The sequence below is a fragment of the Dromaius novaehollandiae genome, chromosome Z, assembly GCF_036370855.1.
Source record: "Dromaius novaehollandiae isolate bDroNov1 chromosome Z, bDroNov1.hap1, whole genome shotgun sequence".
In the NCBI taxonomy this organism is placed as follows: Eukaryota; Metazoa; Chordata; class Aves; order Casuariiformes; family Dromaiidae; genus Dromaius; species Dromaius novaehollandiae.
The window spans coordinates 63,831,815-63,903,903 of NC_088132.1; the positions used below are offsets into that span (position 1 = coordinate 63,831,815).

Here is a 72,089-nt window from a genome sequence, read left to right on the forward strand (position 1 = left end):
AAATTCTTAAGAAGCTCAATAAACCAGATGAAAGCTGCTTTGTTTTGCAAAGCAGTTACAGTTACACTGAAGAATTTGGACCTTTGAGACATTGAGCTCTTAAAGGTAAACGGGGACGAGCACTGCTTGAAAGCAAACTGGGACAAGCCATGTTCACAGACCTGTTCTGTCATCCAAAATACTGTTTGCTGGAACACGGCCTCCTCTTTTTTATCTTGTAACGGTAAAACAAGGAAAGTAGTTACCTTGTGTGCACTGTTGGATATGACAACGTACACTGTTATGCATGGAGAGTCTCTAGGCTGCCTGCCTGTATCTTCAGCAATAAAATGGATCTCATGAGGTAGTAACTAGAGAATGTTTGCTATTTGTATGATAGCATATATAGCTTCTTAGCATGCAATCCATCCATAAATAGACTTCTACTCTGGTTTTCAAAAGCTGCTTTGGTTACTCATTTACACTTGGGATCATTGTAGTTCATACTGTCATGGGTTTGGGCAAAATTGCGTAACAGTTAAAAGGTCTTAGCTATGCCGATGACAAGAAACAGTTCTGTTCTGTTAGTTTTCCAGGTAACGAGCGCACTAATTTTTACTCATTCAAACTTGGAAATCCAGAGTAGAGTTTTTACAGCAAGTCACTACAGCACAGAGTGCCAGCTATTGTTTTTCAGATATATCGTTGCACTCTCTGGAAGCCCCGACTGACTGCTGTTATCTTCCTCCTGAGCAGGGACCAGTAATTGAAGGAAAAAAGCCTCCAGACAGAATGAAGTGTATACTGCTGTAGCATGGGTATCACATAAAAGCTAATTACAAAGGAATATGATTTCTGAAAAATCATGTAGAAAGTCTTTTAATGTTAATTTCCCAGAGGGGAAGACATCAGATGGCATATTAATTGCCATAATTTTTCTTCCTTCTCTTTATCATTTGTACTAATCCCCACTGTTTCAAACATATCATCAGTCTTTTAACCAATTTACAGTAGTGTTTATTGCCAATGTTAACCAACTTTAGACTATCTAGTGGAGCATAAATTTGCAAGCTGACTTAATCTGTAATTCCTGCTATCATATTTTAACTTCAAAAAGTATATAAACATCACTTCAGTGTAACCAAATTTATATTCAGATATGCTAACCTACAATCCTTATTCCTCTGCCATTCTTTACCTGAAGAGATTTCTCCTTGAGATCTCAGGCACCTTTGTATGGATGGATTTTCTCTTGAACACATGCATTGCAGATGTGAACACTAGCCAGTTGTATTTCAGAGAGTGCTATTTCTTCTAGGCCAAAACCATGCTAAGGACTGTTTTAACAACATGCATGGTCAAGTTTTGATGCTTAGAAACATTCTTTGGTGCTATTTAATTTATTACCATAGATGTAGCCTAAGATATTAAACTGCATTTAGTTCATGAGTTTGGATTTGCTTTGTTGCTTTGCTCTTTCAGGGCAAGCAAGTTCTCCCCCCCCCCCCCCCCCCCCCCAAGCCATTCCCTCCTATGGGAAGATTTATCCCACAGAATTCACAAATCTTTCGATCCTGTGAATATTCCATATGGAAGTCTGCATCTCTGCCTTGATTCCAGGTACCTTGACCTGATACAGCAAACAAACTCATTTCCATTTTTGAAGCTTCCTACAGAGCTACCAGATGGTGATACGTACTGCCCAGTGTCTGGGCTGAACTTCACCAATGGCTGGCCATAACGCATATTTAGAGGAGCTACCTAATACCGCACGTTTCTGTGAAAATTCCCTAGAGCTGAGGGACATTGAAGGGCATGTATTTTATAGCCCTGAAACACTTCGAAAGCTATTAAGAAATAGTGGAATGCACTGAAAAATCCTCAGGAAGCTACAGAAGGTTGTGAATGAGAGGGTGGGATTTTGATGCTGTGAAAGACATTTTCAGAAGTTTCTCTTTTCTTACAGTGTAAACAATGTTTTAATTGTTTATTCGTTGCCTATTCTTCAGACAACGTAACATCCTCTGCATTAATGCATTAGTCACCAGGCATGGGCAGTCCTAAACCTAAGCCATCTGGATTTCTTATAGAAGATAAGAAAGAGTAGTGTGGGAGCTAAAGAAAACAGGAAGATCCCATGTAGAGAATATAAAAAGCAATTGGATCATACTGTCCATTACAAAGAAAACACAAATATTTTATAACTAATCCTTGACTATGTCATCTCTGAAAGCTTCAAAGAATAGCCATTCTTTTTTTCTTTTTTGAATGTTATCACTCTGAAAGAAGAACATTGTTTTGTTAGCGGAGTATTTACTGATGAAACTAGCTTATAAATGCAACAGCTTTACATGCAACAAATCACAAAAATGGGAATATCTGAAAAGATTTCTCAATAATTTAATCCTTATACAAAGGGAAAGAAACCTAACTCCGTGTGTAACCCCTCAACAGCAATTATTTCTCTCCTAGCTAATATTTTATAATAAACAGATATGATTGATAAGTTCCAAAATATGCTTGGCACATTTCTCCTCTCATCCCACTTTATTCTGTTTGCTGAGCTAATCTGTTTTGTTTTTTGTCAGCCACTGTTTATCAAGCACTCTGCTTTTTCAATAAATCTCGAATGAGATAAAAATGTGTTTAGTGTTGTTGACATCAGACCCCTGAAACCAGCTGCGGAGTTGCTATTGTTTGCTTTCAATGCTCACTAAAATGAATTTCCTTTCTGTTGAGTCTGAGGGATATGATGAGTGACAGGCCTTTTTTTTTTTTTTAATCAAACAGATCCGTGTGTTCCTCTAGATGCCCTGATAAGCAGTGTGTATGTGTGTGAAAGGAAGGGAAACAGGAATTCCTTTCGGAAGGGTGACAACCTTAGCAAGTCTGAAGTGAGTTCAAGGCAGATGTTCCTGGCAGAAATCAACCAAGAACTTGTATCTAAAAACTTGAACAGCTGCCAGAAAAAAGCTTACATTTATTTTGGCTCTTTTTCCAAACATTGATCTTGTTTAAGAAAAAAAAATCAAACAAAAGCTCTATGAAGAGCTAGTTTTGTGCCAAGTATATAGTACACTGAAATGTTGCTCCATAAAAAAAAAAAAGACTTGGCAATGTAATTCTGACAAAATGTCATCCCAGCAGCCATGTTACTATTCTTGTGTTTAAGATGGAAACATTCACATATTAGAGAGCACCCTAGAGACAAAACATTGCATTTAATTAAGCATTTGCCGGTATTGTAATCAAAATGGTGGAAGTGAGATACATAGCCTTCCTCCCAGAAAAAAAGCTGTCTGATGGTCCATCTACAACATCAGTATGGAGCCTTTTCTCTTTCAAACATCCCAGGAAACATGCCACCGACTCCACTGATGCCCCTCACCTCCTAGCCAGTACGTCGTTCTTGGTGCAAGCTTTCATTCGTGATTCTGTTCAGCAGCAGGCCTTTGGGATTTCCTTGTGCCTCTCCTTGTCCTGTGCTACTGTCAAGCAAAGAACGACTGTTCCCTTATTTTAAGACCTCAAGTGGCAATAATTTAGAGCAACTTCTGATGCCCCAGAACTAAGAGAGAGTAGTCATGGATAAATGAGTTTGATGAGGCAAGAAGCGATGTGCTTTGGAGTTGCATGTGGGAGGAGACCCTTCCTGCAGGCTGCTGCAAGTCTCGTGAAATGTCATTGAAGTTTGCAGAGCTACTCTGAAATCACGGCAGTTTAACTGACTGAAGAACCTGTATTTCTGAGAAAAGTTGGATTTAGGGAATGCTAGATCATCTGATCTAGCAATTAATGAAGCTAAGCTTTATGGTGATGGGGTTGAAGAAATGCTGTCACAAAACAGAAGCATCTAATCCAGCAGTTCCAACTGTTCTTAAGACTCCACACTAAGGAAAATAAAAGAGAAGTCTCACTGCACACTAGGAAGGCCACTAAATCTGAGCTTTGGTATATCCAAGTGCAAAACAAGGCTGGAGTCCAAGAGTCCTCACAAAGAGATATCCTGTCTACTGCCTCTGGCTAAAACAGGAACCGTTATCCTAAGAGTATGGGATTATAACATGCTGAAAAAAGTAACTGAAACTTGAATTCCTACATAGTTTTTCAAACTGGTAAAAATGCCACCAAAAAGCAAAGGGTAACAAAAAAGAATGTTAAACCTCTGAATGTCTGGAAAATTAAGGGATTGAAGAAGTTTGGATGGAATTAAATCCACTTACTCCATCGTGCCAAATGGCAGCAGAAGCAAGCCACTTATTTTCTTATTCTCCTGTTTCTTAACAATCTCTTCCCTCTTCCACCTCCTCCCAATGGAGAATTGCATTCAAACATATCATATGGTCTTAGCACGCTTCTCTAGAAGTAACTGCCAACATGACTTCTCTGTGTCATTCTGCAGTAAATTATTCAGACTATCTAAGCTAACCTCTAACAATTTGTCCCAGTGTAGAGCAGAGGATGTAAAGTAAATAGTTCCTTTTGCTGTCCTGCCCCTTTCTAACACAATTTCCTGGAACCTAAACCACAGGACAATAAGGAACAGTCTTCTGTGAAATATGTTTCTCCTATGGCTCTCCTCCAAGGATCCCTTCTACTCTCTGAAATAGCCAAGAGCGCTAAGACATATGTGGCAAGAGACTGGATATTTTAAGAATTGAAGGAAAGGTATGTGCTGGCCCCCTTGAGACACTCCATAAATTTTTACTCACAAGGCAGCCCTATGTAGGGAATCCTGGACCAGTGTGAAGCTAGCACTGAGTAATTTAGGCTAGTATCTGCAGTGCAGTGCTCAATTACTAAAAAGTCTGTTAGAGTAGTATTTCCTGCTTGATTCCAGAGGCCCCTTGTGTGTGTTTTCTGGAAGAGCAAATTCCCACCTGTTCCCCTCTCTTCCCCAAGGAAACAGCCTGGTCAAATTCAGATTGGACCATTGCAGAGCAGTAGTGTTCGATACACACAGAGTATCTGCTATACTCTCTCTCTCTCTGGCTTGAAGTATACTTGAAACTGTGCACATTTTACAGAGCTTGAACAATAATTGACAGCAAATTATATCACCAGGGTTAATATATTTATTTGTTATCCTGACAGTACCTCTTCATTAGTGTCAGGGCTGATTTAGTTTAGCTGTTGAATTATTTTTTGCATAGTTTTGACCCTTTCCCCCTCTGATTCTTGTTTTTCCCCTTTCCCACTGTGCCTCTCTTACACTTCTGAGTCCTCTGCCTTCACTCTCCCATTTTTCTACCCTGGAACTTCTCTTTCTTCACACATCCTACTGCTACCTATTCTGGCCCACAAATACTTTAGTGCAGGATGTATTCAATACTTGGGTTGCTTTAGCCAAATTATAGATCATCTGTTGATAGAATAACCAATTTCCCAGTTGTTCTTCACATCCTGTAAGTGTTTGTTATGTAGGACATTTTAATTAAGCAGTTTGTCCTTAGGTGATTAAACAACATTGTTTTATCTTCAAGTATGCATAACACTAGTTACAGAATTGTGCTAGGACCCATTTTCCATTGACCCATTTTCTTTGAGCCACAAGACAATAGGCTGGACTTGTTTCTAGGAGAGATGTGATGCATTTACTATTCAGAATCACTTTGGATAGCAGTCAGTCAAAGTTTTAATATTTGGATCTAGATTTTTTGTCTTCTTTTCCATTTTTCAAGTACAGATCTCAGATTCTAAAGTAACTTTCTGCAATATCAAATCTAGAAATACAAGCAACAAAGTAAATTTATAGTTACATAAAATACAGAAAACAGCAGATTTACAAAACTAAAAATGTCACAATTTTATCATCTTTTTATTCTGCTTCTGCCCCTTTAGACCTATTAGTTGTCATCTTACTCCACTTTGGGTTCAGTACATTTCAGCATTGCTGTCTTTTCAAAAAAATGGGAATGGGTGTTGAATGCAATCCCTTCTGCTTACAGTCACTAACGGATCTCTCACGGTTCATATGTATTATTCTTCACAGTCATTGTTCCCAGTTGCTTCAGCTAAACCTTTAGCCATGAATACAACTTCCAACATGCAGATGCTGAAATTGCAACCCGAATGATGACTTTTCTGTGGCCCTTCTTCATAATGGCAACAAATCCAAAAAGTCCATGTAATACAGGACAGTATTGCATTAATCCATACAGTATTTTACCAACTTGTCCGTTACTAAAGCAACTTCCTCAAAAGCTCCATCTGATGAGAGATACCCGCCCTAGCAGGGGGAGCTTTTAGAGTGGAATCAAGAGTCGTATGCATTTAATTGGTATTTTCTGGCATTTTATTTAGCCGTTTTTCTGAAATTTATGAAATGTTGGAGTATTTCCAGCATTTGTTCCAATAGGTACAAGCAATACCTATCTGCGCTGTAGACCTCTATATCAGGGCAAGTTACCCCGACTTTGTATAGCCCATGGAGAAAAGTTTATACTTTGAGAATATAATACCTCTTGTCTCTAATTTGGAATGAGATGAACCGTGTAGTAGAATAGCCAGCTTTCTCCATTGATTAATAATAGAATTGATTAATAGTAGAATGAGTAACTTAGATGCGCACAATTTAAGTTAGATGAATCCCATGTCAGGCAGCCTCTTTTCTGCCTGAACTCAACTTTGACTGGTGGCATGGCAGTGCTGTGTTTTGAAGTTCCTTATTCTTTTTGCCAGATCTCTAGGCCTGATGGTTGTACTGGCATAAAGGTAAAAGTTGAAATCTTCACTCATTTATTAAGCTAAATTTCCACTGAAATCAGGGAACTTATTGGGACATTACTGCTTTAGATGTGGACTCTAGGGACTGGGGGAGGGACAGTTTGTCTGTGTCTGCCCATCCCAGGCTATAGACCGGGTTGCTCTTTAGAAATGGGAGGGAAAGACAGAATGTATTGGTTATTTCAGACTCCCTAGCAGTGGTTTGATGAGCAGTTGTATCCATATCATCAAGATCCATGTGGTGACAGGACAGTGACTGGGGAAAATGATATTTGTAAGCTACTGTTACGCTGGACAACTAGCAGTGTGTGTGAGAGGGTTGTCCCTTTGTGATTGTAGAGGAAAGTGTGTAGGTCACTGAAGTGTAGAGATTGCTGACAGATTCAAACTATTTGCTGTCTATTCCCTGTGGAGGAAATCCTAGGTCAAGCTGCACGTTTATTAAATGGGTGGGTGGGCGGATGGATGGGAGGGGACAATTTGTTATGACACACAAGCATCCACATGGAGAAGAGGTTTGCCAAGTTCCTGTAGAGGCCAAAGTGACCAGGAAACAGGCTGCAAGAGTGACGTAGAGGAAACTTGGTGGAGTTGCACAAGCTTAGCAAGGAACAGCAAAATGTCAAAGTTAGCAGGCGGGAGGCTCTTCTGTGTGCCTGGGTGGAGGTTTCTTTCTTTTTAGCAAATTCACAGTGATGATAGTAGTAGACAATATGATTTACCTCTGCATCTCCTTAAGGCAACAAAATTATATTTGCTGGTTTACAATCGGTTTTAAGAAACACAGCCTGTTTCCTTTTTCTCATCCAGACCATGGCAGCTGAGAAGTAGATGAAACTTCAAGCTTCCTTTGCTACCACTGACTGCGAGCTGTCAAGATTTTATTTTAAAATACATAAATTGGAGTGAAGGTAGAAACCAGACCACACTAACCTTGTGTCAACAGCCACTGTCCTGATGGAGGAGATGGCAGAGGGCCATGGCCCTGGACCAGAATGGTGTGACTCTGCAGTGTTCCTGGCAAAGGCTCTGGGAAGTGTGGAGCTGAAGGGACACCCATAGTGCACCGCCTGCCCCCAGCTTGGAGCGGATGTGCCCCCCCCCCCCCCCCCCCGCTTCTGCTGCACTGCTTGGTGCAGAGCAGGGCCTGCAGCTGGGGAGGGAACAAAGCTAGGGTTTCATGAATGCTGCATTTGCATTAAAAATGTCTTCTATTAAGTAACGCAGGAACTCATCCAAAATCTTTGAAATTTTCTCACACTGTTTTGAAAACTAATATTTTGTTATAAAGTTTTTTTTTTCAAAATTTACAGTGTTATGTCTCTGAGCAGAACTCCCTCTTTTACTGTGTAGCTTTAGCTTTTAAAATGTGTAAGATCTTCCAGTTAGCTGTAGCTCATGCAATCCCATATAGGACTGCATTTCTAGACCTGCTGGTTCATAGCTCTATTACCTGCTCTGGGGGGAGGCACGCGAGATTGATTAGGGAGACTTAGCAGGACTTGCATAAATAGATTGCATCCAGACCTTCATTGTAATGCTGAAGTCTGTCTTGCTTGCAAGTTCCCTCCTATTCTTTGGAAAGAGAGTGAGAAATCCTAGTGCTTTTACATGATGTTAATACCAACTCTGGGACATGAGACATGAAAAAACAGTTTAATGTGGGCCTAGGAATTGTTTGTAAAAGTTTGGTGTGGGGCGATAGTGCACTTCTAAACTTTTGAGGGGGCTGTTGTTGATCTAGAAACTTAAAGGGTTTTCAAACTCTACTTATATTCTTCTCTTATTTTAAACTGGAATTTCTCCAGGAATGGCTCTGCTGAGCAAGGAGTCGCTTTTCTTTTTTTAACACATTCCTTTTCCAAACTACATTCACATTCTTAATATAAAAAGAACATCTCTTCTTTATGCTTTTCTTTTCCCATTACTGTATTTTCCTTTCTTTCCAGTTTCTTAAAATCTAATGTGTGCAACCATGTTAAATGCATCTGTCACCATGGAAACCAATGTTTCAGAAGCCCAAACATCAAAAGTTGTCCCTTCCTGATTCATGTCTGGTTCAATCTTTTATTTGAAGTATATAGAAAGGTCAGTTATGTCTGACTGTATATATGAAATACAATTGTATTACAATATCTTCACCTGTTCCAACAGTGGAAGGGATGCCATAAATATTGTAGTATGCCGTGCAAATCATGCAAATTACAACAAAGATATTTCTGTGCAGTCAACATTTAGCTAAGAGGAAAAAATAAATTAGTGAATTTTTATGCACTCTACTTTCTTGGTTAAATGTACAAGTTTGTGTGTGCGTGCATTTATATATATTTTATACGTATATATATTTATACATACATACATACATACATACATATATATATATATATATCTCTAGTAACCAATGGGAACTCTGAATCACCTACTCTGTCCTCCTGTCACAGGCACTGTATTACTTTACATGCCATAGTTTACATTTTTTTTAAGTATTACTTTCTAATGCGTATCTTCTAGAACTGCCTATCCTTTTGATCTGAAGATATGAAATGCAGTGAGACCATCATAGCATTTTAGAATAGTTTAGATCAGAAGCAACCTTTGGAGGTCATCTGGTCCAACCTGCTGCTCAAAGCAGGGGTAATTTCAAAGTTAGATGGGGTTGTTAAGGCCTTTTCCTGTTGAGTTTTAGAAACTGCCAAGGATGGAGATTCCACAGGCTCTCCAGGCAGCCTGCTCCAGTGTTTGACTGCCCTCCCTGTGGAGAATGTTTTCCTCGTGTCTAACCAGAATTTATCTTGATGTAACTTGTCTGTTTCCTCATTTTGCCTAATCCGTATGAACATCCTTGCTGTAGACTTGTGCTGTATTTCTTTTTAAATCTTCCCATCTTTAGGTTCTGTTCACTGGTGCTAGTTATACCATATAGATCTATCTGAGCTACATTTATATAAAAAGTCCTTTTGCAGCCCCAATTTTCCCTCATTAAGGTAGGCACTGTGAAAAGTCAGCTCAGAACACTGCATGGAGAAAGACATGGACTGACCTCCTCCGAGGTCCATCGATGTATAGAGCTCTTCAGGAATAGCTTCTTTCTGCATAATTCTCACATGTGAGCAGCTTATTCTGGAATACATGTTTCATACTCCTGCTGAGCTTGAATTTTTTAGCTACCTGGAGACAAGCTCTAGGCCTCCCACAGCAGGGCACTTTCTCCAATTGTTCTGGACCTTCCCTTTTCTTTCCTCCCAATATTCGCCAAAATTGGAAATGTGAACACTGGACCTGCACCATTGCCCATCTGAGGGTAGGTGCTGCTCTGTTCTGTACTTATCATCAATTTATCTAAGATCTTCCCTTCTGCCTGTGCATGTGCCCCCAACTTTTGCAATTCTTGCATTTGAGAAATAGTTAAGGCAGAAAAAAGTAAATTTAATTTTGCTGTCATATTTTTTCCCCATCAAAGATTTCCTCATGACATTAAGGGCTGCTCCAGATACTTTGGCAACAATTTTTTTTTTTTTGAATCAGAGATGTTTCACCTTTTGAAAAAAAAAAAGCCCCAAAATATTTCTCTGTGAATTGTTTTGTAACAATGTATTTGAAAATCTCCATAGGAAATTGAATTTTTTTACCCACCTTTATCAAGAATCTCTCTTTCAGAGTTTATTGCATTTGGCTGCATAACTTTTGTGAAATCTAGCAGAGTAGTGTGCAAAATGGAAAGCAAGCTGCTTGTTGTGCAAGTGGAATAGTCTTCCAAAAATGTTGGGTCTTATTTAAGCTTGTCCCCTACAAAGATACTATGTGAAGGTTATGACACTGGCAATGCAATCACCTGCCAGCCATTCCAGAGGAGAGCATTTAGTTCCATCAGATTTCTTTGTTACCATGAAGCTGTTGTGTGGTGCATCTAAATTGCTTCTTCAGTCAGCTGCAGCAAGTGACAGCATATGATAATGGCTACATGGTGATAGATATTGAGAAGTATAGTGTTCATGCCTGTGCTGTGCAATTAAAACTCCGGGAAATTCTGGGAAGTCATTTGAAGTATACAGATTTTTTTAGCCAAGTGTCACAATGGTCCTTGTTTTAGTCCTTTCAGAGTACGACTGCATAAGGAAATATGTAAAAATTGCTAGGGGACTTAAATGGGAGTGGTGGATCATTTAAAATATTTGTTTCCTTTTTTTATGAACCTATGTTTTCCATGGCAACATAGAAATTAAAGCACCTGCGTAGCACCTTGCCAGGTTTTCAGCACTGGAGTTTACTGAAGAAAGTAGTCATGAACTTGATAAACTAAGAACAAGCCTGTCCAAGGGATAAGGAATAGTGATAGATGTAATGTAAGCTTTTTGCTGTAGCAATATGCTTAGTTTAGGAAAAGCAAGAAAGTCATCTGCTTCCTCAGAAAGTCAGAGGATGCTGATTACCTTTTTAAAAAGGTGTTATTCACAGTATGTGACTGACCCAAACATAAATATTGCAGATGATAATCTCAGACTGGCATACGGAAGGGATATCATAAGGCTTACTTATTAGCCAAGAAAGGACAGAGATCAAAGGACAGTACACCAAGTAATGTAAAAGGAACTGAGCCCTTTTCTGTTGGATTTTTTTTCGCAGTTATAGATGGTGTGCACAGCTTACCTATCATTAAGTTCACACTTCCTTTGCTGAAATTTTTCATGCTGGGTAACCACTTTGGAACAATTATTTTCTTTCTATTTTTGTGGGAGAGGAGAGGAAATAACCAAGAAAGGTTTAGCCTTCTACTGGAATGAGGCTAAGGAAAAAAAACATATATATTGGGGTATTATTTCATTTCAGGAAACTTTTAAAATAAAAGCTCTAATACAGTCACATGTCAGAGTGAAGGATTTCAAATCTGGCAAGTATAGGATGCAGATATAGTACTGTTCCCCTCATGAAAACTTGCCTAAATTTACCCAACCCATGCTTGGAAAATAAAGATTTGTAGATGCACAGTATAGATTTGGATAGACCTGTATCGTGGCTGTAATTGGCCATAGCCAGTGCAAAAGTAGCTCTCCAGCATGCAACAGCCAGCCTGTGACAGCAGAGATTTCACTCTTCCCCTTCACCTGAAGCAGCTTGACTTGGCTTTCATTTACCCCTCTGTAAAACCTGAAGTACCCGCTATTAAAGTCAGCAGAACTACATGCATGCAGAATCACTCTGATTTGGACAGACTCATGCCCAGTCTTGTATATTTTACAGAAAAGTTTGGGGAAAGAGCACTCTGTGCTCTTTCAAACAGTGTGGTCTCTGCAGCTTTGCAGGTTTTTGCAGGCCACACAAAACCCTCAGCAATGCAATTACTGAACAAATATTTGATATTAAGGCCTTAAAGATAAGTCTTCTGCAGCTTAATGTCATACATCACACAACAGAGGAAACTTGCATACTGCGTAGTAAAGAGTCTGTTTCATTTCCATGAAACAGGCAAATAACTTCATCTGTATAGACAAACAAAAGGTCATGGCTATTACTACCTACAAATATATTAAAATAAAAAAATAAAGAATGTATTCAGTGTAAACTGAGCACACTTTGAGTTAACTGTACAAAAGAAACACTGGAGACAACAGTTTTCTCTGGAGCAGCTGGCAGATTTGCTCTTGCTTCCCTTGCGAGGTATCTTGAGGATGCTGCTTCCTGCCTGTTTGCCTACACTCCCTGTTGCTCATTGTTTCCTCGAGACTTTGTTTTCTTTGTTTTAACTTGCCAACTAAATGAAAATGTAAAAAGAACAGCTGTCACTATTGACATGTCCCATTTGAAACAGCTCTACCAAGTCCCAAAAGATCTACCAAAAGGTACAGATGATGGGGGAGGTTTCAAAGGTACAAAGGGGCCTTGTAATGAGTCAGTGGGAGTTGTGTGACTATTTCCCACTCCTAGCTCTGACAATCTCCCTCTACTCAATAAAACCCATGTGTGTATGTGTATGTGTGTATATATATAATATACATATATATTTATATAATCTTGGTGCTTATAAAAATAAATGTACCCTCTAAAAGCCTGTCTTTTTATTTAAAAAATTTTCCATTGACTTCAGTGCTAGCATCACTCCAGTGAGGAGTTCAGGATCAAGCCCACTTGAACTTTTTATTAGATCTTTTGTAATTGTGTGGCCAAAACAGTGGGTTCAATTCTTGCCAGCCACAGAGCCCATCTTTGCAGCTGGTGCCAGGGGGAATTTGAACAAGGCATTTTGTTCCTTTGCAGTTTCACACCCTCTGGAAGGAAGTGGCATGAAGTGTAAAACAATTGTAGAGGCCCACAGAAGAGCTGTTTCTGAAACAGAACATAGTGATTGTAATAAGCGGGCACCTAAATCAAATGAGATCGCAGACAATGAGTAAAAGCAAACTAAATACTGCTCAGGGCAGGACTAAAACAGAGAGATCAGCATGAGATTTTGACTGCCTCATTGCTGTCGAGGAAACTTTAAGATAAGAGGACATTGTATTTATAAAAACATGGTTTATTGGGGTGATAAGGGTGTATGGAAGAACTACTGGCATGGGAATGTTACTCAGGAATGTGTAGTGTTTAAGTGGTAAATCTCAATTTCAGTGCTTGGCAAATGGAACTCATCTTCCTCTATTTTAGGTATCTGCTTTAAACAGGTCATCTAGGCTCCCTCTATAGTCACTAGAGGGACATGGATTCCTTTGAAGAGAAACAAAGCCCTCCTATATTTGACACCTTTCTTTGGACAGGATGTAACACCCTTTGCAAGTACTTGTCTCTCCTTGTTGTCTATAGAAGGAAGTTGGGCAATCAGCTTCAGCAAGAGGCCTTTATGAAAGTAAAGTTATCTGTGATGAAACTCACCCAAGTAAGGCCAACATCCTCAGTCTGCCTTTTAAGAGCAGGTAGCTTGAGGCCCCAAGAGCGTAAATGGTTGCGAAGATCATGCAATGAAATGATGGGAGAGGAAGAAAAATAAGAACAAACCTGACCAGTCTTTATTTTCTTGGTTATTTTCATTCAGGTCAGTTCTGTGAAAGAACCTTAAACTAGTCTTGAAACCTTCCCCTGAAAGACAAGGCCTTTGCCTTTCATCCACAGCCAGACCTTTCTCTAATGAGCCTCTGCACATTGGCTGGTTGATGAGAAGCAATCCATGCAAGTGGCACCACCACTCTAACATTTTTCTGCTCCTTCTCTGTATTGTCAAATAGTGAAAATATCAGCAGTGTTCTTGTGAAGTCCTGTTTTCATCTCGCATGTCCTTTTGAACAGACAAGCCTACATTTCTTCCTCTGATGAAAGGCTTTCACCTCTTTCTAGTGGGACTTCCCTATTACTCTGTTCCAGTATTTAAGGGTGGTAAGCTGTCTTCCCCACACATCCTACAAAGAAGAAATGCATAGTTTAGTATAGATGTAGAGAAATAGCAGAAGGGATGTTTGTACAGCATATCAGTGTATTAATATGGTAAGATAAAAAAGGAAAACTATTTGAATTGCATTATACAACAAGTGATCGTTTTGCTCTTAACCAAAGCCCCCTATGATTAGAATGTTCTGTACTCCAAACTTCTAGCAATCCAAAAAGCATTTTGGTCTCTTTGGGACTGTTGATTCTTTTCTGCTTCTAGTTTTAATCTAATCCTGATCCTACTTGATATTTGAACAGCAAAAGTGATTATCTGAAAGTTTCATTCAGGTATTGCATTATACATGATTCAGACTGTCACTAGAAAAACAATAGTGATGTAATGAATTCATAGCACAAGATGTGAAGGTCAAGATGTGTAGTTTGTAAAGTATAACCAAAAACCAATCAGTGGCTGATGTCGGTTGTTATGATGTTGATAAGGCACAAGTAATAAACATGACCTCATGTGTATGAAATCGAGATGAAATAACGTAAACACATAGTCCAGGCACATTCCTTTTTTGGAATGTGGTCAGCTGCTGTGGAATACATAGTATAAACATGCACTGTTTTATGTTACAGGTATCTCCATGGCCCTGTGCCTGCCAGAAAACTGGACTGCAGAATGTTTCCTCCTCCATGGCATGGAGTCACGTGTGGAGGTGCTCCGGGAATTCCTAGGTACTTCAGTGTGTTCCATGTATTTATAAGCAATTCAATCATACGAAAGCCATCTCATTGTATCAGAAAGCTAATTAGATATGTTGTTGTGGCATATGCAACCCTACACAACTCAGTGGTGAAATACAAAGTGGGAGGAAATTCTACCCCCTCCTACTCTCCTCCTTGTGGTTGCAGCAATAGTGTTACTGTTGCTGTGCCTCTAATGAAAGCACAAATTTGAGAGTCCTTTGATTTTTTCATCCTTTCCATCTTCCTGGGTTAGGAAGAAAAAGTAGGCTTTTTTATCTCTCATTCGAAATGATTACTTATCTTTCTTTTGAATGAATTTGCACTGTGAGTCCCTTTTATATTGTTATGTATGAAATAGAAACGATTTTATTCACAGGTGGTGTAATGTCACCTTTTTCCCATGTTGAACAATGTATTTTGATAGTTACAGACCTTGGGCAGTAGAACAAGCTAACTGTTAGGCTGCAGGTGTTCTTCAGCGACTAAAGATTAGCAGAAAAGCCAAATGTTGGTTGGCCTGTATACTTCCTCTCTGAAAAGAAAATGGGAAATCATCCAACACGTCCCATTTTCCTTAGAGGAAACTAGTCACAGGAACAGGAAGGCTGTGTCAATAAAAAAGGCAGAGCTAAGCATTTTGTGATTGTTTTTAGCCTGAAAATGTTGAGTAAAGGCTATGAACATCTATCTGTATATCTTAAAGAGTTGACACTGTCTAGCAAAGACACAAACCAAACAGTTTCAGAATTGACCCCAAAATCCACCCAAATTTACTGACTTTGTATGGATGACAAAGTCTGCTACAAAAGACAGAGAGATTGCTACAGAACTGTAAAAGTCAGAATTGTTTTATATCTACTTAGGCTCAATTCCAGTTGGTAAGACACATCATCATTTTGTGTCATACTCTCCAATGTGTATGAAAATCACATTAACCCTACAGATGTGGCAGGGCTACACAACTCCTCATCTTCCTGCTGACTGGCTGTCTGGAAAGATCATTTACTCCAGGAGAGCTCTTATCTTGTGGCCTGGTTTTCCAAAGTCATGTCAGTATTCATTCTTTATTAAAACAACCTAGGAAGAAGGTTCAAGATGGTTACGTACTGCACCAAAAAAAAAAAAAAAAAAAAAGAAAAAAAAAAGGACAAGGTTTATTTTACAAATATTTTTACTTCAAACTGACAGCTCAGTTTTGAAAGGCTGCCTCCTGATATTGTCTGTGATTTTTGGAGCGCAAATGCGCTAAGGTAAACATCATGTCATTTACACCTTTAATTACCTGGCTGCCTTGGCACATCAGATTGCAACTATACAAAAGACATCGTTTTCACCCACAAATATCCTAAATTAACACCTTCTTTCACTCCTATCTAGAAAACGATAGGCTGATTTTCAGACACAATTTAAGAGCATCTCCTTTCTGACAGAATTTAGGACTACTTTCTCAGGCTCTGTGTTCCTTTTCCTATGGCCTCCTGCCAAAAGTCTGGAAGGTCCTTTGTCATAGTAATTGTGTTTTGAGTGCTATATATGCCTTGGGTTAATAGCAAGGTGTATTGGTGTGAAACAGACAATTTAGGAAGCATTAGCTCATGAAGTAAGTGTATGTAAGCCAGCACCTTAAGGTGTTTTGCCTAGGGCAACAGAGACGCAATTATCAAATGAGAAATTAGAGACAATTTGCTTTTAAAAATGCCATCACGATTTCCAATTACTGGAATGTGAAAAAAAAAAGCTCTCTACCCTAAGATGAGGCATTTCCTTCTTAACCCATCCGGGGAACATGGGAGGAGGAGAATGTATGGCTAGAAATATGGATGCTTCTCTATGATGGTGCTCAGATGCTTGCTTGGAGGGGTAGGAAACATTTCAGAAACCTCTGATAGATGCAGGTGTAGTCGGGACAGCTTTTCAAATGCTATGGCATTTTTCATTCGTGGAATAGAGGGCTACAGATATGCTCAGGAGTGGACGCAGCTGTAGCATGGATTGGGGAATGGTGGAGTGGGGAAAGGCCTGCTTAGCTAGCCTGTGAGGCCTCACGCTGCATGCCTCTGATCACCTGTATTGCACTGTTCCTGTCAGCAGCATGTGAGGACTGCAGCCTCCCTTGCTCATTTTGAGTGCCCCCTCACTCATCCTCCTCCCTATCTGTAAATCTGTGACTGTTGTTTCCATCGCTGTATTAGAAAGAGGCACATGAGCCATTCAGCTGTGCTTGTTGAGCTTCTTGTTTGTATGTGTTAGGTCATGATATTTGGCCTTGATGTGTTTATAAAATACACTGTCTCTCAATGATCATTGCAGAGCTGTCAGTCTTCCATGGTCAAAATGTAAAATGAGAGCATTTTTAAAATTTTTATTCTGCTGCTGCTGTGATCATTCTCGTTTTCACAATAGAGCTAGATAGCTGCCTCATTTTTGTGCCATCCATAACCTATAACTTTCAAAATATACTCAGATGACCATTGCCATTTATGGTCTCTGAAGAACGGGCACATAATGTCCTAACATCACAAACATCTTTTATCTCCCCACAGCCATGCTAAGGAAAAAGCAACACTGTTCCCTAACTAAACAGAAACAGGGAAATGGTGCATATAAAATAGTATATCATCTCTGAACAGATTACCAGGTATCCTTCAGCTTTCCCAGGAGGAGGGAAGAAGAGTCACTTTGTTTCTTTGTTTTACAGTACTGTTATTTTAAGTTCACAAAAGATAAAGAAGTCCATGTACAACTGCTAATAAAATTACTCTTTCTGATGGAGGTTTATCATTACAGCTGTTTTCTGTGGCCAGCAATGTTCAGGGTTTTTTTTGAAAACACAGCTCTTGAGGCATTATGCATGCAGAGTCACACCCCTCATCGTTACATAGCAGTGATATAGTAGGGGCAATTTCTCTTTTTTACCTCACATGAATTTCCTATGAGAGAAAGAGATAAAAGATCCCAGCACCATTTGTTGCCTCTGCCAACAAACAGCATGGTGAACTCACTGACCTTGCATCTTTTTCTTTTGGCTAAGATAAAGTCAATTCCTCCAGGTTTCACCTTGTCTCCACAAACCTTACTTTCATGGTCCTAAACTGGGCATCTTACCTTCTCTTTCACTAAGGGGTGATGTCTTGCACCAGCTCACAGCGTCTCTGGGTAAGACTGTGTATGTGGGTAGCCACCACTGAGCAGCTGTGTCATTTCACAGCAATCCAGCAATCCTCCTCTGGGCGCATTGCATTGCCTAGAATATTATTCCTGTGAAAAATTAGATTACTGGTGGGTTGAGAAATCCTGGTGGGTTGAGACCCAGATAAGGATAGCAGTGACATGAGATGGTAAAATATTTTTTTCTAAAGGGTGATGCACAGATTGGCAATTAATATTCTTAGATTCACTGAAATCCAATGGGAGCTTTCCAAATTACGTTATTAGGGCCAAGATTCTACCAAAGTGTCAAGAGACAAAATCAAACACTGATTAATAAGGATAAATCCAGACTACCCAGAGTTCATGCCCTAGATGTTGAAAAGCTGTAAGTTATTCTCTACATTGGACTAAATCTGTCTGTAGGTTATTCAGTATATAGGTTACTCAGTTATGTGGCATATATAGGTAAGCAAGAGTAAACACAAAATGTCCACTGCTGAAGCTGTTATCACAGTCTGGTGTATTCTTTCTCCAAAATAGGAATATATTATTCTGTGTTTTTTATGGAGAATTAGTAACTTCCTACTATTATGTTGTATGCATTTTAAATACTAGTTTCATATATGTAGAATATCAATTGCTTTACATGGAAATGACCTTTCAAGATTATTCTTTTAAATATAATTCAATTAGTTATTTTGCATGACAGAGATAATACAGTTTAAATGCTTTCCTCTTCTTTTGAATAACATCCAACAATATTTTGACTAGTCATTTCTGTCAATTACAGCTCTTGAAAAAAAGGGAAAATTTTATCAAAAATAATCATAGCATGTAAATATGTGGCAAATATATTTGAAGCATTACAGTACTGTGATGACAAACATTCCCTTGCTTTGTACTCTTCAAATACATGAAGAGAGCAAATATACATGAAGTGGTAAGAACAAAATTGCTTTTCATCTTTTGTGGATGTTGGTTTTCCAATGGGATAAGGTAGGACAGCATAGAAAAGTTCCACACAAATAATTTTTTTGTGGAAAATCCAAATTCGAGGTTATAACATGTTCAGACTAGAGGGAAGGAAGCATTTCTGCAAATGTAGAAACTATACAAATTCATAGACTAAATATTGTTAAGGAGGTGTTCCCTGAGGAAAAACAGATTTTAGACAACTTCACTTATAGAGTCCACAATTTGAATATTAGCTCTTCAGGTGTTTAAGTACGAGAGACTGGTCTTAGCTATAGGAGATGAGTAAGGAAAAGGTAAAACCAATATGCTGAGACTGCTAGAACTGTGCAAGTGACCTAAATTTTACAGGTTAGTAGTGATAGTACTTATTGGCAAATAAGATATCCTGTCCGCCTGTGCTTGTGCAATGCCAGTCTCTTTCTGTTAGTCATTTAGTAGAGGTTTGATGACAGTTTTGCGTTCCTGGATCCTGGGGAATGACTGAAGGACCTCCCTCTATATGTCTTCTAAATGGCAAGGTGTACACTGGGACACTGAAGGTGCATGTTTTTATGCATATTTGCATACGCACAAGGTTTTTTGCAGAAGCAACAACAACTTGTTTGGGTTGTGCCGTGGCTCATTGCTTCCAAAAGGCTGTGTATGCCAGGCCTAAGCTCCCCTAGCTACTTACTTTTTTGGTAAACAAAGCAAAGAAGATTCATGGATCATTACAGCTGCCTGGCATGTTGGTGGCCTAAGTAACTTATCTGTTTCTGTAGGCTTTATGATATTGCCCGCAATTTCCTGGAGGTGTTTCTGGAATTTACTAAACTCAGGACACGTGAGAATAGTATTTCATGGAAAACTGACAGACTGCCTAGATATGCAGCCAATTTGTGCCTCTAGCTCCTTTCCTTGAAGCTGCTGCTTTTGACGTGTGCGGGAGGTCTAAAAGATGGTTAGAAAAGGCTATAAGTGGCAGCTTGTATTCATCTTGCTATCCAATATTTGCTGGAACATACTAGTTGATAGTGGTCCAAGATGGCTTGTGGCGATGCCACTGGGCCATGAAAGTGGGATACTTAGGGAGTAGTCACTTCCACAAACCTACCCAGATGAATGCAGAACATCTTTTGGCATGTACATGTGCTGAGTGTGCCTGGACATATCCACATGTGAATGTGCTCTGAATTAAATCTCTTTAAGAAGAATCAAATGCCTGAGAGCTACAGAAAATTAATTTCTTTAGGCTTGAGTTCTTTTATAAGAAATACAGATACAGTAATGACTGATCTTTGTGAAGTATTTTGAAGGGCTCGAATGCAGATGAGGACTTAAAATGGATATATAATGAGAGAGAATGCTACTATGGTAGTTATTAGAAGGGATAAGAGGGTTCTTCCCTCATAGAGTTTACATTTTCAGTATATACACAGCAAGATAACTACCGACTAATTACATACCCCACAATTAAAAAAATCAGGGTGAGAAGCTCTATCAAAATGCAAAACATGATTATTGCTTTGGGGTCATGCAATTTACAACATGAAAAGCAAAACATATGGGATTTCTATGAGTCAGAAATTAATTTGTGTTTCTAATGAATCATTGCCCTCCTGATGATGAAAGACACATGTATTGTATTCTGTTTACAAGTTTTATTCTGTTTCCTTGGCATTGAGGGTAAGAGTATTTTTTACATCAGCAGTAACAGAAAATTATGTAGACAGAATACAGTTTTTTTCAAATAATAATCACTTGTGTTAGCTCACCCTTTAATTGTAGATAATTCTAGATAGTTGTTCATATCATAATACCTAAGTGATTTCTTTGTAAAATCATAGATGTTTACTGTATCTCTCTCTTTCTCACACACATTCACCTGCATATACATATTATGCAATTTAGGCAAACATTCTAATCCAGACAATTCTTTGAGATTTGAGAAATCTATATATAAATTATGAATTTATTTTTGTCTTTACAAGCTTACGCATCTTTTTATCTTATGGCTGTCTCTACATTTTTTAATTCATATGCCTTATGCTAGGGAAAAAGGCCAATGATATAAGAAGTAGTGGTATTATCTCAGCAGAGGAAAATGATGTGAAAGTGATACATTTCTTAATTTGATAAAATGTGTGCTCAGCCTTACTTTGCACAAGTCACTTTTTTTTAACAGTAGTTGCCAATGGAAATACTTCAGAGGGAAAATTGTAAATCTTGGAAAGTCTGTTTGATGGGAGTAAGGTCATTCCTAAATGAATTCTGTTTTGTGAAAATTTTTAAAGTTTCAACATTTGTTTTCAGTACTACTAAAATCATGAGCAGTATTTATTCCTCTTTTGGCTTTTATCTGTAATGTTTTACTTATTTCAGGGGTGTCTTTCATTTCAAAGAATTGATACTTTCCAATTAAAAAAAAAAATCTATCCAAAGATACGTGTCCTGCACTGTTAAGAGTTTAGATCCTCAGGTGTTCCAGAGCTTGATGCACTTTTGTGATAAGGAACAAGTGAAGATCAATCCTGGAAAAACCTCTTGTTTTGTGAAAAATATTGAGGCTTCACCCTCAATGCCTTTTCATCACTGTTCCATCACGGAGATTCTGGAGCCTAGCATGAATGAGTCAGTTCCTGGCAGAAGTTAGAATAGCCTGGAGGCTGCTTTAATTTGAATTGGCCAAAATTGCTTTTCTAGACAAATTTCCCAGATTGCTCACCTACCTTCAGTCAAGAAGAGGTGTTCACCCAGTACACTTCTTCCTCTCCTACATTGCCCACTTTCTTTCTTGATTGTATTTCTGCACGGTTAAAGCTGTCTCAGGTGGCATGTGTACACACTGGGACACATAGATGGATATACCAGATCACGCTCTATTCTTGTTAGGAACTTTAGTCCAAGTGAGATAGTTTCCACAGACATGACTGGATCAAGCTGATGAGACGTTTCGCTCTTACAGCTGAGAAAATCTCATTAAAGGCATACTGAACTTGACCTATTTGAAAGGAAATGGGAAACAGGAATCCAGTTTTCCAAAATAATTGACTTAGATATATCAATTCCATATAGTCTAAGAATAATCTGCTGTTACGGAGTTGCTATACTCTTTTAACCTAGGCACACTATTGTAGTGTAAGAAGTAAATACATGCAAGGTCTTGTAATACGCCAAGCATCCATGTGAAAGAGACCCCTCGATATGGGAGTAACATTGTGGGGAACCTGCCGTTCTGGTCCACGCACATGCCATAAGGTGTTCGGATCCAGGCTGGGTATCCACGATGCTTTGTGAGGCAGTGTGATCTAGCTCACTGAAGGCCACACCTCAGGGTGGTGGCCTGGGCAACTCTCTTTGCTTCCCTGCTTTTTCAGTTTCCTCCCATGTTAAGTAGGAATACTGTCAGACATCCCTTGTAAAATGTGTTGACAAAGAGTAATGAAAAATGGTATTTATTATTATGGATGACTGCTGAGAAGGCTGTGACTGTGCATCAGAAGTGGAAACCTCTTGGCATTTGCAAGTTATCAAGACTCATTCCGTTGCATAACTATGAAGCAGGTAAATCCTAAATCTACAAAATGATACTGTGGAAATCTGTATATTATCTGGCAATGGTTCCCTGATCGCTCACCATTAAATGGAAGTTTTTACAGACTCTGCATATTTTACAGCTGCAGTTGACAAAGGATTTCATTGAACCTGCTTTGGAAAGTCAGATTGATGGTAAAGGATTACTGCAAAAAGTCACCTATGAATTTGTAGGAGCCTATCCTGAAGAGCACGCAAAATTGAAAGAAGTGAAATCAGACCTTAAAATTCCATAGATATATAAACATTCAGTATTGTACTATGAGGTACTGCTTATGCGTATTTCTAATTGTTATAGAGGTTGACTACTGTTCACCAGAATTACTGTTAGAAGAACTATGTGCATAGGGAATATTTTGATACAGTTACTGTAATCTCGGAGACAACCTAAAGTAAATACTCAGTGATTTTTTTTTTCTTTTTCTTTTTCTTTTTTTTTTTTTTTTGCTTTTTAAACTTTGTCTTTTGTTCTGCTTGTTTGTTTGGAAACAGGGATAAATATTTCATTTTGATTTTTTTCATATTTCAACTAAAATTATTAACCAAATTTGATCTGAATAATTGTGAACAGTGTCAATCCCTCCCCAACTGCATGATTCATTGAAATTACTACCCCTGAGAAAAGTAAACCAAAAATGTCATCAAGCTTTGCATATGGAGAATTGCTGTGTTTCAGCTTATTGTGCTATGGTCTGGGATTTGCAGAGCCCTGGGCACAGAATATCTACTGCCCCAGATCTGAAGTTTTGGAATTGGGTGTGTACCAGGAGGGAGCAGACGTAGATGTCTGTGGGAGAGATGGAGAGAGACTGGGAGAGGGTTATCAGAAGACACTCGTATAATACAATAATGAGATTTTCAAAAATAATATTTACCTGTACCAAAGTATGGCTGCCCCTGTTCGTCACTACTGTGTGCTCATAAAAATCTCTTTAGTTTCTGTGCAGTAGCTACAAGGTCCAAGTACAACTAGAAATCAGTACAATAAAATAATGTCTCTAAGAGCATTACTACATTACACAGTCTGACAAGCTTTGTTCTCGTCATGTTGAGGTAGAGACTTATAATTCTCCTTACACTTTACATCTTATCTTCACTGCTGACGGAAACTTTTGCACAGATGGGAATGAGGGCAGCTTACAGGCCTTAAATCTGTCCTTTTGAGGAGATGACCAACGGTTTCTCAGCATTGAAGCATATTAGCCTCCAATATGAAAAGAAAGGCAACTAAAGGATTTCAATCTCAGCCCTGCCACATTTGATTTTATTCATGCAGAAAACAGAGCAGACTCATCATGCCAAATGCTCAGTAGTGATGCAGCTGCTTTCTGCCAGTGGGTCATCTGAGTATCACAGAGCTGTCGTGGGGACTCGTGCCACAGATCTTCTTTTGTCGGAGAGGAAAAGGACTGTAATGGGGACTGGCAGATTTGTGCCAGAACTGCACTTTAGCCCCACACAACTACACAAAGCTGGTGTAAAAATAAGAAGTGCTTGCCACAATACAGAGGGAGTATTTGTGCTCAGGGCAAAAGAATGTACTAAGCATATTTGTTCTCTGCTTTGTAATTCTTAAGTATCTCCATGATCTGTAGTTGGACATGCTTGAAATGATCAATAAAATGAATTATCCTTTGTTAGGGAGGATTTCTGGGTGTTCATTTCCTTCATGGAGAAACCAAAGAAGGTTTTGTCTTACCCCAATTTCCAAAGACAGTTTTAGAAAAGCCAGGAAGAGAAATCCAGTCTGATCCCTCCTGGAAAAATAAAAGGGATTAGGGGGGATTCAGCTTGATGCTTTCATATCTCTCTATATTGTGATGCTAGTAATTGTATCATAACATGTCGGAACAGTTCTTTCTGCAAGTCTGTGTTTAATGAGTGCAGAGCCAAAACTACTAAGCTATTCCCATGCTATTATGTGGTTTTGTTGAACTTTAATCAGAGTGCAACTGATATAAAATATATTTCAAAGGATCTGTTCTGCACAAGTTGTTCTTGGTTCTAAGGTAAGGCTTTGTATTATAGTACTCTGAGCATGCTACTCTGATAGAATTAATCACAGATTTTCATGCACCATGAAAGTATAGTAACAGCAGAGAGGGATCTGCTGTTGGATCATTCTGTTGGAATGGTAGTCACAAGCATGGGAGTATGTTTAAACAACGGCAACCCCATGCAGCATTATCCTGCTCTTACACTGTAAAATATTTATGATTTTCAAAAGTATTAAAGTCATGCTAAGGATCAAACTATTCTGAGTTAGAGCTGACTAACTATTTCGGGATGCTGAATTACCTACAGTACTCAGATAATTTATAAGTACATAGGTATATTGGGGCTAATTAAGAATTGGTTCTCAGATGTAAATGGTCATTTACAGTTTTCTGAAAACAGTTGTGTTTTCTGCTTTGATCTTCTGTCATCACTGTTGAAGATATAATTTCACTTTTCCCCAAACAAATATGGAGTGGAGTGTTCTTAACTAATAAAGCAAAAATCACAGCCCATGAAATAAACCACTAGCATAGAAATTAATAATGAGCTTGTGTAATTGCTTTAGAATTAGTCCAAACAGTAGTTTTCAGTCTAGCATTTCAATAATTTTTCCAAACTTCTTGCAGAATTGTCACTAGGGCTGCTGAATAGGGCTGCTGAAATTTGTCATGCCTTCCTCCCAGAACCAGTGGCTGCTCAGCTGAGACGTATTCTGTGCCTTTAGATTCTTGTTTGCACTTACAAGTGTTAGCTTAGCCAAAAAAGCGCTGATTAAGCTGTATTTCACAGAAGGTGCAAAGTGAGATAGTCAGTTTAGAAGCTTTAAATAATGATATGTTGACTTGTTCCCTTTTCCACTCAATGCCATGTCAAAAATGGCATCTGCATATAGAACAGTACAATGTACAGTGTGATTATGAATGATTTGTTTTACCAGTCGCAATCTGAATTCCACTGGGATTGTGTAAGGCACTTGGCATGTTTAGTATCTTATCATCTGTAAGCAGACCAACAACACAGTAATTAGGAAAAAAATGCGGAAGTTCCTTCAAGATAAACCCTGCATCTTATCAAACCTTTGAGGTTTTACTCATCATCCTCTGCTTTCCAACCCTTCCCCCTAGCTCTCGAGTATCTGAGTTCAGCTTTGAAAAGTCATTCATTAGCTCAGCCAGTATCTAAGAGCTAGACTTAACAGATACAGAGTAGGTACTGAACATCAAAAGTACTTACATGTAGCAGCAAACTAAATTTGTACAGCTAAAGTAGTTACTGCACTAGCTGGCCACTACCTGTCCCAGAGGCTAATGCCCTCATACTAAAGATGGACAATTAAGTGTGCAAATAACCACAGTTTGCAGCCACAGTTGAAAACCTGGTATATGTACTGAAGATGGCATGAATTTCAGTTCACATTAAACACCACATTAACAGTGCAAGTGTTACACTCAGAATTGAGGCATTGCACATAGATGTGTGTCCTGCTCATCGCCCCTGTCAGGAATAAGGCATGATAGGTGCTGAGGGAAGGGTCGTAATCCTCACAGGCATCCAAGTTTCATCAGTTGCTGCATGTCAATCAGTATCTAGTTTGTTACACCTTCCTGCCAACTATTTAACGGAATTTACAAAGTCCAAGTTAGGTGCTTTGACTTATTATGAAACGTATGGAGCAAGTTAGGACATGTCTACCTGGGGTGCAATGGAGCACAGTGCAAAGACTTCCTGACCTGGTAAATTCACATGGCCTTACTGGCCGGGGTCTAGAAGCAGAATCACAGTATTTGTGTGATGCTGTGCCAGAGTTAGCTGGTCATGTATGCATGTAGCCATCATAGTGTCTCTGCAAGGTGTTCCCCAATGCTGCTGTGTTAACAGAGATGATGACAACATGGGTGTATCTGCCTGAAAGCTATATATAGGGTGTTAGGGGCTTAGGAATGGGGTCTGCGAAAGGTAGTCCTCCAAGAGGAGGCCACCCAGTTTACCTGTTGGTGAAAGGCTAAGTAGAGGGAAGTGTCTTATACCCTGACTTCTGGTACTTATATCAAAGTCTGGCCTGCAAGGAACCACTTCTGTCTGCTCAGAATTCACAGCCGTGAGCATGTTCCTGAAGCTGGACCACTAACCATCTTCTTTCAAAAAATTAAACAACGGCAAAGAAATCATGCTTCCTTTTCAAATCATCATCAACAATAATGGTAGAGTCTAGTTCCCATTCTACTGAATATTCAGCATAAAACAGGAAGTTCTTCAGTGAAACAAGCTCTGGGCCCCAGTCTTTTCTCTCATTAAGCTTACAGAGTCATGCTCCCACCTACTCTTTTTCTGGTTCTGCTGTCATTTTTCTGTACAAAATTGACAGCTTCTCCAGGAGGAAACGTGAATGCCCTCATTCCAGAGTACCTTACTGACTAGCAGCTAGGCCAGTCTCTTTTAGGAGGTTAGAAAGAAATTGCATCCTAATTGCCATGGGTGGGTGCTCTAGCCATTAATACCATAAGATATTAGATAAAAGGGAAACAAGACCATGATTTGTCTAGAGCTCTGTCTCTTGCACATATTAAAGAGACACCTGCTAGGTGAAGCCTTGAGGCAGGACAGGTAGAGGACAGCTAGCTCGTGAATCCCATGAAAGCTTAAGTGTGAATTAGTTGCTGAACTGCCCCAGACTATCAAGGTTGGAACATTTCTGAGCAAAGCCTGAAGCAGAATTTTAGGCAGCTAAAGAGCTTTATAATTAAAAAGTTAGGTGATTAAGGACTTTCTCTACCTCTAGGGCTGGTTGTAGCTGAGATAACTGTAGAGTCTTTCTTGACAGAACAGCTATATTCACAGGGCTGAAGAGAGGGGGTGAAGGGCCGTTGGCGTGATTGGCTGAGGACAGCAGGGGATTTCTTGGGCCTGGCAGAAAGCAGATATGAGCAATGTGGGTCTGGGAAGGAAAAGTTAAAGCCAATTCAGTCTTAAGCAAGCTTAATTACATTTCTCATCGAAAGGTTTCTGGGTCAGCTGTTGCCTATGTGAGGCTTTACAGAGCAATTAAGGTGTTATGTATAACCAGGCAGAAATAGGGGTTATGTATGACATTTTAGGCTATCTTTTAATTTAATAACTGTCATTTGTCTTCCCATCCTGTCCCATCTTCCTCATTTCGTAAAAGAACCTACCATCTTGACAATGAGAGATAGCAGAGGAAACCTAATTATCTACTGTGATAACACAATCCAGTTTAGGATTCACAATTATAATTTAGCCATTCAGATATGTTCAGAGTGTGAATATTCTGCTTTGAACATCATATAAAACTGCCACAACAATGTTGGTTTTATTTTGACATTTTCGTGATGTAATTCAGACTGTTGTCTTCTAGTGAATTCAGACATGTTTACACTCCATGGGAAATATGATGCGTTCTTATCTGGAAAAGACTGCTACGAGGATATCTGCTACAAGGATAGTGCATTTAGAGAAGGTCCTGATGGTTTAATCTTGTCCACCTTATTTAGAATTAACCAACCAACCCATTGTTGGGGATCTCGCTGTCCATTCCACAGCTAAGACACAATGAGAACTTCTAGCTGTGCAGGTGGAACTGGCTTCTGACCGAAGGGTGAAAGGTGGTGGCAGAGTCTGCCTTGTGTTCTGCAGCTGCATGGGGTAGCACTTTGCTTGCACTGAATGTGATTTTTGAACAGCAATGGTATTGACTTCACAGCTTCCGTTTCAGGTCTCTGCATAGACATTTCTTCATGTACACTTACGTAAGTTCTTATGTTTGTTTGTTTGTTTGTTTTCTTAAATTCCCCCTAGAACTAAGGAAAATGTGGTATCTGTATGTCTTAACTAACCAGGCCAGGTTAGTTAATCTCAATTTTAGTCCCACAGGGACACTGAGGCTTGTTGTGAAGTGAGGGATAGCATAGGTAGGGGCTAAAGCCTATGGACATTACTATAGAAAAAAATTGGTTTTCATGGTGATTGGAAGGGAAAGAAAAAACAGACCTTCAGGTCCAGATTTATCTGCTGACTCCTTCTATGAGATGAATCCAGATACTGCTCAGTTTGACAGCTCTGTTGTTCCTGGGCATCTATGCCAAGTTCTTGGAGGTACTGCCCGGGATGGAGAAAAAGCAGCTAAACCAAATTATGTTCTATAGCCTGCAGGTATCAATAACCATTGAAGTATCAAAGTAAAACCATATTTCAAAATAAAAAAAAAAAAGAGAGACTTACATTCGACATATTTTCTCATTTTCTTCTTACAACCCTGTTGACCTCAAGGAAGCCCTGATAGATAGTCACCACAAGTCAGGTGACCAGATTCTGTCTTGGAGCAGAACTGTTTTGTTTGTGTTTATAGTCTGTATAGGGTGGATTTAGCTCAGCGAGTTCTTGGCCAGACCTATAGCTAGAATGTCCCACATGCAAAAAAGAAAAAATACACAATGTTTTTCCAGGAAGGAGCGTTTTCTTTGGTTATGCTAATCCTCCATAACCACCATAGTAGGGACAAAATAATGAAGGTTTTTTGTTCTTGTGCAGTACTGTCAGCAGCTGTTGACAAGTTTCAGTTTTTTAGAAAAACCTCGATGTATCTTCCCTCTTCCCACAATATACTCTTGCTTCATGGAGAGCAGACCTCAAACTCAGGGAGTCCTCAGATCTAGTTTGTGCATTTGTTCATTTCTCTTCTCGCCCTCAGTGTGAGATGTCAGTCCCACTCTGTTGCTATAATCTGTCTTTTTCAACATTCTTCCTGATCTCTGCAAGTATTTATTTAAATGATGACTGTTTCTTTCAATTAGTCTTACTGTCATGCTTCATTTACCTTATTCTGCAGTTAAAATTGATCATTGTATTATCTGTGTTGCTCTGTGATATGAAAGTAGTCTGGCTTTGTCTGTCTCAGTGGGTCTGATGTAGATACCATCTGCATGACCGTATATTGGCTGGGAAAGCCCTTTTCAAGTAGTGTAAAAGACTAGCTCTTAGTAGGTAATTTCATTATCCTAATTTTTCTCTTAAGCTTTAATATTCCAATTCATGTTTTTAATTTTGAGTAGACTATGTTTCTCATATATATAAATGAGAGAAAGAACATTACATTTCAAAAAAGATATTGAAATGTCATATTTATAGAGTTTTTGTGTGAAGAAAATGCTGATTTAACCTGAACTCCAATTCTTTGGTTTTCTTAAATATAGGCCTAACTTTAAGCACATGAATAGTCTTACTCACTTTGTGAGACTGCTTTTGTTCACTGTGCTTTTGCTAAGTCTGTGCTCTAGAAAGTAGCCACTGATTATCTTTAAGAAAGAGAGAAGGAAAGAAAGAGAGAAAAAAAGAAAGAGAAAGAGAAAAATGAAGAGAGAAAAAAGAGAGAGAGAGAAAGAAAGAAAGAAAAAGAAAGAACGAAAAAGAAAGAAGAAAACTATCTTTAATTTAAAAATTTGAACATTTTATCTGTAAGTTCCTGAGAATTCTGGTGACATAAAAGGAGCACTTGAAACATCAAAAAATGTTTTTCTCCTACTCTGTTGCAATTTTCTAATCACTACTACCCCTTCTGTACTTTTCATAGGTGAACCACTTAGCTTTCTCTATTAAACCCCATTAATTGTGCCCTGTTGTATTTTAGTTCACATTAAAGAGATCCAGGCTGCAAGGACACTGAAATACAGAACTGTCCTTTCCTAAAATATGAGGTCATCTGGATACAGAATAGCTGTTCTTCATTTTGCTGTATATTTTGTGTAAAGCCTTAGATTTCATTGTTGCAACATGACATGCTGTTTCCATTTCTGTTTCAGTGCTATGAAGATTCACTGAGGTGTACTGAAGCATAGGGAACAGTGACCCAGCTGAAAATATCATCTGAAGACTGTGGTAGTAGAGGGCACTGTACTTGGAATGAAAAAATTGTTTTTCTCACTGTTGTTTCTTGCAAGAAAAATGAATAGAAATAAGCAAAGGAGAATTTTCCTGAGAAGACTGTTCCTTTCAATTTTCTAAGGAAGCCTGAGGTACACTGATGATGAAAATCTGCTGTCTTTGTGTTTTTGCTTTGGTTTGTCAAAATGAACATTATTCTGGTGGCAAAACTTGGTTAAGGCATACAGTGCAGCTGAACATCATGTATGTGTGCCCAGCATTTCTGGAAATGCCTGTGTATGTTTAAATAGTAGCATGAAGTTACACACAGAGGTAAAGATAGGCACCCATACAATTGTATAGTATTTAGGGGTGTAGGGTTTTAGGTCTAGGTTAGCATGCAGCTACCAGGCCTTTCCTGGAGGCGCTGAGGATGTGAAAGTGTAATTTTTTTTTTTGAGATGTTCATCTGATGCATCTGAAAAACTGTGTGTGATGTTTTTGCTCTAGCTTATTCCAGGTTCCTGTGCTGGATTTACTAATTGAACCCTGCTATTGTGAGAATTGACTATAAAGCATAGTTGTTTCAACTCTTTTCCTTCCCCTGCATCCTAACACTTTTCGAAAAAGCATTTCCCTCAAAGTTATAGGGAACGGACACCAAAAAGGTCACACATGTAGATGGCTGAGTAGATAGTAAGAAAAAGCCACAGCTTAAGCTACGTAGCTGGCATGACCTTTTAGCTTGTATGATCTTCTAGACTAAATTAAAGACATGGGTGAGGTTTCAGAAAATAATTGTGGAGAGCAAAAATGAATCACATCTCTGGTCTGTGCTTGTGTTTGCAATGTTTAGTTTATGAACCCTGGAAGTGGACTTTGCAGCACCCACTTGAGGATCTGGGCTGTTTCATGGGGAGGCTGTGGTTCTTTCTCAGCTCGCTCTGGCTTTCCCATGGCAGCTTGCTCATAAAACCATTCCTTCAGTCTGAGGAACTTGCTCCTCTCCTGGCTGTTACCTCTTGTGGTTATGGTTGTCTGCCAGCTTGGAGTGTGGGCAGAACCTGCTTGCAACTGTCTGTGCTTATCTATGTAGACAGCCCTGAAGGTAGATGGGCGTTGTTAGCAGTGTGCAAGGCACAGTGGCCTGAGGATAGCTAGCTCTCCGTCTTCAGAGGGAGCTGAGCGTTCCTCAAGAATTGCTTTCTTTGCTGTGCCCTCTCTTCTCCCCACTTCTGAGGTCCTTCAAGTCCCTTGTGACTACAGTTTACCTGCTGGAGCTCAGACACTGACAGGCCTGAGAGTGAAATGCTTAAACAAAACTGCTACTTGATTTGTGATCAAGTGACAGGTCGCAGGAAATGCTACTTTCCTCTAGTGCTGTTTCTGTTTTCTCTGGCTGTTTTCACTGTCTCTGTCTTCTTTGCTTCTCCTTTATTCATAATGTATGATAAGGCAGCAAAGAGTTCTAGGTTGACTTGATATGGTGTGATGGGAAGTTTTATATCAAATCAAACTCTACTGTAAATTGCCTGTGGAAGTGAGCCTGACTGCTCACAGTTCATGAACCTTTCCCCTTGGTCTCTAATAGTTAACCTTGCATCATCAGCCCCATAATTTTTAATGGCACTTCAATTGCTAGAATGTATGTCAAAAACAAATTGGCCTTTGTTTTTACACAGAGGAGTTGAAAATCTGTGCTATAAGATGATAGTCAGACAAACAGTTTCCATATATAAAGGAAAGGGAAATGAAATTTGACAAAATGTCCAAACATGACAATGTGCTTTCGCTTTTGTTCCCCCAAGCCCCCCGCCTTTCGTTTTAGGCTAAATAGAGCTTCTGCTGTTTCTGATATGTTTCTTTCAGCATCTCCAACCCAGAGCTAACCAAGGAACACTCTGCCAAGGCCTATAACAGCCTTACATTATTATTTTTACAGTTTTACTTTTTGTCTCAGCCGCTCAGTCGTTGTTGGAGATGTAGCTCACCCTTCAGAGAAGACCTCTGAGCATTACAGGCTAACGACAACAGCTGACATGCATTCATGCCTCAGTCTGCAGTGTAATGATTTCAGCAGCTGTACATTTTAAGAGTGCTTTGACACATAGGTCAGAGGCTGGTATCCAGGGCTGAGCAGAGTTAACACAAAGCTCAGGGGAAGTGGATTAGGATCGGCCAGGTTTTAGAACAGCTGATCACATATTGTGGGACTAAATGTAATTTATCTAGCCCTGATAACATTAAAAAATAAAACAAAACACAACCCTATTTTACTTGAGATAATACATTCAATTTTAAAATACTGGAAAGCTGAAATGGATCTTGTTACAGTGTTGCAGTCCTTATATGAAATATGTGATGCCATGTAGGGCCCCTGTCTAAGAAATGCACTTTGTGTAGCCCCATGGATTTTCTTGATGTCATTTACTGTTGTTATAGGTAGGCAAATATTTAAGTATTTTGCGGAGTCAAAGCTCTGCCATAAGGGGCAGGTCTGAGAAGTGTGTTTCCCCTCCTGCCAGACTCCAGCCTCTCTCACAGCCCGTGCAGATGATGCCCCTGCCCAGGACTGTGCACACTTGTGCAGTGAACCCCATGCCATGGGCAGCTGCTCAGGCTGTGGGCGCAAAGGTCTGGGCAGGGTGGCTGCAGTGCTGATGACAATCCAGAGAGAGATTTGCAGAGTTCCAGAGAAGAAAGCAAGCTGTTTGTTGTTCTTTTTATATACATACATACATGTATATAAAAAACTACATGGACATATATGCATCATCCTTGAATTATTTTCCCGAGGACTATCATAAATGTGTTTCCATATTTTGTGCTAACCTGGACCTCTACTGAATTTGAAACATGGTGGATGGGGAAGAGGAGGTAGATGAGGCGTACTGCCACATACCATCTAACTGTAGGTGGTCTGAGCAGCTCACCAGGTGCTCTGCAGGAGCAGAGGAAGCCCAGGTTTCCAAGCCAGGCGCATGAGGTAAACAGCCCCCACTGCAGGGCAATACACCAAGCTTAGGCAAGAGCCGGGTTTCAGGTGCACTTGATCAGACCTGTGTCTTAACCACGGAGGGCTTATTATTCTACCTGAGTTTCATGCCTTGTAGCTCAAGGCACATGGGTGCTGACAGTTGCATGAGCCAAAGCCATCTACCTGAGCTAATAAGCTGTGCTGAGAGGCAAGTTGTGATAGCTCAGGCTCTGTGCCCAGCCAAGGCAGGAACACATAACACAGCCATGCAGACGTGCCCTCCATTGCATGAGACTGATGTAGTCCTGGTGTAACAGCTGGGTAGAGCTGGAGTGATGAAGTGGCTGAGCAGAAAGCTCAATTTGGTTTTAAAAATATACATAGTCATTAAAGACTTCTGTCCTTGCTGATCTGAATCACGTGTAGGGAGGAGGGGGCTCTGAGTCTTATTCCACGCTGCTATGCCATGAAGGGGCTGCTTGTACCTTTCTTTTCTCTCTCTCTCTCTCTCTCCCCCTCTCCTAATTTCCTATATACCTAATACCTAATTTCTGCGGGTCTAGGCATAACATAGGTGAGGGCAGCAGCTGGCTGAAAGGAATGCTCTGTCCCACATGATCTCTGTTTTCAAAGGGGAGGGTAAAACCTGTTTTGGGGGTTATACATTCTTTTGCCACCCAGCACACATTTCAAACACCTCAGAAAGATTTGGGCTGCCAACAAACTCCTGATTAGCAACATGAATGAAAAATAGTACAGCCTCAAGTTTTTTCTGTGGAATGAAACATTGTCTCGAGAATTTGTTCCCCACCTTCCCATGAAACGGGCTACCCCGTCGTTCTCGTAAAAATGCTTAGGCAGTCCAGAGGTGCTTTTATACTGTGCTTTGGTTTCTAAGCCAATAAATTGTGAGAGGAAAAAACAACAAAGAATGCATCTGCAAGAAAATAGTGGAGGAATTGCTGACTCTTAAACCTGAATGTCAGTGTGGTGATTTTAGGTGTGTATACAGGGAATAATTAAAACACTTAAATTTATTGTTCATTTTAGGAAGTTGGGCTAGGGCAATTTCAGTCAAATCACTTCACTCTAGAGATCTATGTCATGTCCATTTGCAGCTCCTTGACCAACCACTGCTCTTACTATGCAGTGACCTATTGAATACTTCATGTTTTCTTTCAATGGGTTAAAACTGTCATTCTGCAAATTAAATTCATCATTAAACTATGAAGAAAGACTACTTGATACAACTGTAATCTGTCTTCTGTGAGTAATCTGCTCTGCTCTTTCTCTGTAACAATACCTTTCATTTATCCTAATCTATTATAATTTTAATCTAGTGTATTTTCCAGTTGACAAAGGTCATTAAGTTGTCATTTATCTTCAGTGCAAGTTTCTTGGGGCATTGGCTGTTTCCTTATTTGTATCTGTCTCAGTGAGCTATCCAAGTACATAAACAGGGCTGCAAGATGTGCCGCAATTCAAACAGTAGCATAGAATTTATTATAAAGTTTCATAGTTATGCTAAAAGCTCTCATAGGAGCTGGGCTTTCTCTACAACCACTACTGCTGAAAGAGGCAGGAATGACGGTAGGTCTTGCATTTTCAGAAATTAAAGCCAAACTCAATTAATATAGCTTCTAGTCAACTTTTGCAGGACTACACTCTCCATCAGATACAAGAAAACAGATAGGGATTATGTAGGTATGCAGACAGTGCTATTTCTTTCTTAGGGAAAAAATAACATTCCTCAAGAATATCCTGATAAAATTTTTTCTAAGTTTGCTTTGTTTACAAAATTGTATCCTAATTCCTCCTCATCCTTGAGATCTTCTCTCCAAATAATCAAAAATATAACAACATTTACTTTTGTGTGTGATTTGCAGGAAAAAAATCTCTCTCCTGTGAGCTGGGTCCCTCAGGAAAGCCCTAACCTGCACTGGAAGCACTTGCACAATTTAATAACTTCAGTGGAAGTAGCACCAACACTTAGTGTTACATAAATGGATAACCCCTTCAAAAAGTGTGACTGAGGCCAGGTGGAAACAAGCCATAAAATGCTTTGGAAATACAGTTTTGTCTTTTACCTGCTTAAAGCTGTTTGTAGGATGAGTGCAGCCCTACTTAAATTTAACAGTACAAGTAAACCCTAAACCTCTGAGAGTCTGTCAGAAACAATGTTGCAAAATGAGTGATTATAATGTCATTTCACTCCCCTATGATGTCCCAGGAATCTAAGACTGTTGTACTAACATCACCCATTTGGAAACATTGAGCAAGGGGCATCATCTTGCTTCTGGCATCCTTTGAAGTAAAAAAGAATTGAATGCCGCAGTCTTCTGAGAACTGAACAAGCAGATCTCACTCATTATGTACCGCAAGGAGAAAGATAATTTCAAGTCACCACCTAACCTTCCTGACATATTACATGTCACACACACAGGCTTTTGAAGTCCTCTGCTCTGAAACACAGAGAAATGAGCCCTGCTTTCCAGGGTAAAACTGAGTATCCCACCAAACAAAACCAGGAAGAAATGAATCCTCCTTCCAACAGACAGCAGAAGTTATTTAATTACTGAACTCACGCTGTTAGCCAGGTGCTTCCTAAGCTGCTGTTGGAAAGAGTTGCCTCTGCCCCTGCTGTGCTCCACGCATCGGAGAGGGCAGCTGCGAGCGTGGTGCCTGCTCTGGCGCCCTGGCTGCCGAGGTGCAGCTGCAGCTGGGACTGTGCTTCAGGCAGCGCAGCAGGTGCCCCTCTGGAATTACTTAGGAGAGGAAACAAGGAGCAGGCAGTGGACCCATGCTGAAGATGTGGCCATAATGGTGTGCTGTATTTAACAGGGGGGCATGATCTGTGTACAAAAAAGAGAAGCTGCAGGCTTTTGTGGCCTTGGTGCTGCTGGCAGGAGTGAGCGGTGCACTGTGAGCTCTCCAGACTGGCAATTCTGCAGGAAGAGCCTCAGGAGTGTTGGCAGCTGCCTTACATCTACTGAAATTACTTGGCATGACATACTTTGTGCAAATGAAACCATTTGCTTCATCATAGAGAAATCATTGCAGAGAATGAATATCTTCTGAAAATGATTACCAAAAAAAAAAAATCTTAACAGCTTTGTCCCTCTCTTCACAGGCACCCTTATGAGATGTTTTTGAACTTGTCTTCTTCAAACAAACACCCAAACTGGTATATAGCTCTGGGAGGAAGATACCCTTTCCTTGTAAAATTCGATGTATAATACCTACAGATATTTCACTGTAGGTACTGTGAATGGAGGATGAATTTTGTGTTATATACTATGTTTATACAATGCAAACAAATAGGAAAAAAGCATATGGACTGTCACACAACTAGCAAACAGGATTTTCTATGCAGATTGAGTCCCATATTTTCAGAATCTTGTACAGCTACATGAAGTCCATGAGGAACAGTTTCTGATGATTGCTGCTACCTCTTATTATTCACATTCTTGTTCATGTTTTCTTAAATCTTTTCTTTCTTCTCATTCCAGTATTCCTTTTCTTTTCTACAGGGACACGTCTATTTACTGCCGCTTCCCTATGTTTGTGGCTTTGCTTTCAGTTTCATTTCTTTAGTGGTAGTATTTGATTGTTTTCCATTCTAAACCCTTTAATGAAGGAAGGTTTTCCCCTGTCCAGCCTCATAGTCCCAGTGTTCCCCCTGCTTCTCTGACTGGGTCTGTTGCTTCCCTTCCCTGTCTTAATATTTTACCTCCCAGAGTGCTAACCAGGTCTCCTCATAAGCCTCCCTCCTCTGCTTCCCACTCCCGACACTCATACTCAGCCCCACACAGATGCCTGCTCTGCTGCTGCCTTGCACCAACATGCAGAAACTCCTGTTGCCACGTTTCCTCCCTCCCCCCAGCCCCCCAAGAGAGACTCTCAGACATGCTGTCCCCCTTAGAGACGCTCACGTTCCCAGCTCCTCTCAGCGACACTTCTGCCTTACCCGCACAGAGACACAGTGCCATATTCTTGCTCTCCTCTATTGTCAAAAGCTCATGGTCATTTTTTCATGTCCCCCAAGTTCCCTCTGTCCTATCGTTTCTACTCTGACTCACATAAATATTTCCATGCTGTGCTCCCACATGCCCATATATGTCAGCCTAGTTGTCAGGAGCTCATTGCTGTAGTCTGCTTTCTGTCACTAAGTTACTATCCACCCTTAAGCAGGTCACACAGGCTTAAAGAGAAACTCTCTTTTCTTTTTTTTTCCTTTTCTTTTTTTCTAATGGGCAATACTTTGCATCCTCAGAGGTGCATGGTATACGATCCTTTTCCACTGATGTTTCTGAAAATCCTTAAATTGAAAGCACAAAGGAACTATTTTGTTCTTTTATTCCTCAGAACCTTGTGTTCACCTGGAGTTGGGACAGGCTGCTGCGAAATCCCCTGGTGAGACAGCAGAGGATCCTGGAGTCTCCAGATCTGTGGTCTGCCTCAACATGACTTCTCTATGAGATTTTTCTAAATTAATTCAATTCTCTCTTTTATGTGCCTGCTTATTATAACATTTTGCCTCCTTCTTAAACGTGCTTCACGTAAAAGAAAAGGGAAAATGATTCAACAACAGTTATAGTAATGTTCCACTTGTGCATTTTGTTTTATATGTGCTATGTCTGGCTGTGTTTCAAGTAATTGTAGAGATACTCAAAACATTTTTAATTCTCCCAGTTGAAAGTGGAAAGTACAGGGCTGTGAAGAACACAGAGAAAATTAAACTTTAGAATTTAAATATTTTTTTTGTGCCTTTTTCAATGCTTTGGGATGGGAGGAATGGAAATCTACAGGCATTTGCATTGTAAATTGCATTTGAAAATTGCCTGAGTTCACCCAGCTTGTGAGTGTCAGCTCTTGACATTTGATAATGATCCTAAATCCTGCACAGACTGGAAAAAGCAGGATTGCTTTGTGATCATGAGATCCACATCTGCATTTTTCAGCGGCACTGTGGGACTGTTAGGCAGTGCCCATGTGTAGTTTGTGCAAGGGACTGAAGCTCGGCGCTCACTGGGCTGGGCGCACATTGTAATTGCATGCCAGCTCTGTGCAGGGGCAAGACCTGGGCACTGTGCAGCCCCTTCCGTGCCCCTTTCTCTCTAATCCCTGGTTTCCACGAAAGGATGCACAGGCCCACAGGCCCTACAGGAGACATGGCATACATATTCCAGCAAGGGCATCAATCGAGTGGCAGTGGACAGAGGTTCCAGGGAGTGTAAAACTAGACACAGCCAGAGAGACTGGTCTCACCCTTCATTGCTTCTGACACTGAAGTGCTTCGTAAGGGGAAAGCACGCTCACCCAGAGACATTTGGCAATGTGCTAACACTGTAGACAAAGAACATTTGTTGCCATTTTAATTTCAGCATTTGCAACACTTCATAGTCTCCAGCTCCTTAAAGCACTGTACACCAGTTACACAATTTAGGCTGCTACACTGGAGTAAAAAAGAAGGCATAAATTCCTCTTCCATAAAATATCTCTATGTTTGCAGGATTCTTCTTTAGCTATCACTGAATGAAGCTTCTTAGCTTATTGCTCCCATAGCTGTGCCATTACCTTGTGATACGCTGTAGGATAGTTGGGACAGTGTGTGGAGCCGGCTGGAAGAAAGAAAGGGACCATGACAGGGTAGGTCTGTATTCTCATAATTTTTTTGTCCCATTGGTGCCTCCTAAGGAGGGGAGCTGAGTTACCACTGAAAGCCACTTTCCTTTGTAGACAGCCCTTAACTACCAAAAGTTTGTTGACCAAACTTTGGCTTCTGAATGCCAACTTGAAGCCTTTCTTTCTGCATTGTCTTCCCCATCATTATTGCACGTCTTTATCTAGAAGCTCTGGACAGAACACATTCTCTCATGAATATGATGTCTTCCATCTAAAAGTCATTTTTCATTTTAAAAAATTGAAGTATGGCTCATCAATTGAATCTCCTTCTGCATTAATCTTCTCTGGATAGGCAAAGCTATTTTAGGAGCTTTCCTCATAATCTGGGGCAGTGTGAAAACCACTGATTTTCTCACTATCAGAAGTGTTGCACTAGCATAAAAATGATGCACCATAGCCTGATTTCATATCAATTCTCTTCTGTTGAAGAGGATTATGCTACATGGGATTCCTTAATCTGTGAAATCAAAACCTATATGAATAGCCATAGTGAAATCACATGAAACTATAGCTTTGCATAAAGTACTGCTGCAAAATCAAAGCTCAGATTGTATTAATTGTGTCATGGAAACAGTTCCAAATGAACTTTGAGATTTTAAAGTTGCTTGAACTGTAAACTCAGTGAAACTTAGGAGAGGAAAGAGAAGCATGCTCACATCCTTTCCTGGATTTTAGGGGTGACTCCTATGAAAATAATTTACATATCTACTTTTAACCACAAATTGTAGGATTAACCCCAAATTAAATGCTGTGTGGCTATAAAATCAATATAGATGCAAAATAGAAGACTCAAACTGATTGCATTAAGATAATTCATTTCGGTTCACTTCTTTCCTTTACTGTTACTTCTAAACTCATCTGCTGATTGTATATTTCTTATGAGCACAAAGATGTCATCTTAATGGACATATCTTTTCATTAAGGAATGAGGCTTCGTTTTTCTCCTTTTAATGTAGAAGCTTGTCCATCAAGCATTTTCATATCATGCAGTGCAGAGAACATATGATTTGTAGGTATTTTGATAACTTATGAGTGATATTTAATTATTATTTTATTACAAAATCTACCAACCACTGTTAAGTGTTCAGTGTAAGAACCTGAGACTTAACACTGGATATCCTACTAGTCCTAAATGAAGGTTTTTTATTAGGCGTAATTAAGCTGGCAAATAAAAACATGTGGTCTTTCACTTTCTGATGTATGCTATAGCAGGCTTGAAAGTCTTAAGTTTCCAGAAGACAAATGTCGGTACAAAAGATCAAAAACACCACTGCTAACTACAGGATTTATGATGCCATTGATAAATGAAGTCTACACAAAAAGAATTAGTAAAAATAATTTAAAAAGAAATCCCCTTGTCTCAGCTCATATGTCGAGGGAGGAGGGAATGGCTTCAAAAGAAAACTACAGCATATAGCATTAAGAATTCTAATTGCTACATCAAATTACAAAGGTAAGTACCTCATTAAAAATTATTCTAAAAATACATTTCTGTACAATGAGAAACAAATGTATAGCAATTATATAGAAAGCTACGATCCTGGTAGTCCTGTAGTGAGTCATTTAGATTTCTCCAGGATGCTGGTGCAATATAAAAATATAATAGTAACAATGAATACAACTCCTTTTTCACACATAAAAACTCAAATTGTTTTAAGTCCAGTTAGTTATATTATTTATTGGATATTTTTTCTCACTGAAACTCACTCTACAGTGATTATGAGTACTTTGGTTTTTCTTAGATAATTCAGTACAATTTGCTTTATTGAACCACAAAAGATTGATGGAGGGAAGACTCTTCCACCTGCACAAAAATCAGTGATTTTAAAGCCTTTGTAAATCTCATAAGCTCCCTTTTCGGTGGCGAATGACCAATGTTTCAAGGACAATATAGAATCACAGAATAACTTATGCTGGAAGAGACTTTAGGGGCCATGTGGTGCAACCCCCCTGCTCAAAGCAGTGCCAATTAGAACAGGTTGCTCAGGGCCTTGTGCAGTCTAGTTTTGAGTATCTCCAAGGATGGAGACTCCACCACCTCTCAAGGCTACCTGTTCCGCACACCGTCCCAGTTAATATTTTTTCCTTACATTTCATCAGATTTTCCTGTGTTCCACCTTGTGTTTGTGCCTCTCATCCTTTCCCTGTGCACCTCTGAGAAGGGTCTGGCTCCACCTCCTCTACAGTCTCCCTTTTGGTAGCTATAGGCAGTAGTAAGGTCTCCCCCAATCTTCTCTTTTTACTGCTGAGCAAACCCGATTCTCTCAGCCTTTTCTCCTATGTCATGTTTTCCAGTTTCCTGACCATCTTGGTGGCCCTCCGCTGGACTTGCCCCAGTATGTTAGTGTCTTTCCTGTGCTGGGGAGCCCAAAACTAGATATCCATCCAGAGTCCACAAGTGCAGATCTTTGTGGCAGAGAGAATTAAATTCTAATAGCAACTTGAAAAGCTGTCTTAATATATATTTGTGATAATAACTTTTTTTTAACAAAGTAAGATGAGCCACAAAGGATTCGTTTCTGTCTAAGGCATCATAGATCCCACAATACTCTCTGGTCATTGGTGTTTTCAGACAAACACGCACATTCCAGTATCTGTCCTTGCAGAGCTCTTTAGACCAAGAAAACCTGTATGGACACTGCAAGAGATGGAGAAAGGAAGCAGTTCTATATCCCATTATGATCTAGTTTCAAAGACCCTGAAGATTTGTACAATTATAAGGATAATGATAGAACTATGACAAAGCAAGAATAAAATTTGTCATAATTTTTGCACAAAGCCCATCTTGACAAGAGCCCTTTCTCTAAAAGACACTAGTAGTGTCTACATAGGGAAAGAACACAAAAATCATGGTATGGGCAGCATAAGTCTCCCACCAAAACATCTTCCTAGTAAGTGGAAATTAGTCCCTGCAATTAAAACTGCTTTTCAGTAAGGGGGGAATATTGCACTAAGTCCTTGTAAATCTGTCAAAGTAATTTCTCTAAGAGAAAAAATGTCTCTATAGTCAAAGAGAATGGAAAGTAGAGGCCTTCGAGTAGAGTTGTTTGGCAATATATCTTCATAATTCTTCATCAGGAAATGCAAGTTCATCTAGAATGCAAATCTTTACAGAATCACACCCATTTCAACAAAAAAAAAGTGTTTTCTTAGTTTGGCATATACTTTCAAAGAAAACTAGAATGAGATAGATGTCATTCATGTGCCATTCATCTGCCTTAGTTTCAATGCATAAAAATTAATTATCTAGCTCTGGGCAACTTACCCTAGAATGTCTTAGCAGTTCCCTCTAGAAGGAGGTTCATTTTATGTAAAGACTGATATCCAGCATCAGTCAGATGAATCAGCCTGTGGAAGTATCTATTTCTCTACCTGGACTAGGGTCCCTAGACCAGAATTACACATTCAAATTTCAGATGACTAAAATTGAAAAGGTGAATTTCCATATAAATCTCCCAAATTCCAGTGGCTACTGAAACCTTTGGGAGATCTGTCTTTCTGATCAAACAAACAAACAAACAAAAACTTGCATATGATTTTGTCTGGTACTAAAGCAAAGCAAAAGTACTTCTGTAATCCCAGAGTCTGTAGAATGGTAAACTTATCTTTATATTCATCTATCACACACTTGGGCTTATGGCCAGTAAAAAATTTACCAGTCCTTCTTCTAAATTTTAAAAATGCACAAGCAGACGCTAAGATCACCTAGTTGTCTATATTATTATATGATAAATGTTATGAAAATAAAGCTCTTTTCTTTTTCTGCATTAGCACATTATCATATGAGGTGACTGACTATAAGACAGTACCAGTAAAACAAGATTAGGACTTATATCTTTCACAGTAACTTTTTTATTATATGAATATGATAAAGTGCTAGTAAAATGTAATGGAAAATTGTGAGGATGATACACTACTCATTCCTAATGTTAAGATAAAATCTCTGCAATATCTTTTTTAAAATGGAACTCTCAGAAAATGCACAGGAAGAATATTTTATTATAACTACGGATGCCATGTCATCTTCAGGGAAAAAGTGAGATGACTAAAGCAAGTATTCAGCATTACATTTATAGGAGAAGCATCAGTCTGATTGTTGGTGGTTTCTTTTGCATGCAGTCACAACGCTTGTTAGGAAAATGTTAAAGCTAACCTTGAGTGCAGCAACTGTTGTTTCTGAAGATCAGCAGATATATTTAATTAATGCCAGATGCCTATTTTGTGGCATATAATTCAGTCAGTTTATTTAAACTATTGTCAACCTGTTAAAAATAGAATAGCAGCATTTTTCCCCAACTGGAATGAAATTAAAATATAATCATGCAATTAAATGCATGCATTTTTTCCTGATAATTTAAAATTCTCAGCTTCATGTTAACTGATCACTATAATTTAAAAACAAAGAACAGTGATGGAAACAGTAAGCAATGAACGCTCATGTGAAAATTAAAAACGATTTGCATTTGAAAGCTTGCAGGAGCAAAAAGTAATCTCAGGTTACTTCTATGATTTGTTGTATCTTTTAAAGGTAGGTGAGAAACACCATTTTCACCAAAGGCAGGTTTGCGTGAGTTACACTGCTGGATATCTCCTTGCCAGCTTAGAAAAGTGTAACAGAAATCAAAAATTAACTTATGTTTGTGTAGAGTAACTCCCACCATAAAAGCCTTTGGGTATAGGAGTATGTTTGAAGCCCCACAGTGAGGTAGATAAACGTTGTACTGTCTTTACTGATGGCAAAACTTAAATGCAGAAAATCCAAGTGGCTTTCAGGAACTCATACCGGAAGTCAAAAGCAAGCCAGGAACAGACCCTTTGTTTTATGGCACCCAACCCATGCTTTAAATAGCAAATGTTCCCTTCTGTGACAACATCTTCAGTCCTGCATTGTCCAGGGCATGGAATGATGACCTCACGGGACTTTTCCATCACCAGCAGCTGGGCTTCCACAATTAGTCATGGCAGCTTTGTTGATCCTGTGATTAGCGATGGCTGCCTCAGAGTTTTAGGTGTGGTTATGATAAATGTTTAAAGCTAAAGTTAGAGGTGAAAAGGACTTATTAGCTCATTTGACCTATACCCCTCCCATGCAGCATGGCTCACAACCCTACAGGTTTCTAAATGTTTCTACCATTATGACTTCCACCATCCCAAGTGTTCAAGGATCTTTCACTTCCTTCGAGTAATTATTCCACCACTTAATCCTTTTCCTTCTCATTCAGCCTTCTTGATAGTCAATCAAAGCTTTCCCTATTTGTATTTTTATGTCCTTACTCCCAGGTTTTCTGATATCCACATGACTTTTCTATATAGAATTACTTATTTTCTTCCCTTCTTATGGGAAATCCTGACCCCAGATAAGTCAGTGGGAGATTTGCCATTAAAGGATTTCACCTTTCTCACTTAGTCATTAAAAAAAAAAAAAAAAAAGAAGAAGAAGAAGAAAAGTCCCTGTGTGGCCTGATTAATACTGCATGAAAAGTCTGAGATAAGGTAGGCTGGCTGTGGCAGGGACAGTCCTCACCTGCTCTCTTTGGCCCACTCACACAGCCCTCGGAGACCTCGCAGACAAGGAACTAGCTGCTCTGCCCCTGCCAAAGTTGGCAGTGGTGTGCTGTGGTCTGCAGAATTGATGTTCCTGGAAGATACTGACTGAGGCAACAGATTTGACCGTCACCTTACTCTTCCACCCAATGCATCCCAGGGTTGTCTGTGTTGAACCCAAAGGTATAGAACCTGCTTGGTGGGAATCAAGAGGAAGCCAGAGAAACCAGGGACTGCCATGTAATGACCTGTTCAGCTAACCTCCTGCATACAGGACTAAATCCATATCACTTAGTAGATTACTCCAAAACAAAACAAAACAAAGCAAAACAAGTTGCTTACATTTTTCTTCTGCTTAAGGACAATGGGGTTATTTTTAGTACATGACTGTTTCATTAATTGCAATCGCTACTATGAATGACATCATGCTAGAAAGGGGAAATTCTCTTCATACACTTCCGTGTATGGAAGGCAAATAATAGAAATAAGCATTTTCCTGAGAGGAGAAGCCTTTTTTTCTGATGAGATTGTCTTTCATTAAATAAAGAAATATCTCCTTCTCTTGTGGAGTGCACCATTTACCCAGACCAGTTGTTTTTTGTGTTTTCAAAGAGTTTTTTTTTGTCAGCACTCTTTAGTCAATCAGTTCAGCTCAGCTGTACAATTCATGCAGCATTTTACGCTGGAAGCAGACACTGTTGTTTCAGGCATGTCCTTGTAGCCCTGCATCCGTGGACACAGCTGGGTTACTGAAGATTGCCTCCTCATGGCACAGAGAACGGATTCCTGTTCTTGTGCAGCAAAGCCAGGGTGCTTTCACTGCATTCACGATTTTGTTGCCCTAGGGGCTACAGGACCACAGAAGTGTCCATTTCGGAGTAACTGATGGCTCTGGCAGCTGGACAATTAGTACCTGGGTAACGGATGGCGTAAAAGTTTGATAGTTCATAACTGAGTTGTAGCTGGATCCTTTCTTCAGTGTTAGCTGACCTATTGAAAAGGTTTGGATGCATACCTTAATGGAGAGGTGGGGCTGGGGAGGGGACGACGTTAAGCTGACACATATGCAGAGAGCAGTTGAGTTCGTAGATACTTTCCTCATAGACTTTTTAAAATGCATCTTAGAAGCACACTGAGCACAAAACGATGTCCATAGATTTTCTAGGCCTGAACTGGTTGTTTTCTTTTGGGAATGTGGCCCTGCAGGGATGCCTGTAGATTTTGAGTGTTTCAAGTGAGGCAACTTGCCTCTCAGGAACAAGCTGGCAAGCTGTGCCTGAATTAGGTTTGGGCTAGAAAGGCAGCTTGGGCTAATCACAAGGCTCTCAATGTGTACAACTGCTGCATCTGCAACATTTGCTCTTACTCATTTAAATTCCAGTTCAGAGGAGACCGATCTGTGTCAGGACTTTGTAATGGCACCTGCAGCCAAAAGCAAACAGCTACTGTTTAGAGTAAAGTTTTCCTCCAGTTTCAGGCTGAGTAGACTTGATTGCTGACTGTGGGTGCTGTCAGATGTACAGCTCAGCATATCTGATCATTTGATATGATCATGTATGTTCCAGTCTAATTCCAGAAATACTGTTAAACCACAGAAGAAATCTCTTGCATTTTATATTAGAGAAAAAGGGGTGGTTAGCAGTTTCAAGTATTAGAATCTTTATATTTTCTGACTCAGTTAAATTAGTATTTTTTTCTCAATTGATCAGAGAAACACTGACCTGGGGCTTGCATTGCATGTTTATATGTGTAGAAATCTTCTTACAAGAAGAGGTAAACAAAAATGCTGTCTTCCAGAATTCATCCATTTTGTGCATTGAAGGAACCTCAGTAAGGCTTCCAGATATTTTTCCTTTACTAATGAGATCAGGCTTTATTTAGGCAAAAAGAAATCCATCTCTCTTTATCATTATTTTCATAAGTTTATTGATATCTAGTTAAATGACACAGGTATGATATAATGAGCAGTCTGTTCTGCTGATATTTAAGATTAGAAATATCTACCAGACAGTAGTTTACAAACATCACCATGAAAGGAGCTGGAGATTTTTTTCTTCATAAACCAGTGTTTTGTGAGCTTTTGGAAACTTTTTGCCTCGGACTTTTCAAAAGAACTCACAGATACACATATTTTCATTTTCTTATTAAAACTTACGCACACAATTATAATTGGCGTTTAACCTGACAATATAAAAGGCAGCATGAGTCTGGGAGATGCACATGCTCAATGCTCAAACTTAATGTAGTGGATCATATAATTAAAACTGGTCCAGTCCCTAAAACCAGAACCACTTATTCAGATACAATGGAAATCCAGAACACATGAAGTGCATGCAGCAGCAATTTTTTTCAGTTTCAATGTTCACACTTAGAAACATGGAGTAATCATAGGATTCTCATTACTAACTGGTCCATAACATTAAGTGATTTGTGAACTGCTACTGAGCTTCTTGAAAATGTTACAGTGAGCTGTAAAAATACATCTCATGGTGAATTCTATTTTATAAATTAACCAAAGATTTTATTTTCCATTTTCCCATGCTTCTACTGTTTTTTTCAACACTATGCCTTCTCTCCTACAGTGCAAAAAATATCTTACTTAAAATAAAATATATGTGTCAACTGTTTATTTGTTGTTGTTTTAGAAATACTAAAGTTGGGAAGCAACACAGAGAAAGTAAACCACAGCATCTTCAAATGACCCGCACTGTAGCCAGCCTTATTCATGTATCTGCCTGCTTAATTTTTTTAGATTTTTATATCTAGCTTTCCAATCTGTCTCAAATTTAATTGAGGATGTATTTTGACTTATTAATTTTTCCAATCATAACCTATATTTCAGAATAAAACTGTTATGAAACACTCTCTACCTCTACACAGTAGGTTGGTCACAAGCCTCTGTTCACCGGTCTCTCAGGGAAGCTGAGTCCTCACAGTGAAAATCCATGTTTTCATTAGTAGCTCATGTAAGTTAAGCTAAAGCAGCTGGAAATTCCTATGACATTCCTAAAATAAAATTTTATTTTTGCACTCAATGAGCAGAAAGTCAATTAATCCTGAATGAATTATAAGCAAGCCACTTCCATCTTTGTAGCACAATTTTTTTTTCAAAAGAAGTCTGAAATTGAAAATAGATTAAGAAGGGGAATATGTGTCCTTTTTTTTTCATTTGAAACTCAAACTTCATCCTCCAGGCTTTGAAACCATGCTATTTCCAATTACAGTATTATATGAAAGGACAGTATAAAATGACCAATAAACATTCAGAAATATGTTTTGATTGACACGTTTTCTTTATATTGTTCCTCAGTTATGGTTTCGGTACCACTGCTCTGTGGCTAATCCACTAATTCTCATTTAAACGTGAGCTGTAGTAAGAAAGTACTTGAAAGGTAAAGTTGTCAGAAATGTTGCATGAAAGATATCCTGTATTTCCACAGAATATGCAAACTCAGATGTGGAAAGAAGATGCAAAGAGGCATGCAATTTAGTTCAAGGGTTGCCCTAGAGCACCAGACAACCTGTGTCAAAAAGCACATGGGTTCAGGCTTTCTCAGGAAATCTTTGTGACTAATTTACAAGCCAGAAAACTACCAGGGCAAATGTATACAGAGAATAGTTTTCTGCACGCTAGCACTGAGTTGTAGTGAAGCCTGGAACAAAGAAAGAGTGAACTACTCGAGATTTTAAAAAAACAGTCTGTTCAAAGCTCAGAGGAGCTTCTTGTTGACTGCTGTTTTGTTTGAACAGGTCCAACTATCCCCAATTTCAGAACAGAGTTCTTTATTTCTAAGAGTCAGATAACTATTGTCAGCCCATTTGTGGCTACCCTACTGTTCATGTTTGAGGAAAGAAAAGTTAATGCTTTCAAAGAGTGTTTTATTGAGTATTTTAAAGGTTTAGGAAGACTGCCACTAATGGAGAAGGTAATATTTTTTTTAACGTTTAAAAGATGATCCAAGGCTGCTGTTTTTCTTTCCATGAGCCTCTACAATTCTCCACTTCAAAAGATGAGTGAACAGTAGGAAAAAAAAAAAGCCTCCACTAGTTAAACTTTACACTGAAAAACAATTTTGCTTTCCTTTCTGAAAAGGAAATCAGAAAAAAAAACCTGTTCACCTTTGTAGAACTTGATGGATAGATTACCTTCAAAGGGAAGGTAAAAGATTACTGATAACAGACAGCAAACAGCTGCGTCTGTACATTATTGGGATTTTGGCTATGACCCTAAGGTTTAAGTCCACCTGGATTTGCTGCGAGTTGTTGGAGGAATTAATTCAATAGTGTGTTGCCAGATAGAATATCTATTTAATGATATCAGTATAAGCTATATATTCTATCTACAATTTTCATTCCCTTCTGCATGCAACAATACATGAAGTACTTCATATTTTATTATCTGTATTTCCTAAGAGCTCGAGAGGTATTTTGATCCTAACAGTCTGTTTTCTTTCAGTCTTTCTCTTTTCTTTTGCTTTCCTCTTCTATCTTTAGATTCATCTTCCTCCTATTTGCATGCTTTCTTGCATGCACTCCCTTTTCTTGTCCTCTCTTGTCCTACTTCATTTCTATGCCTTGTTTTTCATTGCATGACCTGAAAATTTCTTCTTAATTTTCAGCTGTGCTCCATGATCAAGATCAGTCCATTTTCTTGGACTCTTTTGCTTTCCTTCATCCAAGGCTTCAGTTTCTTTTACACTATTGTCTTGGAGCTTCCTTTTCTGTAACCCCCCAGGGTATGTAGGAAGGCTTCAGGCACATCAAAGAAGGGATGGGCTGCCACATAAGCCCAAGTGATCTCAAGCCTATAAATTCAGCAAACATTCCAAACTCAGCCTAATTCTTTCTGGGGATCAAGCTGACATTTGGTACTATGGACTTGAGGGCACTTTTAGGTTGGTTCTGCCTATCACTACACATGGCTTACTTGCATCTTTCAGCTGATACAGCTACTGGCAGAGCTAAAAGGAGGCAATCAGTCATATGGATGGATAGCCTAATGTGAAAGAAACTACTGTGAAGACTAAATCTCCATGTTCATTATCTGTGATAGGCATCAAGATTATAGAGAAGCAATAATATCTTGTTACTGGAAACTTGGGCAAGTCATGGTAATATCTACTGGTCCAGTGCAGCTGCATTTGAAAGCCCAGAGACACAGGATTCGTGGTTTCTTGTAGAACTAGGAATGTTTTGCATAACTTCAATTAGGCTCAAAGCTGCAAATTCCTGAGTTGTGTTTGTGTGCAAGTTTTCTGACAGTTCAAATTGCAGAAAAGTGATTGAAGTGTACTTCTAGAGAGCAGGCCTGGTGAGGGCAATGAGTGGCTCAAAGACAATACCAAAGTCTTTAGTAATTTTCAAGGGTGACATTTGACCTGATGCAGAGGGACAGTATGAGCCCTGCATATCACTAATATACCATGTAAATCTTGAGTTACTTAATTGGGCCTTCTGTTTTCTCTAGTGTTCTGAATGTTATTCAGCATGAATACGTTTCAAAAAAGCACTTAATAACAAGATACCCAAATCTTCCATTTCTTGTTTTACAAGCGTAGCTAGCGTTATCTGTAAGCCGAACACTGATATTTTACTGCCCCCAGTAGGAGAGCAGTCTTTGAAGTGCCGGCTAATTGGGGCCAAAGGTAAACATGAACGAGAGAGAATACTTTGTATAGTGAATAGAATTTGTATTTGATATTTTTCCTGCCATTCCCTTTTGTGTATATTATACTTTATAGTAAAAACTGCGGTGATGTAGTGTCCCATTTACACAGTGTGCTTCTGAGCATAGACTTCTTTGTTCAGTACTGTACTTTCAGTACTACATTCAGTGTAAACTCAATGGGTGAGAAGGCAGCCTAATTCGGACTATAGCGACTGTTTTCATACTGTGACTATATTGTTTTTGAATTTTTTTTAGGACTTTGAATATAATTTTTACTCCACTTCTTCTTTTCCACCTTCCCCTCTGGTCACTTTTTTTTTTTTTTTTTTTTTTTTTTTGCCAGCTACATATAAAAATATTTCAGCCTGCTGAATTTTCCATCCTTTCTTTTCCTTGACTTTGCACCTCCCTGGCCACTTCCTTAAAAACATCTTTGATGGCTATGGACTTTAGATAAATTAAATTTTAGCTGTTCATTTTTTTTTCCATGTTGCTGATGAAATAAGCCAGTGACAATCAGCTGATAAGCCTCTAGAGACAGATCCAGGGAAAGATGTAGAATCCTGAAGTTAGACAGTATAATACATAGCTTTTAGTCACCTGGTCCCCAGAGCAGACCTCTAAAGACAGAGTTAGGCACTTAGGATCCTGATAAAATTATTAAAGAAATTTGGCATTTAGGAATGGTCTCAGAAATTCAAGCTGAGTGGGGAGACATGCAGAGCTGATAAATAGGAGATGATGAACACAGACATGCCTCTGACCTCCCATCCCTTTTTAGTGCTTAGGCACTTAGCATAGACCTCTTCAATGGCAAGAGCCTATAGCTATTTTTTGAAAGAACCTAGTATATTTGTTTTCCTTTTCCTTAAGGTGAGAAGACATGGCCGTGGTGTTCCCTTTTTCATATGGCAACCTTGTTTTTTGAGGGCCCTACAACAAATCCTGCATACGATAACTTCTGGGACAACACCCCTCATCTTTTTACGGCATATATGTCTCATACTATTCATGTCTATCGTCAAACCTAGGCCTTTTGAAGATAGGAATGCAAATTCATGGAGCCAAGGCAAGAGAAAAAAAGAAAGAACATAAGTCAGCAGCATAGTCATTAGTGCACTCCTATAAGAGTCTTGGATTTTACTATTGACTTCCCTTGTTGCCTATGCATTTTATGTTAAAGCAAATCTGGAAATTAAAGATACTGTATCCCTTTCCGGTCCTGCTTCAGCACATGGTATGGCAAGTAAACCTCTCTCCCAATCAGTATACAGTCTGTGTCTATTGCAAAGTGGTCCTTTGATCAGTGGAAGAGCAAGATCTGAACCCCCTCAGGTCAAGGAATGACTCGTTTCCTGGATGACCGCATTAACCCCTACGCTGTTCTGTAATGGCCTCTTAGAAAGAAAGCAGCAAGAGATACCATTTGTGAATGGTCTGAATGGCTACAGTTCATCTGGCTAAATGTTGGCTTTTGGGCTGAAGATGTCGAAGTCTGAACCAATTATCCAAGATCCTTTTACAGTCAATGGAGAGAATTAATCACTTACAGGGCATTATGAACGCCAACAATAAGGCAGATGAACTACACCTGGAAGTGCTTCGTTGGCTCCAAAGGAGTGAGGTGAACAGCTCAGCCACAGACAACTAAGTTGTAGAACATGTGGCTAGGTGAAATGAATCCCACCCAGCGGATCGAGCATGCCTACTGGATTATGCCCCTCAGAAGACATAAGGAGAAGCAAAATTTCAGAGCTTTCTGGATTGCTCTAGACTAAGAGTGAGATGTCAAGGGAGCTCTAGGTGGTTGCTGAAATCAGGGAAAGAAGCAGCAGTTGAATCTCGTGTCTAAAGCCTGGTTATTTAAGGTGTCTAAATCCCATTTTGAATCTGGTCTTCAACCATTATAGCAATAAACCTGGCTACAATTGAAGTTCAAAAGATGGGCTTAATCCTTTGTTTTCCTTGCAAAGAACTTTGTCCTGATCCTTATCCTCTCCCAGTTCATATTGGGTTTTTTTGCCCTTTGTCATGCAGAAATTAAATGGAGAACAAGGAAAGAAAACCATCTGAACAAACAAAAGCACTGCTATGCTTTGGAAATACTTACCCTTGCACATAACAGATACTCAGAATTATGATCTTTAAATAGTCAAACAGCACAACCAGGGATGTTTCTGTAAGTAGTAGGTAATTTTATATCTTCAGTATGAGAACAAATTACTTGATGGATAAAGGATGAATTCTGTTCAAAGTAAATTGTGGAAAGGTATTTTCGCAAATATGAATCAAAGTTGATATGAAAGAACGCTAGACTAGGATTAGTACAATTTGTTATGTTTACAGAACAGTGCACCATTTCTCAGTCACCTAATTCAGTGAGCTTTAAATTAAAGACATAAAACAAGTGTAATGCACACCATCCTTCTGGGAGAGCTGACCTTATGCTCACAGCTTATGAAAACTCTTTCTTCTTTTGGGATAATCTGATGCATGTCGATTCTTTTTTTAAAGATTCTTTAAAAAGGGGATTGCTATTATCCTTACTAACTTAATAGAGACTAGCATTTCTAAGAAATGCTAAGGGAATCAGGGCTTCAGTCTTTCTGAAGCTGGAAAAGTAGCTCTTGGATTCTTTTGATAATCCTACCCAAACAGCTAAATAAGCAGGCATTACGAGTGATTATAGTGCATTTTACTTGGGATCATCCAAAGGCAGATTTATTTGCTGGAAACATGATTGCTGGCCTAACTATTTAAAAAGTTTTGGCTTAATATAAGATTGAGATAAAATTCATCTTAAAATGAAAGAATCAGCCTCTCTAGTCTTCTACCCAATGTTATTAATGAATCCTTATATTCGATCAGAATTGGTGCACTGTAGAGACTTTTTGGAAGAGAAGGACAAACATTAATCCAATAATTATATTTCTAACTAAACTACAGGATCATTTTCCAGGCAGGATTAGTTGGTCATTCTTCTGTTTACGGAAGCATTTCTCACATCATGACGCTGTTCGAGGATGGCCGCTTGATGTTGGAGAAGAAAGAAAATGCAGGGCAGGGGAGGCAGACTGATTACTTCTATCTGTGTAAACTCTCAGGAAACCAGTTAGATGTGAAAACATCTTGCCCATTTTTTTATCAAGTCAAATAAGACCCCAGGTTGTTGAGTGCCAGTGACCCCTGGGAACACATCCTAGGCCCGTACTATAGGAAAGCTGCTAGCAGACTTTCAAGTGGGGTTCAGCTGTGTGTTGGTCTGCATGCTCCCCTGCTCTGCATGCCTCCTGAGGTGTGTGCAGACACTGCTGGTATGGGGAAATATTAGGAAATAATTTTCTTCCCTTTCCCTGAACTCCAGCAGACTATATATACACAGGGCTCACTAGTCTGTTTGCACGTGTTCCCCTGTGTGCTTTGAACTAATCCAGTGATGATAACCAAGGAAAACAGACATTGTGTTCCTCTTTCAGAATGGTGTTTTTTCTGCTAGCACTGGAGCAGAAAAAGTACAGAATCCTATAAAGTCAAAAGGGAATAAAATGCAAGATTTCATAATTTTCTTTCTTTTGTAATATGAAGATTTGTTTTATTAAGGGTAGCTTAGACAGAGCATCATTGGAGAGGGTATGTAAAATTCAGAGCATTAAATATGCCAGATGCTCACAGAAATTCAACCGGAATTCTTTCTTTGACTTTATTATCTGATCCCTGGCATTCATCTCTGAAGGTTTATGAGTAGTGTAATTCATACATATACACCACGTTTTGTAAGGCATGTTTGCTTTAGATAATAGTTTATCCAAGTTAGATTACATTTCTTTCATCCAAAAAACAAAAGTAAAATTATATTATGAGCTCAATAAACTCTGATATGGCCAAGAGAACTTCCCATAAACACTTATTCTTAAGGTTTTCCTAGCTGATTCATAAGAACATGAGCTGGATTGGAAACATTAGAACTCTTGTGTTTTCCTTTTGTAGTAATAAAGATACCAGACATGAGGTATTGTTTCAGTTTATCTTCTCGCCATTAAATTAAAAACATCCTACTATCGGAGATAAGTGGCATCTCATCAGAAGGAATTTATGGGTAGAAGTGAGAATGTTCCCTGTAACTCTGAGTCAGAAGTGATAAAGAATTTACTGTAAAGTGTTATATATGTGTAATGATAATACTCCCTGGTTACAGTGCTATAAATATGTGCAAGTTTTATATCCTTTGAAGATACCATTAATTTAAAAATAATTCAATTTAAAATACACTTTCATACCTGTGGTACTAATATTGCTTTAGAATTTTATTTTCTGAAGAAGGTTTAAGAAACTTACTTTTCACAGTGTTTGAAATTTGTTTTGTTTTTGCATTTTGTCCAGTTTGGAGCATGCAGACTGGCTCTGGAACTGCTTGTGCAACTCAATGAGAAAAGGAATGCAAAAACTGAGGCACTTTTATGTTCCCTCAGTCTTGGGGCTATTATGATATTGAGAACTTTGGCACATCAGAGTTTTTGTAGAACAGTTGAAGCTATTTGCCCACAGTCCCAAGACATTATCCCCTTCTTTCAGCAGATCTTTCAGACATTTTATGTCCCTGGGTCAAAGCCACTCTCCAGTGTTGGTCTTTACAAGATCTGTTGAGGATCTGCCATGGCAAACAGTTCCACATTACTGGAAGATTCTCATATAAAAGAAAGCCATGGAAGTTGGCTATAGATCAGGTTTTCTCTGCCTTTGGTTAGATAATAGCGAGACTTGAGATAAGTTTTCATTCACTCGTGGAGCAATTCTAAGACCTGAGTGTGGCTCACACGCACTGATGAAACGTGTGGGCTTCTCTTTCATTGCCATGGCCACCTGATGTCCCTCTCCAAAGCGCACACACTGCTTACAGGGCAGAGTAACATCACACAGATATTCAGATAGGTTAGCTGCCTTTAATACAGTTTAGTAGCTGGCAAAAAGAGGGCCTGAGTTTAGGCAGTTTAGCGCTCTCCATAACCCACTGAATACATGGAGAATCTGATAACCTATGATTAGAGGCAGTAAGTGACGCAGTAATACATGCAGTATTAACAATATTGAAATTGTTAGAAGAAATCTTTACCACACTACCTTGCTCCACACTGTCCACATAGTGCAGGCCAGCCCTACCTGGTTGCTCCAGGAGAGCTGTGCCCCTGCCTTTTCCCTCTTCCCAAGGCACAACAGGTGGAGGTAGGGCAGAGCTTGTCAGCTTCAGCAGTGGTGATGAAGGGGTGACACCTTTCTCCTCTCTCTTCCTGAGCTGCCAGACGACTCCTTTTTACCAGAACAGACGAGGTGCTGTGCTCATGGGCCACTGGAAATCAGGTGTTCTGGGGACAGGGTAGGTGGAATATAATGTTTTCTACCATAGGATGCTGACTGAAATGCAGAGGGTCCTATGTCCTTTTTTTTACTGTGCTGCAGTCTCTGCAGTGATTTAAAATTACACATTTCTGTGAAGAGGATAATCCGTTGTAGTTCTGGACATCTATAGGTTAGACACCTAAGACTGAACAAATCTTAGACATTCTCTAGGATAAGATGGAGATAGCAATTTCACTTTATTGAATACAAAGGAAGCTTTATAATCAATAGTAGTCTGACTAGGTCAGACATAGGTACCTAATTAAAAAGCAGCCAGAGCTGGACAAATGGATCCCACTGATGTAATCGAGAGGCAAGTATTACTGTTCTCTCTGTGCAGATTCACAGAGGATGCAGGCTCTTTACGGCCCCCAGGTGCAGAACCTGGGCTTTTCAGCACAGACTGTAGGAATATTGTTTTGAAATTCCAGTGTCAGCAAAGAAATTTTTATAAGATCTGCATAAGGTTCGTGTTTGCAGTTGTAAACATCACACAAAGATTGCAGCTACTTTAAAATTACATTCCTGAACATGTTTCTGTTGAGGTTAGCATTTAAAACCAAACAAATTTGAAGCATACACTGCCTGAGGGTCACTTTATTAATCTTCATGACCTATGTAAGTATCATAAAACATTTCTTTCAGTTAAACTAAAACCCCCAAAAGGTCACAAGTAATTTTTAGGTCACATTTACATTTAAGTGAGAAACAACTTTTAAACAAGGCTCTTCCATCCTGTCCCTCCCCTTTGAAAGATCAGTGCAAGTAACTCTGACCAGCAATAGTTATCCCCCGCTCCACAAGTGCTGGTGTGCAGGCTAGTCTTTCTTATGACACAGCAGGGAGTTCTGACTTGAAGAAAAGTAAGCTATAAATTTTAAGGCAGTTTCTCTTTTTATTGCACAGCTAGCATAGCCAGAGAAGCTCAGAAGCCAGCAGGATATTAGCTTGGCTCAACTAAATTACAGGGAAAGAGCAGAATTTGGCCCAGTGAAGTTGCTTACAGTGTAAATCAGTGCAGAATGTGTGTCAGTGGCTGCCTCTATAATAGCAAACTCAGCAGAACCAGGCCAAGGGCCTGACACAGACATGTAATCATCTGTACTGTTACACAGTCTCTGGCATGGTTTTGGTCTGGACCAGCTAGGGCATTTGCAGGTGATGCCTGGTCTGAGGGTCAGCATGAACCATGAACCATGCCCAATAAGCAGATAAACCTCCTCTAGTAAGAGGGGGATTTCAGAGTTTAACTGCATGAATGTGATATTTTGCTTTTAAAGCTGGGATTCAAGGAATGAAAACACTCTGTGGTCCTTTTTGTTCACTGTTTTAGAAATAACCAACTTGTCTAACAGCAATACTCCTCAAAAGAAGAGGGAGAGGAAGGGGCTTCTCCTAGTTTTCTGAAAGAGCAGTGTCTCAGAAGGGGAATCTTCCAAACTCCACCCTGAGTCTCTCCATGAACAGTTCAAGCCATGCTTTTCCTAGGCAAATACAGGTTTTCCAGCTATAAACGGCAAATCATGTTTGTTTAGTCACAGTGCATCTTCTGGTGCTCTACACCAAATGGGCCTGGGTGCCATTCAGGTATGTGGCCAGCATACTATTTACAGAACCACAGAATAGTCAAGGTTGGAAGGGACCTCTGGAGATCATCTGGTACGAGACACCTGCTCAAGCATGCAGTATGGGGCAGGGGCCATTGGCCATCACTCCCAACACTGCTGTATGCACACCTGGCTCTTTCTTCCTCTCTGTCTTCTGTTTCTCCAGACTGAATTCGTCTAGACTGACATTTTTTGAAAAAATGTAATGGTCTCATTTGTATTTCATGCCTTTTGTATTTCCTCCATTTCCTCCTTCTTCACAAATTAAAATTAAGAAAGTCCTTCATTCCAAATAGGGGATGAACACATACCTAACCAAGGATAAATATCTCAAGTACAGCATGATCACAACACTGGGTGCAGCAACAACCCCACTTTTACCAGTCATCCTGTTACACTCAAAATCTTGTTTATGGGCAAAGAGGAAGCACACTTTACATATACATGTATAAAGTCAAGAATTTATTGTTAGTATAAATGAAATCTTAAGAGTCTAATCATTATTAGTCCAGATCTAATTGATACAGAAAAATAAATAATAATAATACAATTAGAATACTTCTATAAAGAAAAGGTCTCAATAATAGCAATAATGCAGTTTAAATTTTTATACCTACTTAGGTTTTATCCCTTTTCCTGGGGTTAGGCTTACCTTTCCACTGTTTCTCTGAGATCAGTCCTAAGGTTCCACTGTTTCTCTGAGTCCTGGTGGTTTCATCCTGTTGGTGGCAGTGGTGATGGGGGACATTATGGCAAGTCGTCAGGAGGAATGCGATGTTCATGTTGATGGTTTTCTTCTTCCTCACTCCATTTGTGGTCATTTTTTATGTGTTTGCTAAAATGCTTTTACACTTTTCTTTTTCTTCATTGGTCTGCAGCTCCATGTTACATCTGAATTAACTGTATATGTTACTTTTACATATGTTAGATATTATTTCCTTGTTCTCTTTGTTACCCCTAAAATCAGTTTTGTCTAACTCCAGGTCTGCATTTCTTTAACTGACCATGAACGAGTTATTTACAGCCTAAGGTTCCCCGAGTGCCAGCCTGTGCTGATCATCCCATGCCTCTACTCCTCCACACCACATACTGTGTCTCCACTTCTCAAAACTTGTGCTACTGTACCAGGCCTATATTTCACTATACTACGTCATTGTGTACATTGAACACGTACATTGAACTTATTCTACATAGAATAACTGCTTGTTACTGTTGTTTGTACAAAACTATGGTTGTATCACACAAAGATTACAAAAGTAAAACAATTGGTTGTAGACACCTGAACAATTAGAGAAATTGCTGTCACAGCCAAAAAAGGCAAAACAAAGCTGCAGGCAGGTCAAGAAAAGTTCAGGCAGAGCAAGGCTGACAACCCTTAGTCCTGAGGCCTTGCAAATTCAGCACAAAGCTTATAGCCTGGCAATAGAAGTACCGTATTATACGGCTACACACTTACAGTCCCATAGCATTGTTTATAAGAGTGCTGATAGCCTACGTATCAAAGCACTTTAAGGTGAATTAATCTTTTCTCTAACATTTGATGATGCCTGTATATATCAGTAGAAAGTGGGAATGTTATCTGAAGCACAATACTGGCAATCTAAGTGTGATGACCTTCAGGATGGGCATGCTACCATGCCTGTGGAATGACACATGTGATATTAGCCTATAATATGATTTGGGCAGGGGGAAAGGGTACAGGTGGCATTGAACAGCTACAGTTACGGTTCTTAATGCTTTATGAAATAGTTGTTATTGATCTTATGGTCAAATAAATGATAGAAAAATATAACAAATTATTAAAATCTGTTCATCTTGGAAGTCATGTCAAAAAAGTGGTGTTTTGGAATGTGCTTTCTCTTTTGCTTCCTGTCTATTCATCTATTTACAACTATGAATATCAAATGGAAGCTAAATAAGGGTCTCACACCCATGACTGCCTTACAGACTATACATGATACAAGACAGAGAGAGGAGCAGCCATTATTTTTCAGACTCATAGATTTTGGGGCCTTTAGGCTGGAAGAATATAGTAAAGTATCCTTCTAATGGAGTAGGAAACATTTTCTGACTGTTGAGGCTAAGAAGGGATTTCTGTTTTATACGCTTCCATCCTTCTTCACCTGGAGGATGTATAGGGAGCAAGGCTCTTCCTATGGGTCTATCTGTCAGGAGAATCAGAAGAGCTATTTTAGGCTGCTTGTGATTTTCCCAACAAACAGAACAGCTGGATTCCCTCAAGTTAATCTCGGCTTTGGTGAAAGTTGAATTCTATGTATTTATCTCTACATGTTCATATGCTCTGAATGTAAAGCATGATACCTCTGTGTGGATGTCTTTACCCTCCAGGACTTTTCTAGTGGGTATATTCCAGTTTTATAGGTCAGGTACCACTGATGGTGGTACCCAAATAAGTGAAGTTTAGAAATCCTGATCTTGTAAGAGTGGCTGTGAATTCCATTGCGCAGATAAAGCATTTATCCTCTTAGAAAGGTCTAAAAAGCCAGAAGAGGCTACTGTCTTTCTTGCTCCATCTTCTGACCAGTGAAACAGCTACAATCAATGGCTGACTCACGCAGAAGCTGAAGGCATCCCTGGAAACTGAAAATCAAATAATACCTGGGACGAATGTCCAGAGTCTGATCTCATCTTTGTCTGTTGAGCATGCAATCTGATTGCAAAATACTGTGCAATTTGAGGCTTCTCTTCAAGAGACAATTGGGATTGGAATAACAAAGGTGTGGTAGAATAGGAATTAGCTGCATTGTTTGAGTAATGTTGAGTAATTTGCACAGTACCTTCCTAGGCTCTGCCTCACTCAGCGAAGTCCTTTGACTTTGTGTCTCCCACAATCTGCAACTTCAGTCACTACAGAAAAAGCAATCTGTAAATAAGAAAATGTGGGATCAGAACTGTAGCACTTTGGTTGCATTGATATGTCCTCCAAAATCAAAAATCCTTCCTCATAGTTTCTAAACTGTTTTTTGGTAAGTCTGCAAGAAACTAATTGCAAAAATAGCTGCCTGAGAACAATTAGGCAGAAAACACAAAAGGTATCTCTCAGATGAATTCATTGTTCTAATTGTAAACATCCACGTGGGTATCTCACCCTGCAAAAGTCATTAAATTTCCCTATGCATGTAGGTTAAGGTTGTTCTTTCCTATGTACCGCCAAGCCATAGTTGCTTTGCATGCGGATACAAAAAACACTTTTTCCTCTGTATTCAGATATGTAAATAACAAACATACAGCCAGAGTTAGGAGATTATTTTTCTCCTGTTATTAACTGGTCATTAACCATGAATTTTCTGCAACACAATCAGAAATGAGAACAATTAGTAAATAGGTGACAATAATTTACATTCAGATAAATATTTCAAAACTGCTGAATTAAGAGTCTTGCTCCTCTTTCACTATTGTTTTCTTTTAAATATTTCAAAGAAGAAGAGCTTTTGGGGGAGAAAACAAATATATTATGTAGATTCGTCCTTTCTTGTCCTCTCCTCTGCTCTTTGTACCTCTCTTTCTTCAAATCACCAGCAGAGGCATAAACATTCATTTAGAAGAATACAGACTTGTAAGTCAGCTAATTCCTACTTCTGCCTTATTCTAAAAAGCCTGACTCTGCTAAGAACTTAATAACATTCTCTGTGCCCACCAGAAGTGTTGGGATATTTAGATTCTATAAAGGAAATGCTCAGACCTAACACAATTAAGCCTAATTCAGCCCCTTCAGACAATAAGGCAGTTTTAAAATTTCGGAGTCCATATAACCATGATGGCAGGGCCAAGCAGATAACAAAGGAAAATGAGAGAAAGGCTGTTGTAAAAAAATATATATATACAATATTAAAAAAAAATTCACACACATGTAGTTGTATATATGCATTTATATTATTTTATATGCATATATAAAATTATTTTATTTTATATCTAACTGTAAATGTGTAAATATACATACACACATGCTGTCAAAAGCTACCCTTAGAAAGGGAAGGTAATTGTGACATGTAAATAGGCAAGCTAACAACAGCTGGAAGTTCAGATAGAGAGTCTTTCCTTGTCTCAGAACCCTGATGTTTACAGACTGATTCTTGGACTTTGATTTTCCTGGCTTTGGTCAGATTGTATTGCATGAGAATAGTCATTCCTTTGTTTAAACATCCTCACAAACAATGATGTGAAATCTATAATAAGCATATATAGCTCAGTTAAATATTTGATATTATCTGAATGTGTATTCCCTCTTTAGGGAGCATGACTGACAGGTGGGTCTCACTCAAATGTCTTTTATTTTGAGAAAATAAGTCATGCAGTCGCCTGTATCCAGCACAGGGCCAAATATTACCCAGTGTTTCCACATACATTAAAACACATACCAATGCTTTAATTAACATTGCTTTGATAGATCAGAATAATTTTAAGGATATTTGAAAAACGACAAAAAAGTCCTTTTTTAACATATAATGCAAATTCAGAGAGAAAATTTGCACAGAATTTAGAGAAAGATCCCTAAAAAGCTAAGGAATGATCCTTTCCAAAAGATCTCTTCTCAGCCTGCATTCAATGATTTAACCTATAATGTGAAAACTTATTGTCCTTTCTGTAGGGCTTGTTCTTAAATAATTACTGGTAGACCAAAAAACCCCAAAGTTTTCTTTTGAACTATGACAACTGAGAAGCACCTTCTGTCTTTTACTTCTCTTCTACACTCCTCCCACCTCTTACCTGCATACTACAATATCTTCAGCCTAAAACTCTGGATGACATTTTAATTGTGATTGCCAAACAAATTAAAGCATTCTTAAAAAAAAGAATGAAAGGGGAATTATTATGCAAATGAGGTTAACAGTTTCATGGATCATCAGCATTGCTATAATACACTATGCTCACTGAAAAAGAAATGTAATTTTTCATGAGTGTTATATCCTGTGTAGTGAGTGTTATGCCCACTGTCACATATATAGAACCAAAAGAATGATGAATACCAGAAATTACCATTTTTTTTCTGAATTTGCCGCATATAAAATTCATTCACTGCTTACAGTGCTCAGACAGTGGAGGTGTCTTTTAAAGGCCCACAGCTTTGTAGCCTCCACTCCCTGATGGATGACAATTTACCCTAATGTTTCATTTGGAGAACTTTACAGAAATTATTGGTTGCTTTAAGAAATGGCATTTTTAAAATTTGTCCTAGAATCCGGCAGTCTGTTTATAGCCCCAGTCCTGCCACACTGTCTCCTGATGGGCTTTTCTAATGTGCACTTTTAACATTTGTTCATCATTTCTTAGCCCTCTACACTCTATTATGGATTGAACCCTTTTTTAGCAAATTTTAGTAGACCAATTTCAAGTTACACTGACTTCAGCTGACGTTAAAAATAGTCTGTGCCAGTTTCAGGTCCATCAGTGACTCAGAAGAAAGACTCTCTCCTTCCTTCTAATAGAAGGCGCTTCTAGAGGGTGTGCTGGAGCCCCGCAACAAAAGCAGACTGAGGGAGGTGCCTAACATATCACAGCTCCAGTTCATATGTCAGCATTTCCAAAATGGCTTAAGGATTTATTCACAGATTGCAGTCAGTGCACACATTTGTGCTGAAAGCAAGTGAGAGTAATCTCACCAAGATGTACACTAAGCTTGGTCTCAGGCCCCTTTACAATCATATGCATACCATTATTAAGAAATAAAAGAAGACTGCGCAGCTTGTAATGCGTGTCTTCGTACTGAAAAGACATTTTTATATTTTAATTATTATTATTATACAAAAGTATAAGTACTGAGGCATTTGATACAGAGGTGTGGCTCCAGAAGTTAGCACTGACGTTTCTCCATAGGTATGGCTAAAGGCAGGGACATCGTTAAGGAGGTTTTGAAACAGCATCATCCTACTCCTTTGAAAATACCTTTGGGATTATTTCAGTAGCACCTTGTTGATGTTGCAACTATGAAAATAGTTAGGTCAGAGACATTAACATTCCTTTGGCTATGCTGTTCCTGCTGCATGACTAGTCAACTGAGCCCATTAAACTAATCCAGGGCTGGTAGTTTCCCCAATTTTGCAGATCATGTAGCACATCCTTATGTATCCATAAATGAAGCACGACAAAGCTTTTTCTTTTTAATTTTTAGCATCAGTGTTGTTACTGCATATATCATAAAACCCCAGTTCCACAAAGCGACTTAAATTTGCTCAACTTTGAGCATCTGAGTGGTGCCATTGGGTGTAGCAGGGATTATTTGTGTACTGACAGTGAGGCCTACACTTTAGGATCTTTCTGATTTGAAAACTCACTTGACATTTTTGTGAATTGAATTCAGAGCCTCAATATGCTTAACCTCAGCCAAACTACCACCTGACGCCTAGCAGCAGGTCTAGAGAAAAGGGTAGTAGAACTCAAACTGCTTTTATGAGACAAGTCATAATCATTAGTGTTTTGGAAAAGTAGTCATCTGCAGGCCTTACTATTTCTATTAAACTCAGTGTTACTTGCTGTCAGAAACTGCTACCTATTAGGGACAATAATTATATATAACTGTGATTATACTTTAAGTGATTCAATGCAATATTATGGCCCCATCCCTTTCTAGTCTTCCCTTACTTACTGTAATAGAAAATCATACATAAGCGTATGAAATGCTCGCTATTGCTAAACCTGGCTGTGTGCTGGCAAGCAGAGACATTTCATATGAGTGAGTGGATATGACGTTAGGTAGGCCACTGATCCATCATGATGATTCCTATGTCCCTATCCCATTTTAATCTCAGATGTGTATTTGGTCTGTATGAGTATGGAAATCTTGGTGGACGTTCTTATCTTTTTCAAACAAAGAGTACTTCTCCCTTTAGCTCCCTACTTATAGTGCCAAATAACAGGCAGAGGCTTCAGATGTATGTGCAAGACACAGGACATCAGGATAGTGCATGTAAATTCTGTGCGCTTGTTTGCACTCTGACTCATGCCTCTGCCTGTCAAGCTGTGTCCTTGAGATCCAGCTGCAGAATAGGGCATTGGGTAAGAGAAGAGAAATATGAGCCAAATAATAGTTGGAGGGTATCCTGAGACAGCAGCAAGGTAGAGAGCAGTAGTAAGACTGTTGCTAGACAGAAACCAAAGAATAAATGTCTGCTGTGTCCATTTTTCAGTGTTTCAGGCTAGTGGTTACGACCTTGGAGTCAGTCAGCTCCTGCTTAGCAAGTGTACGTAGCACATGCCTCCCACTGCCCGGAGTTCTGGTGGATTCAGGTTGTTTTTAATCCCAGCTCAGCCTCATATTTGCCTTTTTCCCTTGGTAAGCTCGCTTTTGCTTGGCAATGCTCGTCTGACAGTGGCTGCCTTTGATATCCTCACAAACAGACGGGCACCTCATGTCTCACATCGTGTAAATGAAGGGCCTGAGAATAACAAATCTGAAAAGTATAGGGAGGAGTTTCTCAAAAGCAATGTCAGCTGTTGTGTATGTTCTGTAACTCATACTTGACATAATTGAGAATTGGGGATATAACCTTGATTTGTGCCCTTGAAAATCATTCCTCATCTGCATTAAAATATGTTAAAAATTACTTTGCACATAACTATTCTGCCATAACCAGTAATTCAAAAACATGAGGTTAATACATATACTATTCAGCAGGATTAAATCATGGAGATATCAGAGTTTCAGACCTTTAGGAACAATACTGCTATTCATATACCTGAAAGGTCCTTCAAGAGATTTTAGGATGTTTCACAAGGCTTTTCCTTTCCTCTTTCATCCCCATTTGCAAAATTCCTTGTTTCCTTTGACAAATGCTCGTTAGAAATTCTTTTTTAAAAACTAGTTTTGTACTGTCATAGCTCATCAAGTAAGTTATGAAAAAATGCCATATTGGGCCAAAAATAGGTTCGCTCTCAAAGCAAAGAAACTTAAAGGTTTGTAATCCCTGTCCTGCTGACCAGTGTCATCTCACTGTCCCTGATACCTCATACCTAAGCCTTCCATTCGCTCCCTCTGCTGATAGATTGTAGGTGCTTTGGGGCAACAACTTTTATTCTGGAATCAGTTTTTATGGAGTTTAGCACAGTGTGCTCTTACTGTGGCTTGTAGGTGCAACAATAATTTAAAAACTCATCATTTCTTTTGAACTGCCTAATTTAAAATCAGCTATCAGAATTTAAAACTCAAGGGAGAACACTGGTAGACTGTGCCTAAAATACTAATGCAAATACTTGGAGTGTGGTTGTAAAACAGGCACTTATACATGTATCATGACTTAAGCGTCTAACCATCCGTGTGTGTGTGATGATATCTGATTTGCATAGCTGGCTGAGAAGACGTAGGAGTGCAGTTTTTACAGGACCCAAATCTAAAGTTTTAGCTCACACTCTTTACACTGGTAGGTTAATGTGTCTGTCCCAGTAAAGAATTGCCATGGTGCATTTTGTTTTATAACAGCAATTGCAACTTAATAGAAAAAAATCCTCCTCAGTAGTCCGGAGAGATGCCATGCTAGTGTGGTTAACTTGGTCTTTTAATGTGGTGCTTGTCTGACGATTCTGGGCTCTGTGAGAATGGAGATGGTACTGTGAACAAGCTGCTAGTCTGGCACTGGGAGTTACTCCAAGAGATTAACACTGTGTCCCTCTTACTCTTGTGTTCCAAATTATTATCAGATATCAGGTACTTACTGCAGATAGAGATAACTGATGGCAAATTTACTAATATGTACAAAAGGAACAAATCTGATAGATTCATCGTTGCTAAAACCTGGTTGTTTGCACACAGACTCTGCTTTGGGAATTTCAGCAGACAAAACTACGTCCTGTACTTGGGCATTGAAGAAACGATGACTCACTTACTCCTGCTATAAGAAAATGAATCTTTGACGCAGAATTTTATAAACAAAATCCCATAATTAAACCCATAAATGTGTGTTTGTTGCTGCTTCAGCCAATAAGGTGTTTCTGCATTTCAAAGAGAACCGGGGACTTTTATATGCCCTTGATTAATGAAGATGCAGACACAACAGCTGTAAAACATTTAATCCTTGAAGGGTTTTTGCTTCAGAATGAAACAATGAAAGCAGGTTTTCTTAAAGCGTAGGCTTGAATTTGGTTCATTTGTGTTTAAAGATATTGACTAGAGGAATTCAAATGCTTGACCGAAACAGCAAGACTGCAAGAAAAGAACATTGCCAGGAGAAGGTGAGCCTTGCAAAGGGTCCCTGGAAAATAGGCTCTGCTTATGGAACATGGTCTTAGATGAATGGACACGCAGGACACAGGGCTGTGTGATATTAAATAGGCATCAGCATTATTAGCTAGCTAAATATGGAAGGAAGGCTTGAAACTCAATGAAAACGTAAGAATCCAATATACAAGGGAAACTGCAGTCACATGACCAAACAAAACTGCAGCTGCGTGAGGAGGGAGCAAAGGCAGCGACTGCTATTTCCAAGCCCAAGCAGGGGTCCGCAGCACTCTCCCGCATGTGGCAGGCACACCAGTGCTTGGCAGCACCCTTGCCCTGCATTAGGGCTGCCTAGGTACACTTTCATTTAAAGGCATGGGGAAGATTTAGCACCAGAGAGGCCAAGATACAAAGTAAGAGGATGCCTAACCTAGCTGAGAGTCCACTTCCAAATGAGATATGGGAGCTAAGTCCTGACTCCGTAGAGACTCCTGCTGTTTGGGGTTCCCAGCTATGGCCTCCTTGTCTGGAGCTGCAGTACTGGCAGAGAAGGATATGGTGTCATTCTTTTTGCCCTGCCTTGTGTTCAGTTGCTTGGGGTTAAAGCTTTCATGCAGGAGGTAACAAACTCAGATTCCTTGCCCTTGTCTGTCTGGGGAGGCTTGAACCAGTATCTCCTCTGAGAGCGCATGCATTACCTGGCCATAAGGTGTTCTGGAGTGGGACTTTATCACACACTACTGTTTTAGCTGTTTCATACATGAAATATTCATGAAGACAAAAAGAGGGACTGAGAAGGACCCTATAGCCTCATTAGGGCACTAATGTAGGCAATGGGAGACAGAATTTCCAGTTCTTTCTCTAATGAATAGTTAATACAAAAATAGTACTTAAGTATTCCTGGAGCATGTACTGAAGCCTCGATTTCCCTCCTCTCAGCTGAGAACCCTAACAGTGAGATTATGGAGGTGGGGGACCACTCACTCCTCTGCCTACGGCTGCTGTGAGGCCCAGTTCGGTATGTTTGGTCTCAGCATGACTGCTGGATCCGACCTTGCAGGGGAAGTGTGGAGAAAGTTTATCCTAGGCGCGGGTACGCACGCATACTGCTCACAGCCAGTTCCAGACCTGGTGGGCACAGGCTCTACACAGATGTGCTACGTGAGCAGCTGGGGAATTTAGCATGTGGAAATAGTGGTGCATAGCACGTCAGACCTCCAGGATTTGACTACAGCCATGCAAATCTTTGCTATCTTCGTCTTTGAGGTCTTAAGAGATCTGAACTGGCAAATAGGTGCTTACATTTCTTTGTGGGTCTAGCCTTAGCTGACTTACACAGGAGATGTCCTGAGTGAGTGCAATGGAAGATAAGATGGACTTGTGCTATCATGTGCAGAGACCTAGTCAGGGTTTCTGGAAGGAAGGGCATTGACAGAATGCCTACCTTGGCCAAAGACAGTTTTATTTATGGTAGAGACAGATAAATAGGCAGACAGATATCTCATGTAGGTGTACAGTATCTATATATGGTCTGACTGAAAGACTCTTGTTAATAACATCTTTTTTTTCTGCTTTAATGCACAAGCCTGCATACATAATTCTCAAAGTCAAAAGCACTTTTTTTCTCAGATTTTACACGCTTTTGTGTCCACATTGTGGACATCTTACAAGCTATACATGTACAAATATCATTGGAATATAGCAAAGACAAACAGAAAGGCTGAGGTCCCACTAAAAAAATGTATCTTTAAAATGAAACAGGGAACTTTTAAGCTTTCATTAAGACTATTAAAAATGATAACATAAAATACTATGTTAAAATAATGTTTTATGTTCTGAGAAAAAAAATCAAAATACATGAAAATGTATGCAATTTGTTTGCATCTAAGTGGTTACTTATTTCGCTCATAGAAAGCAGAAGCCCAGAGTTTCAGTTTCTCATAAGGACACTGTATTTAATAGACTGGATAGAGCAGAGGGTACATTGGTGTGCTTTGTTAATACAATTAAGCATAAACATGCAGTATTAAACTGTGTGTGACATGCAGTATTAAACTGTGTGTGCATTCATTTATATAATCAAGTTAATGTTTTTGTCTTCTCTATCTGAACCTTGAAGTATGCTGCAGACCACTTTACAGAGGCACAACTAAAGCAGAAATTCTGAGTACTGGGGGTAATTTGGTTGACCAGAACAAAGACCTTAGCTTAGCAGATAAATATTGTGCCAGTAATATGATTTTCAGCTGCACCCACCTCATCTTTTAGGACTTCAGGTAGGTCTATACTACCAGAGTAACTAGCCCTGAACCAGAGTTCATTACAGTCAGAAGATTTTGTTGCAGGAATCCTGAGATTAGTGTACATAGATATACCAACTCACTTTGGCAGAACAGATGTGTTACAGTGGAAATCATTCTGGTCCAATTTTATTTCTTCTCTTTGGAACTGGGCAGGTTTGTATTTTTCCAAACTGATGGAATACATCCAAAAAAGTGATAGCCAGTCACCATATTTTTAATATATTAACTATCCATTAGATACAAACTTAGACCAAAATGAATTTCCTTGAACTTTTATAGGGACCTAAGAGATATTATCACAGACAATGTACTCCTAAATTCCCCATATGTACTTGGATATAATTAAAAATGAGACAACTTTATACTAAAAGGCAGACATAAGACATTACTAATTGCAGAGCAAGAAGTTTCAATGTTCCTCAGAGAAATTAAACTGCAATTAGCAATGGAGATATTAAAGATATTTAGAATAGTCATTCAATTTGGGATAAAATTGCCAGTGACCAATCAGAATAGGTTATTGGCAAAAAATAAAATGAATTGAACATGGAACATGAACATAGAACTTGAAAGGTTGAAGTGCAAATTTTCTGAGCAGTATTTCATTAGGAAAAATCCTGAAGTCTTCTTCTTTTCAAACTACACCTACTAAACAAACATCAGCTGCTTACAGCTCATTGGATTTAAAGGCCACTTATGATTACCAAGAATGGAAGCTTGTCTTCACCTCTTCAGCTTCTTCAGTTGTTACCTTCTTTACTTTAGAAAGGGAAGGAGGCAATTTAGACTATGAAATAAAAAAGCCAATCTTCTTTCTCTTTAAGGCTATTTGGATACAATTGCAGTCAAAATCTGATGTAAGATTTCTCAGGCTCTCAATTCCTCAGTCTTGCATTGTATGGTATATGAGTTTTCTATTTAAATCTATTTACTGACTTTCTAAAGTGGGCAAAAATGGTTGTAGTGTACTACAAAAAAACACAGGAAAATAGAGTAAGATATGGTAAGCTGAGTATATTTTTTGTTAAATCTAAAAAAAAAAAAGAGAAAAAGAGGCAAAATTTAAAAACATAGGAGTATTTGCTTCCATAATTACAACGGATTGAATGACAGGAATTTCCTGGAACAGCAATCAAGCTTTCCACAGAATGCTTTTTGAATATCCCAGTTCCCCTCAGGTAAGACAAGGTTTAATAGAAATTTGGTTGTATCCAGCAACAGCAACAGAGCACAAGCCTAAGATGATTGATGTGTTGCCAGCCAACACCAGACTGGATTATAATATCCTCCTAACATGCAGTAGCACAGTATTACCCTGACTTAGGTCCAGACTCAACTTACTAGCTCTCCAGCACGTTGCTGTGCTGATGCCTCACAGCTCTGTACTGTCTCTATACAGCTCTATCCCTTTACTCAAATTTTGTCCGGCAACACAAGACCAGGGTCTCTGAAGGATGTTCCCTGCTCTTCTTGGTTAGGAGAGCTGGCTGAGAAGGAAGAGTCTTGCTGCTGGTCCCAGGCCTGGGCTGCATGTAAAGTACAGAAATTCATCTGAGAGCACCAGGTATTCCCCCTTCCATTAAGGGCCCTAATCTCATGTTTTCTCTCTTACTCTAACCCATTATATTATCTATCTATTTATTTACATGATGAACATAAATCCAACAAAATGACCAGTGGAAAACAGTTCTTAGACAAGAGAACTATACATGGAGGGAAGAATGGAAAAGATAGCAAAGATCAGCACCCACAATGCTATTTTTTATGAAAGTGACTCATTCTTATCCATGGATATATCAAGTAGTAACTACTGTATATCAGCAGCTACAATCTCTCACTGGTATCCAAAGCATAACTGCATAGCAGTGGAGCAGATCCAGGTTTCTGGGGCTCTTTTTCAGAGTACTTTATTCTTTCAATCATTTATTTCCACATAATTTTCCCCTTTGCTCTCAAATGTTCTTCCTTCACAGCATCCCCAGTCTGGATTCTTTACATGGAGATTTTCTTCTGATGTCAAAAACAGATTAGTTCCACATCCTGGGCCTCCTAGATACATCTGTGTTGCGATGGAAGACTTGAAGTTTGGCCTAGCAAATTGAAATATTTTTTTTGGAGCAATTGGCTTTTTTTTAGTTTCTTACGGAGACATCACTCTTCTTCCTTGAAGGTGAAATTATCCACCTTGCTCAGAGTGACCACTTGATGTGTCTTTTGTTCCTATTCTTACTTTGTATTATTAATTTACCAGTGTAAGTTTTCCTTCATGTGCATCAAAAAGCATTGTAAATATTGAAAGCACAAAAACACTTCTCAAAGAAGTCCTTCATGTCCCATCTATAGAATTTGTTTTAAGTTTTTGACAATCTATAAAGCAATCTGTCAGTGTGTAGTGTTGTTAGATGCCTCTATAAAGCTCAACATGCTGCTGCCTAAACATTTTATCCCCTGCTGCAGGATAATTTGAGCCTAAGCCCTTTGCCATTTATTTTTCATGCAGTAACTTTTCTTGGGGGTATGTGACCTTGATGTGTTGCTAACACCCTGAGATTTATTCAGCAGTTTCCTTTGATGAGGCAGACTGCTTCATTAAGTCAATCCCTATGCATTTAAATCTCAAGCCATTGCTGTGAGACATGTTTCAGGTTAACAGTTTGTCTCCCAAAATGGTCTTTCATGTTACACCTGTAAGTGCTTCCACTGCACTAGTGCAAGCACTTGTCTTTGCTTCATGTTAACTGCAGGTTGAACTTCCATTCCCCCTCCTAAGGCAGAGTACAGACACACCCTGGGAGCCCCGATAAGGCTATGAGGTAGCTTTCATCTTCTGTTATCCTTCACACAACTCCCTAAGACTCCATTTCTGAGTACAGATGTCCCGGGGAGAATTTCATATCTGACTTCTCAATGTTCTTGGTCTTACTCTGCTTTCAGGGCTGTGCGCTTCATGTATTTTCAGTGTTTGATACAGAGTAGTGGCTCCATGGATGCTATGCTTCAAAGCAAAGTTGTTTGGTGGTGCAGACACCTCAGACCCTTTGAACCAAAGGGAAATAAGCCCACAACCTGAGCTCCAGAGGGGGAATCTTTGCACTGTATCAGGGAGTGCAGCTGTGGGAAGAATGCAGTATCAAACAAACTGTACAACAGTACGGAGTGAAGCAAGGGTGAAGTCAGGGATAGTATCTCCCTTTCTCCCCAGCTGCATCTTGGAAAGACTATGTGCTCTTAAAATCGGAACTCATCCATGGAGCAAGTATTAGCCTAGGTTTAGAACTGGCTGCCAGTGAAGGCTACATATAGTCTTTTCCACAAAGCCAAGTAGTTAAGGAAAAAGAAGAAAGAAGAAGCAGAACACGAG

At 39.2% G+C, this 72,089-nt stretch overlaps 1 long non-coding RNA gene across 1 annotated transcript; it reads left to right on the forward strand.

Annotated features, from left to right (window-relative positions):
- Nucleotides 1–4,550: 4,550 nt before the first annotated feature.
- On the forward strand, nt 4,551–38,098 carry LOC112995773 (uncharacterized). The gene is made up of 3 exons (XR_003262246.2): nt 4,551–4,647; nt 14,701–14,799; nt 37,724–38,098. It is a non-coding gene; the product is annotated as an uncharacterized LOC112995773 (long non-coding RNA).
- Nucleotides 38,099–72,089: the final 33,991 nt, after the last annotated feature.